This window comes from Anomaloglossus baeobatrachus, chromosome 1 (assembly GCF_048569485.1).
Source record: "Anomaloglossus baeobatrachus isolate aAnoBae1 chromosome 1, aAnoBae1.hap1, whole genome shotgun sequence".
NCBI classification, from domain to species: Eukaryota; Metazoa; Chordata; class Amphibia; order Anura; family Aromobatidae; genus Anomaloglossus; species Anomaloglossus baeobatrachus.
In genome coordinates this window covers 80,882,156-80,954,244 of record NC_134353.1, presented here as the reverse complement: position 1 = coordinate 80,954,244, position 72,089 = coordinate 80,882,156, and positions in this window count along the sequence as shown.

Sequence of the window (72,089 nt, the reverse complement as noted above, 5' to 3'; positions counted from 1 at the left end):
TAGTAATAGTTCTTCATTTCTCTATTATCACACACTATCTGTAATGGTTATCTAGCATTATATAGCTATCACTCCCTATTTCTATTGACTGAGCGTCACGTTTTCTCAGTAACCAGATTCATCCCAAAATGGCTGCTGCATTGCCAGCTTCTGCTTTTATAGAGGCTCTGATAGTCCCTCCTCACTGGCTGTGCTATACCATGTGATGTGGTAGGTGCAAGCCATTATGGCATGCTCGTCTGACCATGAATGAGATCATATTTGATTTCTCTCATTGATACAATCTTCTGCCTTGTGGAAGATGGAAGCAGGCATTTCTGATTCACATTAATTGATTCACAAATTATTACATTCTGCCAGGTCCAGTGAATTTCCGAGAATAAACAAAAAATTCAGTTTGCTTAGAATCAATTCACTATTCTCTAATCTGTGTTTTTACAAGAGAGACTTTTTGACTATTAGGACAATTCTCCAACAACTTCTCTGTCTATCCTACACGTAAGAAGAGAGGCAAACAACTGGGAGAAGTTCAGTCTGCCTTATTCCCATTAGCTGGGGTGTGAAAATATTCCAGGACAAACATTCAAAAAAATCAAAGCATCAATAAAACATAACTTTTATTACAATTTAATATGAAAGCCAAATATTAAAAAATTGCTGAAAGTATAAATCAGTTCCATTTTGAACAAAAGATCTACAACAATTTTGATCCACAACAAAGACATGTAAAATTTGGGTTTTTGTTAAAAACAAAATTCAGCTCTAATTACTAATTCTTATGTTTTCTTATGTCCAGATTTAAGAAACAAAAAAACAAAAAACACTTCTGTCTTTAACTATCACGTATGGATTTTATGGATTTTACCCAAAACGTTCATGGAACTATGTACAAAGGAGATGAACAAGAAAAATCTTTATTGTAACTAAAAATGTCCACAATATTATATATAAAAATGTATTGAACATTCATTCTGAATCTTTATTGGAAATTAATTCTTGCACCTTTCCCTTTTATCTTCAAAGCTTTTCTCTTATAGAAGCCTGCGGCTCTTCTCTGTGAAGCATCCAGCAGTCGTCCCCCATTATGTTCACGTTCCATTTACCTTGGTATCGTCGTTACATTTCCTTGATATCCGGATGAAATCTTTCTCCTTGTTTTTCTCTAACATCACCAGGATTTTCCGGAAAGTAGTCTAAGTGAGAATGTAAAAAATGTAACTTCAAATTCATCAGACAACCCAAGGCTTTGAAATGTTTCAGCATGTTCTCCACAATGGACTTGAAATTTGTCTCTTTGTTGTTACCTACAAATTTCTTCACAACTTCTTTAAAAGACTCTCAAGCCCTTCTCTCAACAGCTTTCATTTTTGTTTTGAACATGTCATCCACAAAAAAGCCTTCCTTCAGTTTTGCTTTGGACAGTCTCTGAAACTTGGTACTCAGGTACTTAAAAGACTTCTTTCAGTAGAACTTTAGTGGGATCAATTAAAGTTTCCGCACGTATCTTTTTGAGTCCAGGTTGCAAAAATGTTCTTGTTGGCCAACTTTTTTGGCTCCAGTGATGAGTCTTATCCCAGCTGTCCCATTCACATAAAAAGCATGGGTATGTGACAGCCTGGCCTATCAGATCGTCACAAGGGTGCGTGCAATCTGCCCTTCTGCATGGTACCCGCTCCTCCTTGGTTGTGGGTCCTGTCCCTTTGGTGTTGCTAAGAACAGGTATACACAAATCCTGAGGAACACTCTGCACCACACCCACCAAACACCCATTTGGCAGCCTGAGGGGAGGGCAGTTCGGTGGCCTTGTGCTACAACCGGGCAGGGGCCAGGGCACGACAGGGTACGTGGACCCTAGACTGGGAAGTAGCTTTATGCAGCCCAGTAATTCACCTGACGAGGACGGAATCTTCATGAACCGCTCTCCACCCGCTCCAAAATCGGGGTACTAGCGCACCGAGAGGGATAGGACTTTGTGCCCCTTTGCCTCCGACGGGTCCCCACTCTACCATCATCGAGCCCTGGAACACCTTCCCCCTGCCCATGGAGGGGTTAACATCACAAGCTGCCATCCCATCGCTCCCAGGCGCTCTCTTCCAAACGCAGCAGCGGTGGTATCCCACTTTTACCACGACTCGTGGGTGGCGTCACGAACATTATCCAATCCACCCCCTTTTGTAAATACCTTTCTTTCCCCCTTTTTCATTTCGAGCGGCTGCGCGACCCCGCCTCGGGTCCAGAGACCCCTCGAGCCACTGCGGATCCGGATCCGAGCAGCCCGTCGGCTGTCGCGGGGGCGGCACAGGTACTTCGAGTATCCTCCTTGCTGCCCAAGGAGCAAAGCAAGAACTTTCAGATCACCACATATTGAGGATCCTTGATCCTTGTAGTTAAGTTTTTGAGAATAAAGTGTAAATTCTCATAGCTTTCCTTTGAATACATAGAATGCCCTTTAGGCACTGAAGCATACTTGCTGCCATTGTGCAGTAGCAACTTTCAGACTTTTTGGGGATGAATCAAAAAATAGTCTCCACTTGTTCACATTTTACTCAATGTAAAATTTTTCCACCAGCCCCAGAACATCACTGCAATAGACTAGAGTGCTATCTTGAGAAAAGAAGTGACGTAATTCCTTTTCTCTGCTTCTGTACCATGAAAAATAGATGCCAGGAGCTAGCAGGTTCTTTCCCTTTAGTCCAAAGCCTAAAAGGTCTGCAGAATGTTTAGGAAGGTCCAAGTCCCCGACCATATCATTTAATTTGAGCTATAAAAAAGCTCTGGCTTGGTGGGGCTAGCATGAACATCTTTGTCAGAATTTTTCTCTTCATGTTCTGAATCTTCTGAATCAGATGTATCTTTAAAGGGAACCTGTCAGAAATGTAGCTTGAAACCTAAAAGATTCCCCCTCTGCAGCTCCTGGGCTGCATTCTAGCAAGGTCTAGCATCGCTCCATTCCATACTTCAAGACGCCGCCAACTGCGCCCGAGGTGCCGCACACGCGAGGACCGCTGGTGACGTGTGGGCAGGCACGAGGTTATGGGCGGCGCTGTGATTGCATCGCAAGTGCCCGCCCATCATCTCGTGGCCACGCTCTCCCCTCTGCCTCCAGCATTCTGCGCAAGCGCTGACCAGATGACCCGACGTTGGAACGTTCTGCGCAGAACGCTGGAGGCAGAGGGGAAAGGGCGGGCATGAGATGATGGGCGGGCACTTGCGATGCAATCACAGCGCCGCCCATAGTCTGGTGCCTGCGACACACGTGACCAGCGGTCCTCACGTGCGCGGCACCTCGGGCGCAGTGGGCGGCGTCCTGAAGTATGGAATGGAGCGATGGGGGACGGCCTAAAGCGACAGGAGGCAGACTAACGGACACCAAAGAGCCCGCCCCCGTGTACCATTATCAAGATTTGAATACAAAAAGGTACCACTTTATAAAGTCTTTATTTTGGTCAGAAAGGGGGCACAAGAACAACAGGAACCTTGCTAGAATGCAGCCCAGGAGCTGCAGAAGGGGAAACTTTTAGGTTTCAAGCTAAATTTCTGATGACAGGTTCCCTTTAAGTTTCTCTGGAGGTGCAGAGACAGTTATCTCTGGACTGTGTGGCACAGGGTGAATCACTGGTGGGAGGTTTGGGTATATAATTTCTTTCTTATATTAAGGTTGAATCCCTCCACATTGCACGTATAAAAGTAGCAATCATCACTATGATTTTGCAGTTTCCTCTGGATCATCGGCACACCCAAACAAAAGTTCTCTTTCTTCTCTTTAGACCACTGTCGTCCTTCTATATTAAAAGAGCATACTACATGTGAAGCCCACGACTTGTCTTGATAACCTAGTTTTACACCAAAAGTACGAATAATACACTTTTCTAACAAAGCCTGTAATGTTCCTTCATTGCTTCTTCACTACAAAAAAATCATAAATGTAGCAAACGTTATCTGGTGAATTACAACACCCCCTTATAGTCATTTTGATCACGGTGTTAAGGGTGCTTTACACGCCACGACATCGCTAACGATATATCGTCTGGGTCACGTCGTTAGCGACATCGCAGCGTGTGACACCAAGGAGCGACGATCAATGATCGCAAAAGCATCAAAAATCGTTCATCATTGACACGTCGCTCCTTTTCATAATGGTGGTGCATGCCGCTGGTGGTTCGTCGTTCCTGCGGCATCACACATTGCTATGTGTGACACCGCAGGAACGACGAACATCTCCTTACCTGCATCCACCAGCAATAAGGAAGGAAGGAGGTGGGTGGCATGTTCCGGCCGCTCATCTCCGCCCCTCCTCTGCTGTTGGGCGGCTGCTTAGTGACGCTGCAGTGACGTCGCTATGACGCCGAACGCACCTCCCCCTTGAAGGAGGGATTGTTCGGCGGTCACAGCGACATCGCTGAAAAGGTATGTGCATGACGCTAATACGATAATGTTCACTACGGCAGTGATCACCAAATGTCGCACGAATGACGGGGGCGGGTGCTATCGTGCACAACATCGCTAGATATCACTAGCGATGTTGCAGCGTGTAAAGCACCCTTTAGAATCAGAAGCTTAATACACCACAACCAATAAATACTAAAAGGAATTATAGTAAGTAGACCACCACCGTTTGTCTAAAATAAAATCTCACTTTACTACCCATAACAACCAATCACAGAGCAGCTGTTGAGGTAAAATTAAAGATATGCTCTGATTGGATGCTATGGACACCACCACACTCTTTGGAAGTTGGGTTAAGAAAATCTCTGTCCACAGCAGCCAATCACAGCACAGTGTCAATTAATTTGTAACCAATCTAATGACACCAAAATCATCCACTAAAGCCCACTTTACACGTTGCAATTAGTTGTACAATCGCATTTGCGATGTGACACGCCCAGGTTGCATACGGGATCTTATGAGATTGCACGTAGGTCGTTCATTTGCTGTCACACGAGCGTTAGTAGTCTATGTTAAATTGGTCAATTTTGTGTGCGATCCTTTAGATCATGTGCTCTGTGACGTATGCATTGGGCACCTTTTTTTTTTTTTTTATTTATTGACTTGACAAGCGTGTGTAATGTGTAGGGATGTGTTTTTACTATGTCATCTGCCATTCAGCTCTGCTACATGGCCGCTGACAGCAGACACAGACAGCCATGTAGCAGAGCTGAATGGCAGATGACAGCAGACACAGACAGCCATGTAGCAGAGCTGAATGGCAGATGACAGCAGACACAGACAGCCATGTAGCAGAGCTGAATGGCAGATGACAGCAGACACACAGAGCCGCACTGTCAGAATGAACTCGGGTGAACTTCACCCGACTTCACGGTCATGCTGCGGCTCTGTCTGTGTCGCGTCCTGATTAGCGGTCACCTGTGAAGGACTCACCGGTGACCGCTAATCTCCTAAGTGACTGAAGTAAGCAGCCCTCTCTCATACTCACCGATCCCCGATCCCCGGCGCTGCACGGCGTTCACACTGCTCCGGCGGCTTTTACTGTTTTGAAAAAGCCGGCCGCCCATTAAACAATCTCGTATTCCCTGCTTTCCACGCCCACCGGCGCCTGTGATTGGTTACAGTGAGACACGCCCCCCACGCTGAGTGACAGGTGTCACACTGCACCCAATCACAGCAGTCGGTGGGCGTGTCTATACTGTGTAGTGAAATAAATAAATAAATAATTACAAAAAACGGCGTGCGGTTCCCCCCAATTTTAATACCAGCCAGATAAAGCCATACGGCTGAAGGCTGGTATTCTCAGGATGGGGAGCTCCACGTTATGGGGAGCCCCCCAGCCTAACAATATCAGCCAACAGCCGCCCAGAATTGCCGCATACATTATATGCGACAGTTCTGGGACTGTACCCGGCTCTTCCCGATTTGCCCTGGTGCGTTGGCAAATCGGGGTAATAAGGAGTTATTGGCAGCCCATAGCTGCCAATAAGTCCTAGATTAATCATCTCAGACGTCTATGAGACACCCTCCATGATTAATCTGTAAATTACAGTAAATAAACACACACACACGAAAAATCCTTTATTAGAAATAAAAAACACAAACATATACCCTGGTTCACCACTTTAATCAGCCCCAAAAAGCCCTCCATGTCCGGCGTAATCCAGGATGCTCCAGCGTCGCTTCCAGCGCTGCTGCATGGAGGTGACCGGAGCTGCAGAAGACACCGCCGCTCCGGTCACCTCCACGCAGCTAATGAAGACAGCCGCGTGATCAGCTGCTGTCACTGAGGTTACCCGCTGTCACTGGATCCAGCGGTGGCCGCGGGTAACCTCAGTGACAGCTCAGCTGATCGCGCTACTCACCGCCGCTCCTATCACCTCCACGCAGCAACTGAGGTGAGTAGCGCGATCAGCTGAGCTGTCACTGAGGTTACCCGCGGCCACCGCTGGATCCAGTGACAGCGGGTAACCTCAGTGACAGTAGCTGATCGCACGGCTGTCTTCATTACCTGCGTGGAGGTGACCGGAGCGGCTGTGTCTGCTGCAGCTCCGGTCACCTCCATGCAGCAGCGCTGGAAGCGACGCTGGAGCATCCTGCATTACGCCGGACATGGAGGGCTTTTTGGGGCTGATTAAAGTGGTGAACCAGGGTATATGTTTGTGTTTTTTATTTCTAATAAAGGATTTTTCGGGTGTGTGTGTTTATTTACTGTAATTTACAGATTAATCATGGAGGGTGTCTCATAGACGCCTGACATGATTAATCTAGGACTTATTGGCAGCTATGGGCTGCCAATAACTCCTTATTACCCCGATTTGCCAACGCACCAGGGCAAATCGGGAAGAGCCGGGTACAGTCCCAGAACTGTCGCATCTAATGTATGCGGCAATTCTGGGCGGCTGTTGGCTGATATTGTTAGGCTGGGGGGCTCCCCATAACGTGGAGCTCCCCATCCTGAGAATACCAGCCTTCAGCCATATGGCTTTATCTGGCTGGTTTTAAAATTGGGGGGAACCGCACGCCGTTTTTTTTAATTATTTAATTATTTATTTCACTACACAGTATAGACACGCCCACCGGCTGCTGTGATTGGGTGCAGTGTGACACCTGTCACTCAGCGTGGGGGGCGTGTCTCACTGTAACCAATCACAGGCGCCGGTGGGCGTGGAAAGCAGGGAATACGAGATTGTTTAATGGGCGGCCGGCTTTTTCAAAACAGTAAAAGCCGCCGGAGCAGTGTGAATGCCGTACAGCGCCGGGGATCGGGGATCGGTGAGTATATGAGAGAGGGGGATAGACTGACATGGACAGAGAGAGAGGGACAGAGATAGTGACCGACTGACAGAGATTAGTGAATGACAGACATTGTGAGGCGCTTCAGAACGTAGCTTTTCAGCTGCGCTCTGAAGCGGACCTTTTTTAAGCTGCGGTGCAGAGCGCACACCTGCGCACATAGCCTCAGACACCGAAATCGTATGAGGGATGTCACACGTTACAATTGACTAGGTTCATACAACAAAACGCTCAATTCTAGAGAATGATACGATGTGTTTGCGATCAACGGTTTTGCGTTCAATCCTGATCGCACGTAGCTGTCACACGCAGATACCTCACAAACGATGCCGGATGTGCGTCACTTACAACTTGACCCCAACGACGGATTGTGAGATATATTGAAGCGTGTGTAGCAGGCTTTAGGGTCACCAAAATGGGTCAAAGTAAGAAATAGTCTATGGAGTCAGTGTTTGTCAAAAAACTGTACGTGATGGAATTCTTTCTTACTTTTCAAACAATTTTACTCTTGCAGATCTTTGTCAATGGATCTCAATCTGTCCAAAATGTCTCAATTTTCTAATTAGAATCCAAATTATGGACCAAGCTCATTTCACAATTTTTCCACCATAATTTCCATTCAGTAATGTTTTTTTTATACATATACTCAATTGTAAAAAAAATACATCAGATATCTAACGCTCATAGGCAAAGTTATCTGAAGGTCATCCCTCACATGTTCTGGAATTAGGAATGTATTAGCGGATATAACCTCTAAAAAATGATGTTAACATTGACATCTATTGTATTAAAATTTACGCCTGCATAAACCTCTTTTTCCTTCAAAAGCAAAAAACATGAAAATAAAATTAACTTTTGAAAGTCCAAAACAATATAGTTTTGGAATTTATGAAACAAAATAAAATAATAATAAATAAAACAATTAAACAAAAAACAGCCCACAGAAATCCCAAGCGTGAGCCCTTGAGAGCACAGCTCCACTACCAACAAGTAGGGAGCGGGGCCCGGACAGCTTTATGCCAACAGGCCACCAGAACACTTCTAATTTGTGCATGAAGGCAGGCTCTGGACCACCCGCAGTACTATAGGGGACAGATTCCAAGACGTGCTCCCCCAAGAGGGCAGCGGCACCCAGAAACTTGGTTTACCTTGTTGTCAGAGTCTGCTTTCCATCGCCGATACCGTCTGTGTGAGTACATGGTCCTCCCCTGCTTTCCACTAACCCTGCGCTCCCCTGCACCAGCGTCCCAGCATATAGAGTCCCGGGGCCTCCCCTACCCGTGGTGGGAAACGTCATCTGGCTGCCCCACTCCATCTTCCCCGGGTACTCCCATCGGCAGCGGCGGTACTCCCCTTACCGCAAACCACGGGTGGCGTCACAAACTCTTATCCCCTGTAAATAGTCCCCTTTACATTTGAGTGGCTGCAAGCCCCCGGGTCCGGAGACCCTCGAGCCACAGCAACCCCCCCCTGGATCTGAGCGGTTCAACCGCTGGAGGGGTGGCACAAATGTTTAACGGCGCTCCTTGAAACAGCACAGGGTAAACACATGTCAGGATCTTCCCACACTGTCTGGAATCGTGCTCCCACCTCTCCTACTAGCAGGTAAGGTCTTCAGATGCCACCTTTAAATCACCTCATCTACTAGTACACTTTATGCCTTTCCTATAGCAAATTATTGATGGGAATATGTGTGTGTACTTTTTCATACAGTGGCTCTGTACTGACCTGCCTGCTGGTTAGCCAGTGCTCTTTTGTGTTTTTTGGCTCTCGGGACCAGCTCTTTAGGCTTTGTTAGACCAACTATATGTATGCTGGATCTGTGCCATGAATTTAGGGAGTTTCTTTTTCCTAGCATTTGTGGATATTTTTCCTCCTCCAAATCTTTTTTCTGGTTCATTATTGTTACTACTTTTGTATATGAATTTTATTCCACTTACCGTAATTGTGATTGTCTATGCACTTTTTTCTATTAAAAGCAGCAATAAGAATTTATGTACGGTTTTGAGTGATTTTTCTATATTTTGAACTTGTACAAACAACCCTCTTTTCTCTAAATTTCACATCTTGTAATAAGAGCCACCGGTGTAACAAATCACTTCATGAATTTTTTCTGCCTCCTAGATATTCCACCATCCCCGGCGAGTGATATTATTGAGAAGTGGAAGGCACTGCAACAACTCACCCACAAAGTGGAGACCACAAAACTTTGCAGAGTGGAGTCAACCAGTGCTGAGGAGCAGAGGGTAGAAGTCACCAACACTCCACTGACTCCATAACTGCAGAAACTGCATGTGGTATTGACATAAGCAGAAATAAATGCATCCCTGCAGTGAGCTTCATGGCCGAACAGTTTCATACAGCATTACATGACCAAACACATTGCGTAAAGTGGTGAAAAGCCACCACTGGACTCTGGAGCAGCGGAAGTGTGTTCTGTGCAATGACAGATCACACTTTTCTATCTGGCATCTGATGGATGAGTCTGTATTTGCCATATGCCAGGAGAACGTTACCTGCCTGACTAAATTGTGACAACTGTAAAGTTTGGTGGAGCAGGGATGATGTTTTTCAGCATCGTTGTTTTTCAAGGATCGGCCTTAGATCAAGCGAAGGGAACTATTAATGCTTCCAGTTTTATGGGAACAGTTTGGGGAAGGCCCATTTCTGCTCAGGATGACTTTTTTGAGGCACACAAGGTGCATAAAGACATGGTGGGTGAAGTTTGGTGTGGAAGAACAAGACCTGCCGCACATAGCCTTGACCTCAGCCCCATCCAACACCTTATGTGATGAGCTAGAAAGAATGTTGTGAGCCTTGACTTCACCTTAAAAACCAGTGTTTGACTTCAGAAACGCTTCTCTGGATGTATGGGGCAAAAGTTCCGCCAGACACCTCCGAAATCTAGTTGAAAGTATTTGCCAGAAGAGCAGGAGATGTTATAGATGCAAAGAGATGTGGTTTCAATTCTGTAATGTCCATATAGACTATCCATAATGTTCATGCACACTAAATTGGGCTACATATGTGGGGACAGTTAAAAAGTATTCTTTATTTTGCTCACGAGAATATCACAGGTAGTAGTGGCCTGATGTCAGGCGTATACATGCAGTGGAACAGATGACACACAGTCTCTGGGCATACGTGGGTTAATGCTGCCAGGTTACTGTCCTCTCTGTATTGATGTTGGATGGCATTCATCATGGTGTTTGTGCAATGGAGAGAGAGAGAAGAGCCAGGAGACACGTTAACAGTAAACCAGATGAAACATTATTAATTCGTAGCCAAAAAGTGTGCACAGCCATAGTTGGACTAACATATTTACAATAAGTGGTACAGTTCTACTGTCGCAGGCGGCGGGGCACTGCGCTCGCTAACGCTCGGGTCCGGCGCTGCTGCTCGGTGGCTCGAGTGGTGGGCCGGATCCGGGGACTCGAGCGGCGCTCCTCGCCCGTGAGTGAAAAGGGGATTGATTGTTTGGGGATTTAGTCCGTGACGCCACCCACGGGTTGTGGTGAAGATGGGCACCACCGCTGCTGGTGACGGGGATCCCGGGAGCAATGGTAGGGAGCAGCTGGGATGTTGTTTTCCCCCCTCCATGGGTAGGGGTTGGTGGTCCCGGGGCCCGGTGGTGTGACGGGGAGGCAGGGTTGGTGAGGTGCAGGGTTGCAGAGACAGCGCGGCGCGGTGGCGGATGGCACGGGTGTACTCACTCAGCAAGAGATGCACAAAGTCTCCGGTAAACCAAACGGCTGGATGGACGGGACCCGCAGCCGGCTGCAGTGTCTCTCCCCGGCTGTCTTTCCCTGCACCTTTGTGTACTGTCTTGACTACGATGGGTTTCCAACGGTAGTCCGCTCCCCGATGTATGGATGCCGGAGGAGCCCGTTTTGCCCGCAGGCACTGGCCCTTGGGTCTCTAGCCGTTGGCGGTGGCTGTATACCCTCACGGTGCAGACGGTTGCCTTCTAACAGGTCTTTGGTTGTTAGGAAACTCCTGGGGTTCCTGTCACACTCGGATTTGACTGTTGACGGCGACTCCAAGCCTAGTCGGGGTCCGATGGCCCTGCCTGTGTGTGCTAGCTTCACTTCGCTCCCCGGTCGGTAGCGGCGGGCCACCGCCCGACCCCGGTCCTACGGTTCCGCATTGATCCACCACTCCTGCAGACGGCCGCCACCGTCTGCCAACCTTGCTGTCAGTGCCTGGGCCACAACCCAGACACTCTCCACTTAACTCCTCTCACTTCAACCTCCAAGACTTCACTGCTCCTTTCCCGCCTCCAGGCCTGTGAACTCCTCGATGGGCGGGTCCAACCGCCTGGCTCCGCCCCACCTGGTGTGGACATCAGACCCTGGAGGGAGGCAAAAAGGATTTTGTGTCTGGCTAATGTTACTGCCTTGGGTGGTGGGGGTGTGTGTGTGTTACCTCTGACGACCTGGCTAGTCCAGGGCGCCACACTACAAACAGGCAGATAGCTACAGATACAGGGAAACAGTCACATGTGAGGCGTGATGACAGCGAGGTCAGAGATTATAGAGTTTGATTTCCTCTATCCCACTGGAGTGGCATTTTCCAGCAAGTTATAGTTTGTGTTACACTTCTTGTGTAGTAGGGTCCCCTGTGTTCCTGATGCGCCCACAGGGTCAGAGGGTTACCCATCACAGGGTCGCGGTTCTTCTCGTGGGTTGCCGTGGTTGCATCGCCTGGTTCAGTGACCCCGGGTGTCAATAAAGGCTGGGCATGAGGGATGATGGGGGTAGTTTGTGACGCCACCTGTGGTGCGCGGCCAGTATGAGCCACCGCTGTGGGTGCTTCTCTCTTCTGGGGTGGTTGGTGACACAGCTCAGGTGTTGCAGCTCTCCACAGGTAGAGCTAGGCCCCAGGGAGGATGATGGTGGTAGTTCTCTCACAGACGCTGTTAGCACTGTGGCGCGATGGTGAGGGCGCCGGCACTAAAGGGATGACACAAGTGGTGCAGTTCAATGTCTCTTTTTTCACTAGTCCCACACTGCCACTGGACGTGTCGATTCCCGCTGTGATGGGCTCCAGCCGATCCCGGATACTTCGGAGGTCGTGACCGGCGGTCCCTTCTGTTAGTCTCCTTTCAATGATCTCCCTCCACCCCAGCTCCTGGGCCGTGGAACAGGTCACGGGTGCCTGCTGCACTCCCGTGAACCCTGGGAATCCCCTTCCTTGCCTAAAAACCCAGGTAGAGCCTCCAGCTTCTGACCACGGGCCCCCGAACTGTTTGTTTTCTGCCTGCTCCTCCTAAGTGTGCCCTCACACAGACACTGTCCGGTGCTGACTGACTATTGTGTGTAGGATGGCTCCTAAACTCCCCTGTGGGTGCCCCACCTCCCGGGTTCCTGATTAGTGGGCATGAGGTCTCATACCTCGTGATGGCCACCCCAGCACCTACCCTAGCCCAGTGCCAGTGACAGAGCCCCCATGTTATGTGTTGGTTGTGGTAGTGGTTGTTACCGGCGACGACCTCCTCCGTATCCAAGATGAATACTGCACCTTAAGTAAGGTGCAGTACCCTGTGGCGCCTGAAGCAGCAGAGGTGCCACATTCCCATATCCTTTATCGAGGAGCCCTCTCCAGGCCTTCACTCCTCCTGCGTCCACAGCTTTAAGTTTCTCGTAGGCTAGGGCGCAATGCTGACCAGGGAATTCCAACCACCAGAGGGATGCAAGACCTCAGAGATCCTACAAGTGGCTTCAGGTTATTCCGTACCCGTACAGCCCACTGGAGCGGTTTAGAATTCCCCCTACATGTTCGTGGTGATGTGTACCAGTTGAGTTCTAACTGAACTCTGACTGGCCACATTGATATTATGTTGAGAAACAAGGTTTCTCTCAAATACCTTGTTCAGCCAATTCTGCCTGTGAGAGGGCTATTGCGGTCCGCTCATCCCAATCGGGTGACCCCCAGGCTCTGTGACCTCTGATGTCCGGTGATGTCACGTTAACTTCCTGCTGACCTGACATCACAGTGGCTGGCCCCAGTCTCAGTGAATCTTTGGGCTCTGGGCGGCGTTTCACCACTCATCACAGACCAGCGCCGCTCCTGCTTGCACGCTCTGCAGTGAAGGAGGACGGTGGAAAGAGAAGATGGGTTGTCATGCTGGGCTGTGATGAGTGGTGAAACGCCGCCCACAGCCCAGTTACTCAGGAAGACTGCGACGCGCATCAGTTGACATGACATCACCAGACATCAGAGGTCATGGAGCACGGGGGTCACGTGAAGGTGGTGAGCAATAGCATTGCTCACATGCACTATTGGCAACACAAGCTATTTGAGAGAAACATTGTTTCTCAACATAATATTGATGGGGCCAGTAATGAAAAGGGGTGAACCACCCCTTTAAGTAACTGCCATTATGGCTACTTGAAGGGGTATTCCCATCTCCAAGATCCTATCCTAATATGTAGTAGTTATTATAATAATAATAATAATATTAGCAAGTACCTCCAATTAGAAAAGTAAAATAGTCACTTACCTTGTGTTCAGAGCATTGCAGGACCTTAGCTATGCATGGTAACGACCACAACTAAAGCGGGCTTTACACGCTACGATTTCGCTACAGCGATCTCATTGGGGTCACGGATTTTGTGACGCACATCCGGCCGCTGTAGCGATGTCGTAGCGTGTGACTCCTAGGAGCGATTTTGAATTGTTGCAAAAACGTCCAAAATCGCTCCTCGTTGACATGGGGGTCTGCTGCCTGCCAGTTATCGCTGCTATTGCTGGGGCGAAGTTGATCCTCGTCCCTGCGGCAGCACACATCACTACGTGTGACGCCGCAGGAACGAGGAACCTCTCCTTACCTGCCCCCGGCCACAATGCGGAAGGAAGGAGATGGGTGGGATGTTCGTCACGCTCATCTCCGCCCCTCTGCTTTCATTGGGCGGCCGCTTAGTGACGTCGCTGTGACGCCGAACGGACCGCCCCCTTAGAAAGGAGGCAGTACGCCGGTCACAGCGACGTCGCAGGGAAGGTGAGTACGTGTGACGGGGGTGCGCGATTTTGTGCGCGACGGGCAGCAATTTGCCCGTCACGCACAAACGATGGGGGCGGGTCTCATGCTAGCGATATCGGGCCGGATATCGCAGCATGTAAAGCCACCCTTACTCTGACTATATGCTTGGTTGTAACCTTCTAACCATGGATACCTAAGGTCCTGCATTGCCCTGAACATGAGATAAGTGCCATAGTGAATCAGAGAACTATCCTACATTTGTAATTCAAGGTATTTGCTAATATTCTTATTATTACAACCTGCTACATATTGAAATGGGACTACCCATTCAAGCTCGACCAACCCAAGCTATTCTCCAAGCAACCGACTTAGTGGAAGTGTTAACTCATTGTTACCTGAGATGATGAAACATACTCATGGAAAATAGTTTAAAAACTTCTATAAAGTATATAATATTATAAAACGTTATATTAATTCCAAACTCTGGGTATTACAGATATTACACCGTACGACAGTCGGAGCAGCAATCACAATTCAGCTGTGCACGTGGTACAGTAGCTGAAGTCATAAGGTACATTTGTCATCTCGCTGCTCATCACTGTGCTTTCAAATACCAGGACGGGAGATGAATTATGATGAGAGAGACTCATATTACCTGCCACAAGAGCACAATGCCATGTAATGAACATTAGGCACTGCGCATAGGAATATGCACATACGATATGGCTGCATGATAATCCTACTAGGAGAGTTGGTCAGTCCCTTCATGGACAGAGGGGAGATCACAGAGGAGAAGCAGAGGAAAGTGACCTTTTTGATTTAGCTCCGAGGAGAGTTGTATCGGCCATAAATAATTCATAGAGGGCAATGGTATAAAACACAGTGAGCAGATGGCAAATTGTCACTGTCACGTGGGGGATTAGGATTTCAGAACGGGAGGAACACATATTTTTTAAATACAGATAAACTGTAGGGAAAGTTAACTTTGGGTAACAGTCAGATGCAAAAATGTAGCAACATTAATATGCAAATCATTAATACATGAAAGCTAATGTAAATATTCTATTGTACGACTACAGGATATGGATCATATACAGCTCAAGCATATCATTTTAGCCATTTAGACAAAAAGGATTTGCAAAAATGGTTAAAAATGCACTCCACAGTTTTACTTACTACATCCTCACAATGACAGCAATCAAAGACTTTATCTAGCAGCTCAGACAGCAAGAACAGAGTGTGGCTACATCTAATAGAGTAGCACGTGTAGAGACTAATGCGGACTTTACACGAGACGAGCTATCGTGCGATGCATCGTCGGGGTCAAGGTTTTCGTGACGCACATCCAGCATCGTTCACGGCGTTGTCTCGTGTGACACCTCCGAACGACGCAGTATCGCTCACAAATCGTGAGTCGTGTACTCATCGCTCAGTTTTAAAAAATTGTTTAATTAAAATGGCGCCGGTTTTTCATTGTACCCGGGGCAGCACACATCGCTCCCGGGGACAATGAACACAGCTTACCTGCATCCCGCGGCTCCAAGCAGCTATGCGGAAGGAAGGAGGTGGGCGGGATGTTTACGTCCCGCTCATCTCCGCCCCTTCGCTTCTATTGGCCAGCGGCTGTTTGACGTCACTGTGACACCGAACGTCCCTCCCCCTTCAGGAAGTGGATGTTCGCCGCCCACAGCGAGGTCGCTCAGCATTTAAGTGCGTGTGACGGGGGTTTCACGACTTTGTGCGACACGAGCAACGATTTGCCCGTGACGCACAAACGACGGGGGCGGGTATGAACGATCGTGAAATCGCGTGATCGATCAACTCATGTAAAGCGGGCATTAGGCCGGGACAATCTATTGTGCAATCACACGAGCAATCGTTTTCGCCCCCGTCGTTTGTGCGTCACGGGCAATTAGTATCCCGTGGCGCACAAAGTCGTTAACCCCCCTTCACACGCACTTACCTCCCGAACGACGACACTGTGGGCGGCGAACATCCTCTTCCTGAAGGGGGAGGGACGTTCGGCGCCACAGCGACGTCACTCAGCGGCCGGCCAATAGAATCGGAGGTGCGGAGATGAGCGGGACGTAACATCCCACCCACCTCCTTCCTTCCGCATTGCCGACGGGAGGCAGGTAAGCTGTGTTTGTCATTCCCGGTGTGTCACACGGAGCGATGTGTGCTGCCTCAGAAACGACGAACAACCGGCGTGCAGAAGGAGGAACGACATTTTGAAAATGAATGACGTGTCAACGAGCAACGATAAGGTGAGTATTTTTGCTCGTTCACAGTCGTTCGGAGGTGTCACACGGTACAATATGTCAAACTATGCCGGATGTGCGTCACTAACGACGTGACCCCGACGACATATCGCCCGATATATCGTACCGTGTTACGCCGGCATAACAGCCATACCTCACAACCATCCCAGATTCAGCACAACTGTCCCGAATTAAGGGTTCTCTCCCGCACTCTCGCAGCTCACAACTGTTGTCCCGCCTCCTCCCCTCAGTTCAGTGAATAAATTAAATTCTCATCTGTTCTAGGTTACCGGGACAACCGGGACCCAAAGTGAAAGCATTGTCCATAGGCAGCAGCTCTACCATTGAACCACTGCCTCGATTGAAAGACAAATGAAGATTTGGTAATCTTGACCTGCATTGCAGTATCTTCAAAAGTTGGGAGGAATGTAACAGTTAAAGGGGCCATTACCACTCATTTGGGGCGGTAAGAGATGGCGACTGTAGACTTTGAAAGAGGCTTTTTGTTTTTTGCTTTATTGCTTACATCACTGCAATATCCCCATACTGAGATAACACAGGTCTCATCATACCTACATAAACATGAACACTTGAAAACCGAAGAACAGCGTAACTGGATTTTAACAGCAATAAAGGGCAAAGACTTCTGAAAGCATAAATGGATACAGAGGAAAAAGAAGTCATTCATTTTGCCACAGTGCCTACATGCCTCAAAATCAAAGGTACAAAGTAGTCAAATGCACAGGTGTGCAGGTAAAAAATACTTTTAATGAACAAACAATGGTACACTACAAGGGCATGGATATACGTATAAATAGGTTTACAAAGACATAGGGGGTGATAAAAATCCCCACATGTGGATGCATGCAAAATCGTATCAAGTTAGATTATTTATAGCTCCCTGGTATGGTCAATGCTGAAGGCATATAACAACATAGTGCAGATACGAAAAATACCAGCCGAAGAAAACAACATGCCGGCTACACATTTGTAAAAAACAATGCAGCAAGAGACCAGAGGCCAGTATGGAGCTTACCAGAGTGACAGAGGAAAAGTGTGCAGGCACACACAGGGATAGTCCCGACACGTGTTTCGTGTGGTGACTGCTTCAGGGGACTGTGGACAACAGGACAAAAACGTGAGTCTGATATACCTGCCGGGCTCAAGCTGGATTGGCACCACCTGTCGCAATTCAGTGGGGCGGAGGAGCGCAGCGTCGGTGTGGGCGGCCGCTCAAGCGTCATCTGGGTGGAGGGAAATCCCCTATTGACGTCACAAACCCAGAGGACGCCGGGAAGAGGGCCGCAACCACCGCGCATGCGCAATCCCGCAACCAGGAAGTGCGATCGCGCCACCCATATTGAGTACTGGCAGCAGTAAGGGCAAAGACAGGCAGACGGGGCTCCTGGAAAGGGATGTCACATATAGCTCAAAAAAAGTGACTCAGATATGCCACAATAGGTATATATAGCTGTACAAATTTAGTGAAAACAAAGGCAGACCGATTATATTTAGGCTGCTTATTACAAACAGTATACCATACTAGGACATATGTTGACATATCATAGACAAATACATATATTGAATAAATGTAACATCCAAGCCAGGTGCAGAAATAAAAAACATCTGCTTTGATTAGATTGTGGAGCAAAGCATTTACTGCGGTAATAATCCAGAATAATTTTTATCAGACATTCCATCTTCTGTAGTTCGTATATATATTCAATATTCTGATTACTGTAACTTCAAAAGAGGTGGCGTGAGAAACATCCGGCAGGCATATTAGAAAGACGAAAAAGTGAACTGTGAAAAAGGAAAAAGACACAAAAAGTGAATTTAAAAATTGGGACATAAAAATTTTTTGTTAAAAGGACTCAACAGAACATGAGCAGCACAAGGGAATTACAACCAACCAGCAAAAAGCATTAGCACAAACCGCAACGGAAGAGACGGAAGCTATATGTGACATCCCTTTCCAGGAGCCCCGTCTGCCTGTCTTTGCCCTTACTGCTGCCAGTACTCAATATGGGTGGCGCGATCGCACTTCCTGGTTGCGGGATTGCGCATGCGCGGTGGTTGCGGCCCTCTTCCCGGCGTCCTCTGGGTTTGTGACGTCAATAGGGGATTTCCCTCCACCCAGATGACGCTTGAGCGGCCGCCCACACCGACGCTGCGCTCCTCCGCCCCACTGAATTGCGACAGGTGGTGCCAATCCAGCTTGAGCCCGGCAGGTATATCAGACTCACGTTTTTGTCCTGTTGTCCACAGTCCCCTGAAGCAGTCACCACACGAAACACGTGTCGGGACTATCCCTGTGTGTGCCTGCACGCTTTTCCTCTGTCACTCTGGTAAGCTCCATACTGGCCTCTGGTCTCTTGCTGCATTGTTTTTTACAAATGTGTAGCCGGCATGTTGTTTTCTTCGGCTGGTATTTTTCGTATCTGCACTATGTTGTTATATGCCTTCAGCATTGACCATACCAGGGAGCTATAAATAATCTAACTTGATACGATTTTGCATGCATCCACATGTGGGGATTTTTATCACCCCCTATGTCTTTGTAAACCTATTTATACGTATATCCATGCCCTTGTAGTGTACCATTGTTTGTTCATTAAAAGTATTTTTTACCTGCACACCTGTGCATTTGACTACTTTGTACCTTTGATTTTGAGGCATGTAGGCACTGTGGCAAAATGAATGACTTCTTTTTCCTCTGTATCCATTTATGCTTTCAGAAGTCTTTGCCCTTTATTGCTGTTAAAATCCAGTTACGCTGTTCTTCGGTTTTCATGTGTATTTTTCTGTGTGTTTTCACAGTACTATTGAACAGTATGGATTATAGGGTCCGCGAAACTACGTGGCAGACCCAGTTGAATAAGGTTTTCGACACCGAGGGTGAATTGGACAACACGACTGACTCCAGATCGCACAGGGAACTCTGTAACCAACTTAAGCTTTTATATAACCGCAGGATGAGATTGTGGTGGAATAAAGCGTTCATGCAGCGCTATGTCGACCGAGATTTAATACCTAGAGGTCTTAGGGTGCAAGTCTTCCCCTCTTTTAATGTCACGGACGTGGACTTTAAACGAGATTGGGAGGACGCAGCCTCGACTTGCTCCAAGTCTTTTATGCTTTTATTGATTAAAAACAATGAGGCCTCCCTCCGTGACCTTGATGGAGAGATTGCTACCCTATTAGACCGGCTGCCTAAGGAATTAACGCCCACGGAATTATCCAGTTTCAATGAAACTATGGATAAAGAATTCACTAAATGGGAAAAGGAACTGGTCTCGACTAAAACCAAAAAATATCAACGGGATGTCACCGACTACAAGAATCAGCAGGTTTATCGTTGGAGGGGGAATACACGTCGTAGAAGGCATTTTGTTGGTCTGGCAGCCTCTGTATCCGCCTCCTCGGTCTCTTCGATGGAGGACGAGAATGTGACTCCGCAAGCTCTCTCGAGACCCGTGACCAGAGGGTTTATGGGGAAAAATCGACCGAATAAAGTACCCCCTGGCCCCCCGAGAGCAACTTCGGGTGCAATTGCCAAAAAGGGCAGCTCTAGTGAACTGGAGGTGATTAATTTATCTCAACTTACACTTTCTGATGATCAGGTTGAAGTACTAAAATTGGGGCTAACTTTTGTGCCTGATTGCAATTTTGACTTATTTACAGTTGCAAAGGACTTGAACCTGTTCCTTAGAAGGTTGATCCTCCACAAGCTGCATTCTAAGACACCTGGTCCGGGTCTGTCCGTCGCGGAGGCCGAGGAGGAGGCAACACGTACACTTGAAGAACTCGAGGGTCAGGCATCTGGTGAGTTGTCTGGTATCTTCCCTACACATCTGCACCCGCGCTCCACCACGTTCCCCCCGCTCTCGCTGTGCCCCCAGGTTCAGATCTTTCATGACTTGGTCATGGGAGACCTGAAATCTCTCTCAAGGAGTAATCTACCCAATAACCTGTCAGTTAAACATCAACGGGCCCTGGAGGAGCTGAAGAAGCTAGAGGGGGTTGTGATTAAACCGGCGGATAAGGGGGGTAACGTGGTGATTTGGCCTACCACCATGTATGAGCGCGAGGTATATAGGCAATTGAAGAATGCTGACTTCTACCAGTTGCTTCCCTCGAATCCGACTAATACCTATCTTACCCAGTTGACTCTCATACTCGAAAATGCTCTCGCCGCAGGTACCATAACAAAAAAGATCTATGATGGTCTCCTTCCAAGGTTACCGGTAACGCCCACGTTCTACCTACTGCCAAAAATACATAAGAACCCTCGGGTTCCCCCTGGGCGTCCAATTGTCTCTGGCATGGGAGGGCTATGCGATGCAGTGTGCAAGTTTATAGACTTTTACCTCCAACCTTTGGTTGAGACGCTGCCCTCCCATGTCAGAGACACTTCGGACGTCCTGAGGAGGCTTAATGGCCTGACGGCGGACGAGGGTGTTCTGCTGGTGACCTTGGATGTTGAGACACTTTATACCAACATTTGTCACGAACATGGTTTACGGGCGGTGGAGTATTTTCTGAGTATGAGCAACTGGGCACCCCCTCTACAACAGCTGATTTTGGAGCTATTGGAGTTCATACTGACGCACAATGTCTTCACCTTCGGGGAACGGTTCTACCTCCAGCGGCGCGGCACTGCGATGGGGGCGGCCTGCGCGCCATCGTACGCAAACCTCTTCCTGGGATACTGGGAGAGAGAGGTTTTCGGCGGTGGCGTGCCGGCTAGCTCCCATGCGCAGTGCTGGCTCCGCTTCATTGATGATATATTTGTCATCTGGGGGGGAACCACCTCGGAGCTTGAGGGCTTTGTGCGTCATTTGAACTCCAACTCTTTTAACATCTACCTTACTTTTCATGTTGACCCCACTAAGGTGGACTTTTTGGATATTAATATATCCCTTACTGACCAGCGCCTTGTGTCTACTGACATTTATCGTAAGCCTTCCTCTGTTAACGCCCTTCTTCACGCATCCTCTGGCCACCCGAAATTTACCATCAATGCCATCCCTACAGGTCAATTTATCCGCCTTAAACGGATTTGCTCTGAGGCGGGGGTATTTGAGGATCGGGCCAATGAGATGCGTGATAGGTTTAGGGCAAGAGGGTATAGTACAAGATCTATAAAGAAGGCATACAAACGCGCAAGGTCTACCCCACGAGACCAGCTTCTTCTGAGATTCAATCCCAATACGACACGCTGTACTGAACCCAAGATCCGCTTTGTGTCATCATTCAACCGTCAGTGGGAACACATCAGGGGTATCCTTTCTAAACACTGGCCCGTTTTACAAACCGAGCCCGTGTTGAGAAACACTCTGCCTGACCGCCCTCTTATGACGGCTCGTCGTGGCCGTAGCCTACGCGACATGCTGGTCCACAGTCATTATTCAAGACCAAACAAACTACCGTTTTCTACTGGGCGGCCCTTAGTTGGTTCGTTCCCCTGTGGATCATGCATCGCGTGCCGCCACGGTAATATCGTTCGGGCAACATCCTTCACGTCCTCTAGTGGTGCTAGGACATTTGATATTCGACATTATATTTCTTGCAACAGCACTGGCATAATTTATTATGCCACGTGCAATTGCAACCTTATATATGTCGGGCTAACCAGCCGGGAACTCAAAGTCCGCACCAGGGAACATGTGAGGGATATAATCGCTGCAAAACAAGTCAAATTGGAGGATGTTGACACCCTCAAGACTATTCCCCGCCACTTTCGGGTGCACCATCGGTCGGACCCCTCAGGTTTTAAGGTGAGGGGAATTGACCAGGTGCACCTTGGACTTAGGGGCGGGGATATACATAGGATGTTGGCAAGGGCAGAGTGTCGGTGGATCTTTCTGCTTGAGTCCGTGGTGCCTAACGGATTGAATGAAAGACAAACGTTTGCATCATTCCTTTAAACCACCACGTCTCTTCCGTTGCGGTTTGTGCTAATGCTTTTTGCTGGTTGGTTGTAATTCCCTTGTGCTGCTCATGTTCTGTTGAGTCCTTTTAACAAAAAATTTTTATGTCCCAATTTTTAAATTCACTTTTTGTGTCTTTTTCCTTTTTCACAGTTCACTTTTTCGTCTTTCTAATATGCCTGCCGGATGTTTCTCACGCCACCTCTTTTGAAGTTACAGTAATCAGAATATTGAATATATATACGAACTACAGAAGATGGAATGTCTGATAAAAATTATTCTGGATTATTACCGCAGTAAATGCTTTGCTCCACAATCTAATCAAAGCAGATGTTTTTTATTTCTGCACCTGGCTTGGATGTTACATTTATTCAATATATGTATTTGTCTATGATATGTCAACATATGTCCTAGTATGGTATACTGTTTGTAATAAGCAGCCTAAATATAATCGGTCTGCCTTTGTTTTCACTAAATTTGTACAGCTATATATACCTATTGTGGCATATCTGAGTCACTTTTTTTGAGCTATATGTGACATCCCTTTCCAGGAGCCCCGTCTGCCTGTCTTTGCCCTTACTGCTGCCAGTACTCAATATGGGTGGCGCGATCGCACTTCCTGGTTGCGGGATTGCGCATGCGCGGTGGTTGCGGCCCTCTTCCCGGCGTCCTCTGGGTTTGTGACGTCAATAGGGGATTTCCCTCCACCCAGATGACGCTTGAGCGGCCGCCCACACCGACGCTGCGCTCCTCCGCCCCACTGAATTGCGACAGGTGGTGCCAATCCAGCTTGAGCCCGGCAGGTATATCAGACTCACGTTTTTGTCCTGTTGTCCACAGTCCCCTGAAGCAGTCACCACACGAAACACGTGTCGGGACTATCCCTGTGTGTGCCTGCACGCTTTTCCTCTGTCACTCTGGTAAGCTCCATACTGGCCTCTGGTCTCTTGCTGCATTGTTTTTTACAAATGTGTAGCCGGCATGTTGTTTTCTTCGGCTGGTATTTTTCGTATCTGCACTATGTTGTTATATGCCTTCAGCATTGACCATACCAGGGAGCTATAAATAATCTAACTTGATACGATTTTGCATGCATCCACATGTGGGGATTTTTATCACCCCCTATGTCTTTGTAAACCTATTTATACGTATATCCATGCCCTTGTAGTGTACCATTGTTTGTTCATTAAAAGTATTTTTTACCTGCACACCTGTGCATTTGACTACTTTGTACCTTTGATTTTGAGGCATGTAGGCACTGTGGCAAAATGAATGACTTCTTTTTCCTCTGTATCCATAAACATGAACACTGTATATTTACATGTTGTGTATGTATGTAGGATATTGTATCATGATGTGCATTAATTCTGTATAATGAGATCACTGATTGTATAATTATTCAGTTTTGAACCGTAGTGTCACTGAATGGATGATTCCTGTACTGTGACATCACTGTGTGAATTACCTCTGTGATGTGATATCACTGTGTGTATGACTCCTGTACTGTGACATCACTGTGTGTATTATCCCTGTACTGTGAAATCACTGTGTGTATTATCCCTGTACTGTGACATCACTGTGTGTATTATCCCTGTACTGTGACATCACTTTGTGTATTATCCCTGTACTGTGACATCACTGTGTGTATTACCCCTGTACTGTGACATCACTGTGTGTATTATCCCTGTACTATGACATCACTGTGTGTATTATCCCTGTACTGTGACATCACTTTGTGTATTATCCCTGTACTGTGAGATCACTGTGTGTATTACCCCTGTACTGTGACATCACTGTGTGTATTATCCCTGTACTGTGACATCACTGTGAGTATTATCCCTGTACTGTGAAATCACTGTGCGTATTACCCCTGTGCTGTGACATCACTGTGTGTATGACTCCAGTTATGTGTCATCACTGTGTGTATTATCACTGTACTATGACATCACTGTGTGTATTATCCCTGCACTGTGACATCACTGTGTGTATTATCCCTGTACTGTGACATCACTGTGTGTATTATCCCTGTACTGTGACATCACTGTGTGTATTATCCCTGTACTGTGACATCACTTTGTGTATTATCCCTGTACTGTGACATCACTGTGTGTATTACCCCTGTACTGTGACATCACTGTGTGTATTATCCCTGTACTATGACATCACTGTGTGTATTATCCCTGTACTGTGACATCACTTTGTGTATTATCCCTGTACTGTGAGATCACTGTGTGTATTACCCCTGTACTGTGACATCACTGTGTGTATTATCCCTGTACTGTGACATCACTGTGAGTATTATCCCTGTACTGTGAAATCACTGTGCGTATTACCCCTGTGCTGTGACATCACTGTGTGTATGACTCCAGTTATGTGTCATCACTGTGTGTATTATCACTGTACTATGACATCACTGTGTGTATTATCCCTGCACTGTGACATCACTGTGTGTATTATCCCTGTACTGTGACATCACTGTGTGTATTATCCCTGTACTGTGACATCACTGTGTGTATTATCCCTGTACTGTGAAATCACTGTGTGTATTATCCCAAGTTTTACTAAGGGGACCCATAGTAATTTATCATCCTACCTGCCTGTACGGGTTCAGCCATCCATTACAACCATTATTTGGGGAATGAACAGAAAATTATGATGGCAAGGTTGCCCACTTTTAAACTCTAATGTGTCTCTAGAATAAAAAAAAGATAAGGCAAGTATAATTTTAGGAAAGGGAATAGAACTTTCCTATATGCAAAAGTTGAAATCTCAGCTATTTTTTACTTTAATCAGAATCCTTAGGATACAATTTAACTAGCAATGCAGTATTTTAACAATGCTTAATGCTCTTACGAAGATCCTTGCCTTTGATCCGTACAGCAGGTACATAATTACCATGTGACAACATATGTCATGAACACATAATTATAGTAGATAGAATATTAGCCTTAAGCATATATACATTAAATTCAGTGGAATGAAGCAAATTATCTAATGTCACTTAGGAACAGATGTTTTCCGGAATCCCTGGTACGTTAGCTCGGTCGGGGGAAGCTAAATTAAGAACTTATGTTGATCTGATTAGCATGTAAAAAAAAATGAAAAATAACTTACAGTTACTATAATGTAACAGTTCGATAATTAGTAAGACACAAGTCCATCACATTCAGCCTAAAACCAATCACGTGGAAGACAAAACAACTGCTTGAAGGTATTTGTTAATTTTCGCACATCAGAGGGAATATATTCTTCTAAAATAATCATTGAACTTGAGCTCATCTGATAGATGTGATAAATAGACAATCTGCAAATCACTTTATTTAATTAGAATGCGGTATTAGGGCCCCGTTACACGCTATGATTTATCTGGCAATATGTCGTCGGGGTCACGGTTTTCGTGACGTACTTCCGTCGTCGTTAGTGACGTCGTTGCGTGTGACACCTACGAGTGACTCCGAACGATCGTAAAACTAGCGAAAATTGTTGACACGTCGTCGATTTTCAAAATATTGTTTGTCGTTGCGAATGCAGCAGACATGTTGCTACATTTTACACCTTGCTAACAACAAACAACATCGTTAGTGCGTCCGTCATCAGCGACGCGGGCGTGTCGTTATGAACAATGCTTCACGCCTCCTCCACTCTGATTGGTGATCCCAACTGCGTTCTGATTTGGCAACTATGGTTGATAAGTATACGCCTCCGCCGTTGCTGGAATCGTTGGGAGGATTGCTGTATGACGGTGTCCAGACCTTGGTCAAACAATATATCACTGAATGATATTTCAGACCCATGGTAAGGTTTTAATATCAGAGAGTGAAGGTACTATCCTAACTGGGTACACCTTGACGTTTGGTGGGATAGCTTTATGCTTTTTTTGATCAAAAACAGTGTTTACTAAGTACCCTATGTTTATATGCACTATGCTTTTATTTAGTTACAGCAGGGTATGTTTTCACAATTTTTCCCTTGGTTTCTCAATATATCACTGAATGATGTAGCGTCATTTGTGAGATGGGTACGTGTGACCGCTACAAAACAACCTATAAGCGATCTCAGCAAATAATAGCAATGATCTGGGCGTGTCGCATTGCTAACAAGATCGCTAGCGATATTGTTGCATGTAAAGTGGCCTTTACTCCTAAGTAATCACTCCTAATTATCAATTGTCTCCATTATGGGTAAAGGCTCCATCACACACAACGAGATCGCTAACGAGATCGTTGCTGAGTCACAGTTTCTGTGATGCAGCAACGATCTTGCCAGCGATATCGGTATGTGTGACACCTACAAGCAATCAGGCCCCTGCTGTGAGATCGCTATTCGTTGCCGAATGGTCAGGACCATTTTCTTCAAAGGCGATGTCCTGCTGGGCAGGACGCATCGCTGTGTTTGATGCCTACCAACGACCTCCTAACAGGGTCCCACCGCCGCCGAGATCGTTATACAGGTCGCTCATCGTTACTGCGTCATTGGTAAGGTCTGACTATGTCATCTCACCAGCGACCTCACAGCAACTTACCAGCGATCCTTATCAGGTCGTATCGTTGTTGGGATCGTCGTTGTGTGTAACTGGGCCTTAACTTTTTGTCCACTGCCTGTTGTCAAGTGTTAAGGTACCGTCACACTTAGCGACGCTCCAGCGATCCCACCAGCGATCTGACCTGGCAGGGATCACTGGAGCGTCGCTACATGGTTGCTGGTGAGCTGTCAATCAGGCAGATCTCCACAGCGATCAGAGATCAGCCTCCAGCCACCAACGACCCGTGTGACGACGCTGTGCTTGGTAACCATAGTACACATTGGGTTACTAAGCAAAGCGCTTTGCTTATAGTTACCCAATGTGTACCTTGGCTACATGTGCAGGGAGCAGGGAGCCAGCTTCTAGAAGCTGCGATTGCTGGTAACCAAGGTAAATATCGGGTTACCAAGCAAAGCCTTTGCTTGGTTACCTGATGTGTACCTTGGTTACCAGCATCCGCAGAAGCCGGCTGCACGCTCCCTGCTCCTCCATGCTCTGCACATTCAGATCGTTGCTCTCGCTGTCAAACACAGCGATGTGTGCTTTACAGCGGGAGAGCAACGACCAAAAAATGGTCCAGGACATTCAGCAACGACCGGCGACCTCACAGCAGGGGCCAGGTCATTGCTGGATGTCAATCACAGCGACATCGCTAGCAAGATCGCTGTTGCGTCACAAAAACCGTGACTCAGCAGTGATGTCGCTTAGTGAGACATGGCCTTTATTTGTATCCAGCAACAGAGACATTGAGACTGATTACAGGAAGTAGCTTTGTCTCTTTGCTGTTGCTCTCCTGTCTGAGAGATTACAGACAAGCGTAACAAAGGGATTTACATTCAAGGAACAAGCCACTGCATAATGTTAAGAGCAATTCATGATGGGAAATGAAAGTTCCAGCGCTAATAGTGCTTGTCGAATGCTGACTGTGAGAAAATACAATCTATTTTGTTGTTATGGAAACCATCTTGTTTTATGACTGAATGATGTCATAGGGCTCAGCTAACACTGTGTCAGGACTCTGGCCATTCTGATTACCTTTTGGACATGTTTGCCCTCTTCCAAGATGCCGTTCTCTGCTTCATTCTTCTCCATGTGTTTTTTGCCCTCCTGACTAGAGATGAGGAACCGGTCGCGGTTCGGCTCGAGGTCGGTTCGCCGAACGGAGCTCCCGTTCGAGTTCGGTTCGTCGAACGTTCGACGAACCGAACTCGAACTGCATAGGAAACAATGGCAGGCAATCACAAACACATAAAAACACCTAGAAAACACCCTCAAAGGTGTCCAAAAGGTGAAAAACAACTCACAACCCAACACAAACACATGGGAAAGTGACAAGGACAAATTCTCATGCGAAAACAAAACAGCGTTACGGGGAAAAAGAGGACGAGACACAGATATAGGCATGGCATGCCCTTCTAAAATCATGTAAAACACCGCAAGGTAACTCCAAGCGGAGTCTCCCTTTTTTCCAAAAATTGGGCCACACAGACACCCCTTCAGTGGCAGCACTTGTGCCCTAGTTGTACACTTCACAGCTAGATTTGCATCAAGCACATTCCAAATCCACAAGCATTTACACTCCCCAGGATGACACAGGGGTAGTTAATTCCTTGTGGATCCATGACTTGTTCATTTTGATGAACGTCAGTCTGTCCACATTGTCACTGGACAGACGCGTGCGCTTATCTGTCAGCACACACCCAGCAGCACTGAAGACACGTTCAGAGACAACGCTGGCAGCTGGACACGACAAAATCTCCAAGGCGTAACTGGAGAGCTCTGGATATTTTTCTAGATTTGAAGCCCAAAATGAGCAAGGCTCCATTTGCAAAGTCATGGCATCGATGTTCATTTGGAGATACTCCTGTATCATCCTCTCCAGCCATTGACTATGTGTCAGACTTGTTATCTCTGGTGGCCTTGCAAAGGAGGGTCTAAAAAAATTATGAAAAGATTCCATAAAATTGCTGTTACCAGCACCAGATACGGTGCTACTGGTACGGATAGACTGTTGAAGATGACGAGACCGTCCCATGTTTGTCAAGTTACAACTGGGAGATTCACTCCCTGCACCTGCACGGTTGTTTGGTGGAAAAGCCGAGCTAAGATCGAGTAACAGCTTCTGCTGATACTCCTGCATATGTGCGTCCCTTTCTGTGGCTGGAATTATGTCACAAAATTTGGACTTGTACCGGGGATCTAATAGTGTGGCAAGCCAGTAGTCATCATCACTTCTAATTTTGACAATACGAGGGTCATGTTGGAGGTAGTGCAACAAGAAGGCACTCTTGTGTCTTGCGCAGCCATGCGGACCAAGTCCACGCTGTGTTTGTGGCATAGAGGTGCTAACCGTTCTTTCTTCCTCTGACATATCCCCCCAACATCTTTCAACTGAAATTTGACCATGGTCTCCCTCATCCGCTGAGTCTTCCATGTCCATGGACAGTTCGTCCTCCATTTCTTCATGTTCTCCTGCACCTTCCTCAACATTTCGCCTGCTACTATGCGCCCTTGTTGATCCCTGTCCCCCATGGTCCCATGCCTGCTGCGTTGGTGATGATGAACGTCTGGACCTTGGTGATGTTGTTGTCCCTTGCGCATATGAATCCTCCTGTAGTTCCTCCCCTTCCTGTTGTCCCACCCCCTGACTCCGAATAGTGTTTAGCGTGTGCTCCAGCATGTAAATGACTGGAATTGTCATGCTGATAATGGCATTGTCAGCGCTAAACATATTCGTCGCCATGTCGAAACTGTGCAGAAGGGTGCATAGGTCCTTGATCTGAGACCACTCCATCAGGGTGATCTGACCCACCTCTGCATCTCATTGGCCCAGGCTATATGTCATGACGTATTGCACCAGGGCTCGGCGGTGCTGCCACAGTCGCTGTAACATGTGGAGAGTCGAATTCCAGCGTGTCGCCACATCGCAATTCAGGCGATGAACCGGCAGGCCGAAAGACTTCTGGAGCAATGCAAGTCGCTCAGCTGCGGCGGTTGAACGGCGGAAGTGAGCAGACAGTTTTCATGCCCTGGTCAGAAGGCCATCTAGGCCGGGATAGTGTGTTAAAAATTGCTGGACAACAAGGTTCAACACGTGAGCCATACAAGCCAGGCGAAGGGCCGCACCCAGGTTTGCAGCATTGTCGCACACGGCCTTACCAGGCTGCAGGTTGAGTGGAGACAACCATTTATTAAACTCGGACCGCAGAGCTGACCACAACTCCTCAGCTGTGTGACTCCTATTACCAAGACATGTCAAGCTAAAGACCGCCTGATGCCATTGCGCTCTGCTGCCAGCATAGTAATGAGGGGTGCGTGATTCCTTCTGCGCAGTGAGAACGCTGGTGGCCTGACCAGGCAGGCTTGGGGCGGAGGTGGAGGACACAGATGAGGTGGAGGAGGCAGAAGCAGTGGCGGAACTTGGACAGACAGAGGATTGACACACAAGTCGTGGGGACGGCAAGACTTGTGCAGCAGACCCTTCACCATCTATCACCATAGTTACCCAATGCCCAGTCAGCGACATGTAACGTCCCTGTCCATGCTTACTGGTCCAAGTATCGGTGGTGAAATGCACCCGTTCACACACAGAGTTTCTCAAGGAAGCGGTGATGTTGTGTGCGACATGCTGGTGTAGCGCGGGCACACCTTTCTTAGAGAAGTAGTGGCGACTAGGCATCTGGTACTGGGGCACAGCGACAGACATAAGGTCTCTAAAATCCTGTGTGTCTACTAGGCGGAAAGGCAGCATTTCGGTAGCCAAGAGCTTACAGAGGGATAGAGTCAACCTCTTAGCTTTGTCATGGGTCGCAGGAAATGGCCTTTTATTTGACCACATCTGAGGGACAGAGATCTGGCTGCTGTGTGTAGACGGTGTTGAGTAGGGTGTCCCTGGAAAAATGCAGGTTTGTGAGGAAAGTGCAGGCGGAGACATGATGTTGCCTTCATCCAACGTTGGTGCTATCGATGTCTGAGAGAGCTGTACACACTCACTTGTTTCCCCTTCCAAACCAACTGACGACCTACCAAGCAAACTGCCTGTTGCGGTTACAGTGGTGGAAGTTGTGCGTGGAAAACCAGGTGTGACAGCTGTCCCCACAGTCCTAGAAGATGAAGAGCGCGTGGGTGCACTGGAAGGGGCAGGCCGTGGATGGTTCGCTCCGCTAGGCCGCATTGCAGCACGGTGAACTTCCCACTGGGACCTATGATATTTATTCATGTGACGATTCATGGAAGAAGTTGTCAAACTGCTGAGGTTTTGACCTCTACTAACAGAATCACGACAAATTTTACACATCACATAATTTGGGCGATCTTTTTCTATGTCAAAAAAGGACCAGGCTAGGCAGGGCTTAGAGGGCATGCGACCTGCTGAGCCCCCCCGACTAGTGCTCAGTGGCAGAGTGGTGGCTAATGATGCAGTTGTAGATGTGCTACCAGTGCTCCGACTCTGTCCAGGAAGGCGCAAGGTAACTTCGTCGTCGGTTGCATCCTCCTCCACCGCCTCTGTTGACCTCCTCGAGTGCCTGACTGGGGGTTGACAGTAGGTGGGATCTAGAAATTCATCATCAATTGTTGTGTTTGCACTCCCCTCCCCCTCAGACCGAGCCTCTTCTTGCCCTGACCGAATAGTTGTCATCCCAATCTGGTATCTGCGTCTCATCGTCATCAGTATGTTCCTCATTGTCTATTACAACAGGTGTTTCAGTTTGTGAATAAGGATCAACATTATGCTCAGAAATTTGGTCATCACGGCCTGAATCTGAGTCACAAAGGTTCTGGGCATCACTGCAGACCATTTCCTGGTCTGTACTCACTGTAGCTTGGGAGCAGACCTCTGATTCCCAGGCTATAGTGTGACTGAACAGCTCTGCAGACTCAGCCATCTCAGTTCCACCATACTGTGCAGGGCGGATGGAGACTTCAGAGCTGGGAGAAAGCAAGTGTGGTTGGGATGACAACTCAGAGGATTGGTGTTTTTTGGATGCGGTAGTTGAGGTGGAGGAGAGGGCACTTGTTGGACCACTTGAGATCCATTCAAGTATTTTCTTTTTTTGGCCATCATCTACCTTTGTTCCAGTTGTTCGTGTCCGTAAAAAAGGGAGCACATCGGATTGTCCACGGTAAGTAGTAGACATCTTACTTTTGCTGGTAGATGGTCTATCTTCAGCAGATGTTAATGGAGCTTTGCCACCTTCCCCACGGACAAACCCTTTTTTTCCTTTTCCACCACGCCTCTTCCCCTTTCCACCAGCATCTGTCATTTTGCCACTCATGTTGATTGCGACAAGATTGTGCACTGAAAATGTGGTAGTAAAAATTGAGAGGTGGTGAAGATTGCAGTGGTGGTCTAGCTTTATTAACAGCAGAATAATAAAGAATAAATATCCCTGACAATGCAACTACGGCCTTTAAACTGGCAGCATAAATTGCTAGTATAATGGCTTAGTTATAATGAGTTTGAGTGTGCAATGCAGCCAGACGTGCTGCAAATATCTTTGCACTACTGGGACTATACAGAAGTCCAATAGCCACGTTTAGGATGCCACTAAGTTCACTCAGTGTTTGCTAGTATAATGGCTTAGTTATCATGAGTTGGAGTGTGCAATGCAGCCAGACGTGCTGCAAATATCTTTGCACTACTGGGACTATACAGAAGTCCAATAGCCACGTTTAGGATGCCACTAAGTTCACTGAGTGTTTGCTAGTATAATGGCTTAGTTATAATGAGTTGGAGTGTGCAATTCAGACAGACGTGCTGCAAATATCTGTGCACTACTGGGACTATACAGAAGTCCAACAGCCACGTTTAGGATGCCACTAAGTTCACTCAGTGTTTGCTAGTATAATGGCTTAGTAACAATGAGTTTGAGTGTGCAAAGGGCATGAGGGTACAGTGGCAGGTTTGTGGGTCTCTGGGTAGAGGAATGGAAGCCTGCCTTTCTATCCCTCCTAATGGGGAAATGCAGCGAGGAAATCCCTGACCTTAGCTACACAGATGCTGTCATCTTGTGTAGCTGTTAAACTCTGTTTTCAGGACCTGTCACCTATGGCTCTGACCCTGCCGGTATGAGCCCTTAAAAGGACTGATAGAAAGTGCTATCCCTATGCTGTCCAGCGCTGTGTATGGAGCGTATACAGCTGTATCGGCGATAGGAGCTGCGCCAGTGATGTCTGACACCAAGGACGCAGAGGAGATAATGGCGTCCGGACGTGCAGATACTCGTTTTTATAATGCAGGGACATGTGACATGGACATCCTATCACACATGCCGTTGCTTCTCTGGCTAAAAGTCCACTTAGCTGTGTGTGTGTCTGGGATTGGCTGACATGCTGGCCCGCCCCACTACACGCGCGCGCTTAGGGAAGGAAGACAAGGAAAAAAAAAAAAAAATGGTGATCGCCATTATGCAAACAGCAGTGATCTGAATGCGCTGGTCCCGCACACTATACACTGAAATGTCATAATAGTGTGAGTCACAGAGTGACTTACACTATTACAGCGGAAAGCCAGCTAGGAATAAGCTGGGTTTTTTGCTGCTAGAACCGTTCTCGAACGTATCTAGAACTATCGAGCTTTTGCAAAAAAGCTCGAGTTCTAGTTCGATCTAGAACAGCCCCCAAAATCACTCGAGCCGCAAACTGGAGAGCCACGAACCGCGAACCGCGCTCAACTCTACTCCTGACTTTATAAACCCCAGTCCAGCCTCTAGTCCTCGACTTGAGTATCCTGCCTGTTTTTTTGCTCCTAGGGGCATCTCAAGTTCTTCCACCTGCTCCTGCAATTACAGTGTGATGCTCCCATTGCTGGTGCTCTGAGGTACTGCTACCTTCACCTGTTGCCAGCCTGCCTGCTGCTTCCAGCTGCTGTTGCCTTGCCTTCTGCTGAAGCTCTTGCCTGATCTGCCTTTGCTGACACGTAAACTGGTTTGCTTAAATAAATGCTCTGTCCCTTCCATGTTTGAATACATGCAGTAGCTGAGCACGGGACTGGTCTGTAGTTTAGTAAACTGTTCTGCATCTGGTTCACGACTCTAGTAAACTGTTCTGCATCTGGTTCTTGACTCTAGTAAACTGCTCTGCATCTGGTTCTGGGCTCTAGTAAACTGCTCTGCATCTGGTTCTGGACTCTAGTAAACTGCTCTGCATCTGGTTCTGGACTCTAGTAAACTGTTCTGCATCTGGTTCTGGACTCTAGTAAACTGCTCTGCATCTGGTTCACGACTCTAGTAAACTGTTCTGCATCTGGTTCTTGACTCTAGTAAACTGCTCTGCATCTGGTTCTGGGCTCTAGTAAACTGCTCCGCATCTGGTTCTGGACTCTAGTAAACTGCTCTGCATCTGGTTCTGGACTCTAGTAAACTGCTCTGCATCTGGTTCTGGACTCTAGTAAACTGCTCCGCATCTGGTTCAGGACTCTAGTAAACTGCTCCGCATCTACTTCTGGACTCTAGTAAACTGCTCCACATCTGGTTCTGGACTCTAGTAAACTGCTCCGCATCTGGTTCTGGACTCTAGTAAACTGCTCCGCATCTACTTCTGGACTCTAGTAAACTGCTCTGCATCTGGTTCTGGACTCTAGTAAACTGCTCTGCATCTGGTTCTGGGCTCTAGTAAACTGCTCTGCATCTGGTTCTGGACTCTAGTAAACTGCTCTGCATCTGGTTCTGGACTCTAGTAAACTGTTCTGCATCTGGTTCTGGACTCTAGTAAACTGCTCTGCATCTGGTTCACGACTCTAGTAAACTGTTCTGCATCTGGTTCTTGACTCTAGTAAACTGCTCTGCATCTGGTTCTGGGCTCTAGTAAACTGCTCCGCATCTGGTTCTGGACTCTAGTAAACTGCTCTGCATCTGGTTCTGGACTCTAGTAAACTGCTCTGCATCTGGTTCTGGACTCTAGTAAACTGCTCCGCATCTGGTTCTGGACTCTAGTAAACTGCTCCGCATCTACTTCTGGACTCTAGTAAACTGCTCTGCATCTGGTTCTGGACTCTAGTAAACTGCTCTGCATCTGGTTTTTGACTCTAGTAAACTGTTCTGCATCTGGTTCTGGACTCTAGTAAACTGCTCTGCATCTAGTTCTGGACTCTAGTAAACTGCTCTGCATCTGGTTCTGGAGTCTAGTAAACTGCTCTGCATCTGGTTCTGGACTCTAGTAAACTGCTCTGCATCTGGTTTTTGACTCTAGTAAACTGTTCTGCATCTGGTTCTTGACTCTAGTAAACTGCTCTGCATCTGGTTCTGGGCTCTAGTAAACTGCTCCGCATCTGGTTCTGGACTCTAGTAAACTGCTCTGCATCTGGTTCTGGACTCTAGTAAACTGCTCTGCATCTGGTTCTGGACTCTAGTAAACTGCTCCGCATCTGGTTCAGGACTCTAGTAAACTGCTCCGCATCTACTTCTGGACTCTAGTAAACTGCTCCACATCTGGTTCTGGACTCTAGTAAACTGCTCCGCATCTGGTTCTGGACTCTAGTAAACTGCTCCGCATCTACTTCTGGACTCTAGTAAACTGCTCTGCATCTGGTTCTGGACTCTAGTAAACTGCTCTGCATCTGGTTTTTGACTCTAGTAAACTGTTCTGCATCTGGTTCTGGACTCTAGTAAACTGCTCTGCATCTAGTTCTGGACTCTAGTAAACTGCTCTGCATCTGGTTCTGGAGTCTAGTAAACTGTTTTGCTTCTGGTTATGGACTCTGGTAAACTGCTCTGCATCTGGTTCTGTACTTTAGTAAACTGCTCTGCACCTGGTTCTGGACTTTAGTAAACTGCTCTGCATCTGGTTCTGGACTCTTGTTAACTGCTCTGCATCTGGTTCACGACTCTAGTAAACTGCTCTGCATCTGGTTCTTGACTCTAGTAAACTGCTCTGCATCTGGTTCACGACTCTAGTAAACTGTTCTGCATCTGGTTCTTGACTCTAGTAAAGTGCTCTGCATCTGGTTCTGGACTCTAGTAAACTGCTCTGCATCTAATTCTTGACTCTAGTAAACTGTTCTGCATCTGGTTCTGGACTCTAGTAAACTGTTCTGCATCTGGTTCCGGAATCGGGTAAACAGCTCTGCATCTAGTTATTGACTTTGGTAAACTGCTCTGCATCTGGTTCACGACTCTAGTAAACTGCTCTGCATCTGGTTCTGGACTCTAGTAAACTGTTCTGCATCTGGTTCTGGACTTTAGTAAACTTCTGCATCTGGTTCACGACTCTAGTAAACTGTTCTGCATCTGGTTCTTGACTCCAGTAAACTGCTCTGCATCTGGTTCTGGACTCTAGTAAACTGTGCTGCATCTGGTTTTTGACTCTAGTAAACTGTTCTGCATCTGGTTCTGGACTCTAGTAAACTGTTCTGCATCTGGTTCTGGACTCTAGTAAACTGTTCTGCATCTGGTCCTGGACACTAGTAAACTGTTCTGCATCTGGTTCTTGACTCTAGTAAACTGCTCTGCATCTGGTTCTGGACTCTAGTAAACTGCTCTGCATCTGGTTATGGACTCTAGTAAACGGCTCTGCATCTGGTTCTGGACTCTAGTAAACTGCTCCGCATCTAGTTCTGGACTCTAGTAAACTGCTCTGCATCTGGTTCTGGACTCTAGTAAACTGCTCTGCATCTGGTTCTGGACTCTAGTAAACTGCTCTGCATCTGGTTCTGGACTCTAGTAAACTGCTCTGCATCTAGTTCTGGACTCTAGTAAACTGCTTTGCATCTGGTTGTGGACTCTAGTAAACTGCTCTGCATCTGGATCTGGACTCTAGTAAACTGCTCTGCATCTGGTTCTGGACTTCAGTAAACTGCTCTGCATCTGGTTCTTGACTCTAATAAACTCCTCTGCATCTCGTTCTGGACTCTAGTAAACTGTTCTACATCTGGTTCTGGACTCTAGTAAACTGTTCTGCATCTAATTCTTGACTGTAGTAAACTGCTCTGCATCTGGTTTCTGACTCTAGTAAACTGCTCTGCATCTGGTTCTGGACTCTAGTAAACTGTTCTGCTTCTGGTTCTGGACTCTGGTAAACTGCTCTGGATCTGGTTCTGTACTTTAGTAAACTGCTCTGCATCTGGTTCTGGACTTTAGTAAACTGCTCTGCATCTGGATCTGGATTCTAGTAAACTGCACTGCATCTGGTTCTGGACTCTAGTAAACTGCTCTGCATCTGGTTCACGACTCTAGTAAACTGTTCTGCATCTGGTTCTGGACTCTAGTAAACTGTTCTGCATCTGGTTCTTGACTCTAGTAAACTGTTCTGCATTTGGTTCTGGACTCTAGTAAACTGTTCTGCATCTGGTTCTGGAATCTGGTAGACTGCTCTGCATCTAGTTCTTGACTCTAGTAAACTGCTCTGCATCTGGATCACGACTCTAGTAAACTGTTCTGCATCTGGTTCTGGACTTTAGTAAACGTCTGCATCTGGTTCATGACTCTAGTAAACTGTTCTGCATCTGGTTCTTGACTCTAGTAAACTGCTCTGCATCTATGTCTGGACTCTAGTAAACTGTTCTGCATCTGGTTCTTGACTCTAGTAAACTGCTCTGCATCTGGTTCTGGACTCTAGTAAACTGCTCTGCATCTGGTTATGGACTCTAGTAAACGGCTCTGCATCTGGTTCTGGACTCTAGTAAACTGCTCCGCATCTAGTTCTGGACTCTAGTAAACTGCTCTGCATCTGGTTCTGGACTCTAGTAAACTGCTCTGCATCTGGTTCTGGACTCTAGTAAACTGCTCTGCATCTGGTTCTGGACTCTAGTAAACTGCTCTGCATCTAGTTCTGGACTCTAGTAAACTGCTTTGCATCTGGTTGTGGACTCTAGTAAACTGCTCTGCATCTGGATCTGGACTCTAGTAAACTGCTCTGCATCTGGTTCTGGACTTCAGTAAACTGCTCTGCATCTGGTTCTTGACTCTAATAAACTCCTCTGCATCTCGTTCTGGACTCTAGTAAACTGTTCTACATCTGGTTCTGGACTCTAGTAAACTGTTCTGCATCTAATTCTTGACTGTAGTAAACTGCTCTGCATCTGGTTTCTGACTCTAGTAAACTGCTCTGCATCTGGTTCTGGACTCTAGTAAACTGTTCTGCTTCTGGTTCTGGACTCTGGTAAACTGCTCTGGATCTGGTTCTGTACTTTAGTAAACTGCTCTGCATCTGGTTCTGGACTTTAGTAAACTGCTCTGCATCTGGATCTGGATTCTAGTAAACTGCACTGCATCTGGTTCTGGACTCTAGTAAACTGCTCTGCATCTGGTTCACGACTCTAGTAAACTGTTCTGCATCTGGTTCTGGACTCTAGTAAACTGTTCTGCATCTGGTTCTTGACTCTAGTAAACTGTTCTGCATTTGGTTCTGGACTCTAGTAAACTGTTCTGCATCTGGTTCTGGAATCTGGTAGACTGCTCTGCATCTAGTTCTTGACTCTAGTAAACTGCTCTGCATCTGGCTCACGACTCTAGTAAACTGTTCTGCATCTGGTTCTGGACTTTAGTAAACGTCTGCATCTGGTTCATGACTCTAGTAAACTGTTCTGCATCTGGTTCTTGACTCTAGTAAACTGCTCTGCATCTATGTCTGGACTCTAGTAAACTGTTCTGCATCTGGTTTTTGACTCTAGTAAACTGCTCTGCATCTGGTTCTGGACCCTAGTAAACTGCGCCGCATCTAGTTCTGGACTCTAGTAAACTGCTCTGCATCTGGTTCTGGACTCCAGTAAACTGCTCCGCATCTGGTTCTTGACTCTAGTACACTGCTCCGCATCTGGTTCTGGACTCCAGTAAACTGCTCCGCATCTACTTCTGGACTCTAGTAAACTGCTCTGCATCTGGTTCTGGACTATAGTAAACTGCTCCGCATCTGGTTCTGGACACTAGTAAACTGCTCCACATCTACTTCTAGACTCTAGTAAACTGCTCTGCATCTGGTTCTGGACTCTAGTAAACTGCTTTGCATCTGGTTCTGGACTCTAGTAAGTTGCTTTGCATCTGGTTCTGGACTCTAGTTAACTGCTCTGCATCTGGTTCTGGACTCTAGTATATTGTTCTGCATCTGGTTCTGGACTTCAGTAAACTGTTCTGCATCTGGTTTACGACTCTAGTAAACTGCTATGCATCTGGTTCTTGACTCTAGTAAACTGTTCTGCATCTGGTTCTGGACTCTAGTAAACTGTCCTGCATCTAATTCTTGACTGTAGTAAACTGCTCTGCATCTGGTTCTTGACTCTAGTAAACTGCTCTGCATCTGGTTCTGGACTCTAGTAAACTGTTCTGCATCTGGTTCTCGACTCTAGTAAACTGCTATGCATCTGGTTCTGGACTCTAATAAACTGTTCTGCATCTGGTTCTGGACTCTAGTAAATTGCTCTGCATCTGCTTCTGGACTCTAGTAAACTGTTCTGCATCTGATTCTTGACTCTAGTAAACTGTTCTGCATCTGGTTCTGGACTCTAGTAAACTGCTTTGCATCTGGTTCTGGACCCTAGTAAACTGCTCTGCCTCTGGTTCTGGACTCTAGTAAACTGTTCGGCATCTGGTTCTGGACTTCAGTAAACTGTTCTGCATTTGGTTCACGACTCTAATAAACTACTCTGCATCTGGTTCTTGACTCTAATAAACTGCTCTGCATCTGGTTCTGGACTCTAGTAAACTGCTCTGCATCTGGTTCTGGACTCTAGTAAATTGCTCTGCATCTGGTTCTGGACTCTAGTAAACTGCTCTGCATCTGGTTCTGGACTCTAGTAAACTGTTCTGCATCTGGTTCTGTACTCTAGTAAACTGCTCTGCATCTGGTTCTTGACTCTAGTAAACTGCTCTGCATCTGGTTCTGGAGTCTAGTAAACTGTTCTGCATCTGGTTCTGGACTCTAGTAAACTGCTCTGCATCTGGTTCTGGACTCTAGTAAACTGCTTTGCATCTGGTTCTGGACTCTAGTAAACTGCTCTGCATCTGGTTCTGGACTCTAGTAAACTGTTCTGCATCTGGTTCTGGACTTCAGTAAACTGTTCTGCATCTGGTTTACGACTCTAGTAAACTGCTTTGCATCTGGTTCTGGACTCTAAACTGCTCGCATCTGGTTCTGTACATTAGTAAACTGCTTAGCATCTGGTTCTGTACATTAGTAAACTGCTTAGCATCTGGTTCTGGACCCTAGTAAACTGCTCTGCCTCTGGTTCTGGACTCCAGTAAACGTTTCGGCATCTGGTTCTGGACTTCCGGAAACTGTTCTGCATCTAGTTCACGACTCTAGTAATCTACTCTGCATCTGGTTCTTGACTCTAATAAACTGCTCTGCATCTGCTTCTGGACTCTAGTAAACTGTTCTGCATCTGGTTCTGGACTCTAGTAAAGTGTTCTGCATCTAATTCTTAACTGTAGTAAACTGCTCTGCATCTGGTTCTGGACTCTAGTAAACTGCTCTGCATCTTGTTCTTGACTCTAGTAAACTGCTCTGCATCTGGTTCTGGACTCTAGTAAACTGCTCTGAATCTAATACTTGACTCTAGTAAACTGCTCTGCACCTGGTTCTTGACTCTAGTAAACTGCTCTGCATCTGGTTCTGGACTCTAGTAAACTGCTCCGCATCTAGTTCTGGACTCTGGTAAACTGCTCTGCATCTGGTTCTGGACTCTTGTAAACTGTTCTGCATCTGGTTCTGGACTTTAGTAAACTGTTCTGCTTCTGGTTCTCGACTCTTGTAAACTGCTCTGCATCTAATTCTTGACTGTAGTTAACTGCCCTGCATCTGGTTCTGGACTCTGGTAAACTGCTCTGCATCTGGTTCTGGACTCTAGTAAACTGTTCTGCATCTGGTTCTCGACTCTTGTAAACTGCTCTGCATCTGGTTCTTGACTCTAATAAACTGCTCTGCATCTGGTTCTGGACTCTAGTAAACTATTCTGCATCTGGTTCTGGACTCTAGTAAACTGTTCTGCATCTAATTCTTGACTGTAGTAAACTGCTCTGCATCTGATTCTGGACTCTAGTAAACTGCTCTGCACCTGGTTCTTGACTCTAGTAAGCTGTTCTGCATCTATTGCTGGACTCTTGTAAACTCCTCTTCATCTGGTTCTGGACTATAGTAAACTGTTCCGCATCTGGTTCTGAATGCTAGTAAACTGCTCTGCATCTGGTTCTGGACTCTAGTAAACTGCTCCGCATCTGGTTCTGGACTCTAGTAAACTGCTCTGCATCTGGTTCTGGACTCTAGTAAACTGTTCTGCATCTGGTTCTCGACTCTAGTAAACTGCTCTGCATCTGGTTCTGGACTCTAGTAAACTGTTCTGCATCTGGTTCTGGACTCTAGTAAACTGTTCTGCATCTGGTTCTTGACTCTAGTAAACTGCTATGCACCTGGTTCTTGACTCTAGTAAACTGTTCTGCATCTGGTTCTGGACTCTAGTAAACTGCTCTGCATCTGGTTCTGGACTCTAGTAAACTGCTCCGCATCTAGTTCTGGACTCTAGTAAACTGCTCCACATCTGGTTCTGGACTTTAGTAAACTGCTCTGCATCTGGTTCTGGACTCTAGTAAACTGCTTTGCATCTGGTTCTGGGCTCTAGTAAACTGTTCTGCATCTGGTTCTGGACTCTAGTAAACTGCTCTGCATGTGGTTCTGGACTCCAGTAAACTGCTTTGCATCTGGTTCTGGACTCTAGTAAAGTGTTCTGCATCTGGTTCTGGACTCTAGTAAACTGCTCTGCATCTGGTTCTGGACTCTAGTAAACTGTTCTGCATCTGGTTCTGGACTCTAGTAAACTGTTCTGCATCTGGTTCTGGACTTTAGCAAACTGCTCTGCATCTGGTTCTGGACTCTAGTAAACTGCTTTGCATCTGGTTCTGGACTCTAATAAACTGTTCTGCATCTGGTTCTGGACTCTAGTAAACTGCTCTGCATCTGGTTCTGGACTCTAGTAAACTGCTCTGCATCTGGTTCTGGACTCTAGTAAACTGCTCTGCATCTGGTTCTGGACTGTAGTAAACTTCTCTGCATCTGGTTCTGGACTATGGTAAACTGCTTTGCATCTGGTTCTGGACTCTACTAAACTGCTCCGCATCTAGTTCTGGACTCTAGTAAACTGCTTTGCATCTGGTTCTGGACTCTAGTAAACTGTTCTGCATCTGGTTCTGGACTGTAGTAAACTGCTCTGCATCTGGTTCTGGACTCCAGTAAACTGCTTTGCATCTGGTTCTGGACTCTAGTAAACTGTTCTGCATCTTTTTCTGGACTCTAGTAAACTGCTCTGCATCTGGCTCTGGACTCTAATAAACTGTTCTGCATCTGGTTCTGGACTCTAGTAAACTGCTCTACATCTGGTTCTGGACTCTAATAAACTGTTCTGCATCTGGTTCTGGACTCTAGTAAACTGTTCTGCATCTGCTTCTGGTTCTGGACTCTAGTAAACTGCTCTGCATCTGGTTCTCGACTTTAGTAAACTGATCTGCATCTGGTCCTGGACTCTAGTAAACTGCTCTGCATCTGGTTCTGGACTCTAGTAAACTGTTCTGCATCTGGTTCTGGACTCTAGTAAACTGCTCTGCATCTGGTTCTGGACTCTAGTAAACTGCTCTGCATCTGGTTCTGGACTCTAGTAAACTGCTCTGCATCTGGTTCTGGACTCTAGTAAACTGTTCTGCATCTGGTTCTAGACTCTAGTAAACTGTTCTGCCTCTGGTTCTGGACTTTAGCAAACTGCTCTGCATCTGGTTCTGGACTCTAGTAAACTGCTCTGCATCTGCTTCTGGACTCTAGTAAACTGTTCTGCATCTGGTTCTGGACTCTAGTAAAGTGTTCTGCATCTAATTCTTGACTGTAGTAAACTGCTCTGCATCTGGTTCTGGACTCTAGTAAACTGCTCTGCATCTTGTTCTTGACTCTAGTAAACTGCTCTGCATCTAATTCTTGACTGTAGTAAACTGCTCTGCATCTGATTCTGGACTCTGGTAAACTGTTCTGCATCTGGTTCTGGACTCTTGTAAACTGCTCTGCATCTGGTTCTTGACTCTAATAAACTGCTCTGCATCTGGTTCTGGACTCTAGTAAACTATTCTGCATCTGGTTCTGGACTCTAGTAAACTGTTCTGCATCTAATTCTTGACTGTAGTAAACTGCTCTGCATCTGTTTCTGGACTCTAGTAAACTGCTCTGCACCTGGTTCTTGACTCTAGTAAACTGTTCTGCATCTGGTTCTGGACTCTTGTAAACTCCTCTTCATCTGGTTCTGGACTATAGTAAACTGCTCTGCATCTGGTTCTGGACTCTAGTAAACTGTTCTGCATCTGGTTCTCGACTCTAGTAAACTGCTCTGCATCTGGTTCTGGACTCTAGTAAACTGTTCTGCATCTGGTTCTGGACTCTAGTAAACTGCTCTGCATCTGGTTCACGACTCTAGTAAACTGTTCTGCATCTGGTTCTTGACTCTAGTAAACTGCTCTGCATCTGGTTCTGGGCTCTAGTAAACTGCTCCACATCTGGTTCTGGACTCTAGTAAACTGCTCTGCATCTGGTTCTGGACTCTAGTAAACTGCTCTGCATCTGGTTCTGGACTCTAGTAAACTGCTCCGCATCTGGTTCTGGACTCTAGTAAACTGCTCCGCATCTGGTTCAGGACTCTAGTAAACTGCTCCGCATCTACTTCTGGACTCTAGTAAACTGCTCTGCATCTGGTTCTGGACTCTAGTAAACTGCTCTGCATCTGGTTCTGGACTCTAGTAAACTGCTCCGCATCTGGTTCTGGACTCTAGTAAACTGCTCCGCATCTGGTTCAGGACTCTAGTAAACTGCTCCGCATCTACTTCTGGACTCTAGTAAACTGCTCTGCATCTGGTTCTGGACTCTAGTAAACTGCTCTGCATCTGGTTTTTTACTCTAGTAAACTGTTCTGCATCTGGTTCTGGACTCTAGTAAACTGCTCTGCATCTAGTTCTGGACTCTAGTAAACTGCTCTGCATCTGGTTCTGGAGTCTAGTAAACTGTTTTGCTTCTGGTTATGGACTCTGGTAAACTGCTCTGCATCTGGTTCTGTACTTTAGTAAACTGCTCTGCACCTGGTTCTGGACTTTAGTAAACTGCTCTGCATCTAGTTCTGGACTCTAGTTAAATGCTCTGCATCTGGTTCACGACTCTAGTAAACTGCTCTGCATCTGGTTCTCGACTCTAGTAAACTGCTCTGCATCTGGTTCACGACTCTAGTAAACTGCTCTGCATCTGGTTCTGGACTCTAGTAAACTGCTCCGCATCTGGTTCTGGACTCTAGTAAACTGCTCTGCATCTGGTTCTGGACTCTAGTAAACTGTTCTGCATCTGGTTCTCGACTCTAGTAAACTGCTCTGCATCTGGTTCTGGACTCTAGTAAACTGTTCTGCATCTGGTTCTGGACTCTAGTAAACTGCTCTGCATCTGGTTCACGACTCTAGTAAACTGTTCTGCATCTGGTTCTTGACTCTAGTAAACTGCTCTGCATCTGGTTCTGGGCTCTAGTAAACTGCTCCACATCTGGTTCTGGACTCTAGTAAACTGCTCTTCATCTGGTTCTGGACTGTAGTAAACTTCTCTTCATCTGGTTCTGGACTGTAGTAAAATTCTCTGCATCTGGTTCTGGACTATAGTAAACTGCTCTGCATCTGGTTCTGGACTATAGTAAACTGTTCTGCATCTGGTTCTGGACTCTAGTAAACTGTTCTGCATCTGGTTCTGGACTCTAGTAAACTGCTCTGCATCTGGTTCTGGACTCTAGTAAACTGCTCTGCATCTGGTTCTGGACTGTAGTAAACTTCTCTGCATCTGGTTCTGGACTATATTAAACTGCTCTGCATCTGGTTCTGGACTCCAGTAAACTGCTCCGCATCTAGTTCTGGACTCTAGTAAACTGCTTTGCATCTGGTTCTGGACTCTAGTAAACTGTTCTGCATCTGGTTCTGGACTGTAGTAAACTGCTCTGCATCTGGTTCTGGACTCCAGTAAACTGCTCTGCATCTGGTTCTTGACTCTAGTAAACTGTTCTGCATCTGGTTCTGGACTCTAGTAAACTGCTCTACATCTGGTTCTGGACTCTAATAAACTGTTCTGCATCTGGTTCTGGACTCTAGTAAACTGTTCTGCATCTGCTTCTGGTTCTGGACTCTAGTAAACTGTTCTGCATCTGGTTCTGGACTTTAGTAAACTGCTCCGCATCTGGTTCTGGACTGTAGTAAACTGCTCTGCATCTGGTTCTGGACTCCAGTAAACTGCTTTGCATCTGGTTCTGGACTCTAGTAAACTGTTCTGCATCTTTTTCTGGACTCTAGTAAACTGCTCTGCATCTGGTTCTGGACTCTAATAAACTGTTCTGCATCTGGTTCTGGACTCTAGTAAACTGTTCTGCATCTGCTTCTGGTTCTGGACTCTAGTAAACTGTTCTGCATCTGGTTCTCGACTTTAGTAAACTGCTCTGCATCTGGTCCTGGACTCTAGTAAACTGCTCTGCATCTGGTTCTGGACTCTAGTAAACTGTTCTGCATCTGGTTCTGGACTCTAGTAAACTGCTCTGCATCTGGTTCTGGACTCTAGTAAACTGCTCTGCAACTGTTTCTGGACTCTAGTAAACTGCTCTGCATCTGGTTCTGGACTCTAGTAAACTGTTCTGCATCTGGTTCTGGACTCTAGTAAACTGCTCTGCATCTGGTTCTGGACTCTAATAAACTGTTCTGCATCTGGTTCTGGACTCTAGTAAACTGCTCTGCATCTGGTTCTGGACTCTAGTAAACTGTTCTGCATCTGGTTCTTGACTCTAGTAAACTGCTCTGCACCTGGTTCTTGACTCTAGTAAACTGTTCTGCATCTGGTTCTGGACTGTAGTAAACTTCTCTGCATCTGGTTCTGGACTATAGTAAACTGTTTCGCATCTGGTTCTGGACTCTAGTAAACTGCTCTGCATCTGGTTCTGGACTCTAGTAAACTGCTCCACATCTGGTTCTGGACTTTAGTAAACTGCTCTGCATCTGGTTCTGGACTCTAGTAAACTGCTTTCCATCTGGTTCTGGGCTCTAGTAAACTGTTCTGCATCTGGTTCTGGACTCTAGTAAACTGCTCTGCATCTGGTTCTGGACTCCAGTAAACTGCTTTGCATCTGGTTCTGGACTCTAGTTAACTGTTCTGCATCTGGTTCTGGACTCTAGTTAACTGTTCTGCATCTGGTTCTGGACTCCAGTAAACTGCTCTGCATCTGGTTCTTGACTCCAGTAAACTGCTCTGCATCTGGTTCTTGACTCTAGTAAACTGTTCTGCATCTTTTTCTGGACTCTAGTAAACTGCTCTGCATCTGGTTCTGGACTCTAGTAAACTGTTCTGCATCTGGTTCTGGACTCTAGTAAACTGTTCTGCCTCTGGTTCTGGACTTTAGCAAACTGCTCTGCATCTGGTTCTGGACTCTAGTAAACTGCTCTGCATCTGCTTCTGGACTCTAGTAAACTGTTCTGCATCTGGTTCTGGACTCTAGTAAAGTGTTCTGCATCTAATTCTTGACTGTAGTAAACTGCTCTGCATCTGGTTCTGGACTCTAGTAAACTGCTCTGCATCTTGTTCTTGACTCTAGTAAACTGCTCTGCACCTGGTTCTTGACTCTAGTAAACTGTTCTGCATCTGGTTCTGGACTCTAGTAAACTGTTTTGCATCTGGTTCTGGACTATAGTAAACTGTTCCGCATCTGGTTCTGAATGCTAGTAAACTGCTCTGCATCTGGTTCTGGACTCTAGTAAACTGCTCCGCATCTAGTTCTGGACTCTGGTAAACTGCTCTGCATCTGCTTCTGGACTCTAGTAAACTGTTCTGCTTCTGGTTCTCGACTCTTGTAAACTGCTCTGCATCTAATTCTTGACTGTAGTAAACTGCTCTTCATCTGGTTCTGGACTCTGGTAAACTGCTCTGCATCTGGTTCTGGACTCTAGTAAACTGTTCTGCATCTGGTTCTCGACTCTTGTAAACTGCTCTGCATCTGGTTCTTGACTCTAATAAACTGCTCTGCATCTGGTTCTCGACTCTAGTAAACTATTCTGCATCTGGTTCTTGACTCTAGTAAACTGTTCTGCATCTGGTTCTGGACTGTAGTAAACTTCTCTGCATCTGGTTCTGGACTATAGTAAACTGTTTCGCATCTGGTTCTGGACTCTAGTAAACTGCTCTGCATCTGGTTCTGGACTCTAGTAAACTGCTCCACATCTGGTTCTGGACTTTAGTAAACTGCTCTGCATCTGGTTCTGGACTCTAGTAAACTGCTTTCCATCTGGTTCTGGGCTCTAGTAAACTGTTCTGCATCTGGTTCTGGACTCTAGTAAACTGCTCTGCATCTGGTTCTGGACTCCAGTAAACTGCTTTGCATCTGGTTCTGGACTCTAGTTAACTGTTCTGCATCTGGTTCTGGACTCTAGTTAACTGTTCTGCATCTGGTTCTGGACTCCAGTAAACTGCTCTGCATCTGGTTCTTGACTCCAGTAAACTGCTCTGCATCTGGTTCTTGACTCTAGTAAACTGTTCTGCATCTTTTTCTGGACTCTAGTAAACTGCTCTGCATCTGGTTCTGGACTCTAGTAAACTGTTCTGCATCTGGTTCTGGACTCTAGTAAACTGTTCTGCCTCTGGTTCTGGACTTTAGCAAACTGCTCTGCATCTGGTTCTGGACTCTAGTAAACTGCTCTGCATCTGCTTCTGGACTCTAGTAAACTGTTCTGCATCTGGTTCTGGACTCTAGTAAAGTGTTCTGCATCTAATTCTTGACTGTAGTAAACTGCTCTGCATCTGGTTCTGGACTCTAGTAAACTGCTCTGCATCTTGTTCTTGACTCTAGTAAACTGCTCTGCACCTGGTTCTTGACTCTAGTAAACTGTTCTGCATCTGGTTCTGGACTCTAGTAAACTGTTTTGCATCTGGTTCTGGACTATAGTAAACTGTTCCGCATCTGGTTCTGAATGCTAGTAAACTGCTCTGCATCTGGTTCTGGACTCTAGTAAACTGCTCCGCATCTAGTTCTGGACTCTGGTAAACTGCTCTGCATCTGCTTCTGGACTCTAGTAAACTGTTCTGCTTCTGGTTCTCGACTCTTGTAAACTGCTCTGCATCTAATTCTTGACTGTAGTAAACTGCTCTTCATCTGGTTCTGGACTCTGGTAAACTTCTCTGCATCTGGTTCTGGACTCTAGTAAACTGTTCTGCATCTGGTTCTCGACTCTTGTAAACTGCTCTGCATCTGGTTCTTGACTCTAATAAACTGCTCTGCATCTGGTTCTCGACTCTAGTAAACTATTCTGCATCTGGTTCTGGACTCTAGTAAACTGTTCTGCATCTAATTCTTGACTGTAGTAAACTGCTCTGCATCTGATTCTGGACTCTAGTAAACTGCTCTGCACCTGGTTCTTGACTCTAGTAAACTGTTCTGCATCTGGTTCTGGACTCTTGTAAACTCCTCTTCATCTGGTTCTGGACTATAGTAAACTGTTCCGCATCTGGTTCTGAATGCTAGTAAACTGCTCTGCATCTGGTTCTGGACTCTAGTAAACTGCTCCGCATCTGGTTCTGGACTCTAGTAAACTGCTCTGCATCTGGTTCTGGACTCTAGTAAACTGTTCTGCATCTGGTTCTCGACTCTAGTAAACTGCTCTGCATCTGGTTCTGGACTCTAGTAAACTGTTCTGCATTTGGTTCTGGACTCTAGTAAACTGCTCTGCATCTGGTTCACGACTCTAGTAAACTGTTCTGCATCTGGTTCTTGACTCTAGTAAACTGCTCTGCATCTGGTTCTGGGCTCTAGTAAACTGCTCCACATCTGGTTCTGGACTCTAGTAAACTGCTCTGCATCTGGTTCTGGACTCTAGTAAACTGCTCTGCATCTGGTTCTGGACTCTAGTAAACTGCTCCACATCTGGTTCTGGACTCTAGTAAACTGCTCTGCATCTGGTTCTCGACTCTAGTAAACTGCTCTGCATCTGGTTCTTGACTCTAGTAAACTGTTCTGCATCTGGTTCTGGACTCTAGTAAACTGCTCTGCATCTGGTTCACGACTCTAGTAAACTGTTCTGCATCTGGTTCTTGACTCTAGTAAACTGCTCTGCATCTGGTTCTGGGCTCTAGTAAACTGCTCCACATCTGGTTCTGGACTCTAGTAAACTGCTCTGCATCTGGTTCTGGACTCTAGTAAACTGCTCTGCATCTGGTTCTGGACTCTAGTAAACTGCTCCGCATCTGGTTCTGGACTCTAGTAAACTGCTCCGCATCTGGTTCAGGACTCTAGTAAACTGCTCTGCATCTGGTTCTGGACTCTAGTAAACTGCTCTGCATCTGGTTCTGGACTCTAGTAAACTGCTCCGCATCTGGTTCTGGACTCTAGTAAACTGCTCCGCATCTGGTTCAGGACTCTAGTAAACTGCTCCGCATCTACTTCTGGACTCTAGTAAACTGCTCTGCATCTGGTTCTGGACTCTAGTAAACTGCTCTGCATCTGGTTTTTGACTCTAGTAAACTGTTCTGCATCTGGTTCTGGACTCTAGTAAACTGCTCTGCATCTAGTTCTGGACTCTAGTAAACTGCTCTGCATCTGGTTCTGGAGTCTAGTAAACTGTTTTGCTTCTGGTTATGGACTCTGGTAAACTGCTCTGCATCTGGTTCTGTACTTTAGTAAACTGCTCTGCATCTGGTTCTGGACTCTAGTTAACTGCTCTGCATCTGGTTCACGACTCTAGTAAACTGCTCTGCATCTGGTTCTCGACTCTAGTAAACTGCTCTGCATCTGGTTCACGACTCTAGTAAACTGCTCTGCATCTGGTTCTGGACTCTAGTAAACTGCTCCGCATCTGGTTCTGGACTCTAGTAAACAGCTCTGCATCTGGTTCTGGACTCTAGTAAACTGTTCTGCATCTGGTTCTCGACTCTAGTAAACTGCTCTGCATCTGGTTTTGGACTCTAGTAAACTGTTCTGCATCTGGTTCTGGACTCTAGTAAACTGCTCTGCATCTGGTTCACGACTCTAGTAAACTGTTCTGCATCTGGTTCTTGACTCTAGTAAACTGCTCTGCATCTGGTTCTGGGCTCTAGTAAACTGCTCCACATCTGGTTCTGGACTCTAGTAAACTGCTCTTCATCTGGTTCTGGACTGTAGTAAACATCTCTGCATCTGGTTCTGGACTGTAGTAAACTTCTCTGCATCTGGTTCTGGACTATAGTAAACTGCTCTGCATCTGGTTCTGGACTATAGTAAACTGTTCTGCATCTGGTTCTGGACTCTAGTAAACTGTTCTGCATCTGGTTCTGGACTCTAGTAAACTGCTCTGCATCTGGTTCTGGACTCTAGTAAACTGCTCTGCATCTGGTTCTGGACTGTAGTAAACTTCTCTGCATCTGGTTCTGGACTATATTAAACTGCTCTGCATCTGGTTCTGGACTCTAGTAAACTGCTCCGCATCTAGTTCTGGACTCTAGTAAACTGTTTTGCATCTGGTTCTGGACTCTAGTAAACTGTTCTGCATCTGGTTCTGGACTGTAGTAAACTGCTCTGCATCTGGTTCTGGACTCCAGTAAACTTCTCTGCATCTGGTTCTTGACTCTAGTAAACTGTTCTGCATCTGGTTCTGGACTCTAGTAAACTGCTCTACATCTGGTTCTGGACTCTAATAAACTGTTCTGCATCTGGTTCTGGACTCTAGTAAACTGTTCTGCATCTGCTTCTGGTTCTGGACTCTAGTAAACTGTTCTGCATCTGGTTCTGGACTTTAGTAAACTGCTCTGCATCTGGTTCTGGACTCTAGTAAACTGCTCTGCATCTGGTTCTGGACTCTAGTAAACTGTTCTGCATCTGGTTCTGGACTCTAGTAAACTGCTCTGCATCTGGTTCTGGACTCTAGTAAACTGCTCTGCTTCTGGTTCTGGACTCTAGTAAACTGCTCTGCATCTGGTTCTGGACTCTAGTAAACTGCTCTGCATCTGGTTCTGGACTCTAGTAAACTGCTCTGCATCTGGTTCTGGACTTGCAGAGAATTCCTTACGGAGCTTAAAAAGACTGCACTGCTAAATTGTATAATCCTGTGAGGTTTTCAAGAGATTTTTCTTGAAGGCTTCATTTGATATTTTCACTGTGCGTTTATGGACTTTCCTGTGCACTTAGCTTGTTTTCACCGCGTGTTACGATACAAACTTTATCAGCTGTAAACTGAGTGCAGTTGTGTCTTTACTCCACACAAAAAGATTTCTGAGTTATCCATTAGAATTATTACACACTAATGGACGAGAAAGTTTCACATTTCTATACACACCCCTGCGGCTCTTGATGGTGCATAGTTCAGGGGAGTTATTTCTTTGTTTGAGATACTATATAAACTCGTCACATGATATAATAAAGCAGAAACTTTCAGTACACCACAAAGTGTGCGTGCTGCATTGATTTCCTGAGGGTTCGTAAAACAAATCTTACTAATTTGCTTTTCCAATGGCATGGACGGAGTGTATTTCACTCACACTGACAAAGAGGGACCATCCACCCGAAATGCACATAGCAAGACAAGGTTTCGGTTTAGAGCAAGCAAATGATTAGACATTGTTGAAATGTACCTGAGAAGAAGTGAGTGGAAAAGGAGAATCCAGCAGCTATAATGCTGGCAAAATGCTGATGAAATGGAAATCCCACTCACATATGACGAGGTAAAGAACAGAAGAATCAGACTTATGTATGCACTAAAATCAATTTCAACTTGAGAGGCTCAAAGGCCAAGGCTATGCTTTTTGCAGGTTTTGATTAATTCTACTACAATGATCGGAAGAGTAACTCCCTGGGTCACTGACTCATTTCCAATAACATATAATTTATACTTGAGCAGAATGATTCTTGCTGCCCCAGTTCAGCACCCAGTCTGGTCCTTTCATTCTTTTGTCTATACATTTATACAATTACTAGCTGTACTACCCGGCTTCGCCTGGGTTAATATCTGTTGTTAACAAAATAGAATGTATTAACAAAAAATTATTCTGCACACAAAAACCACAAAACAAATAGATAGAAATGTAATTATTAAAAGGCAAAAACTAAGCTAATAGAAGCATTTCACAACATATATTTCAACACCACAGATATTCCACACAGATTTAACTAAATTGGCCAAGTAATGTGCTCCGTCTGTCTCTTTCCAGATCTGTCTCTTTCCAGGTCTGTCTCTTTCCAGGTCTGTCTCTTTCCCCGTCTGTCTCTTTCCCCGTCTGTCTCTTTCCCCGTCTGCCTGTCTCTGTCTGTCTCTTTTTTTTGTCTGTCTCAATCTCTCTGTTTCTTTCCCTATCTGTCTCTTTCTAGGTCTGTCTCTTTCCCAGGTCTGTCTCTTTCCCCGTCTGTCTCCCCGTCTCTTTGTCTGTGTCTTTTCCTGTCTGTCTCTTTTCCTGGCTGCCTGTCTCTGTCTGTCTCTTTCCTTGTCTGTCTCTATTTCTCCGTCTTTTTCCCCGTCTGTCTCTATCAAGGTCTGTGTCTTTCCCCATCTATCTTTGTCTGTCTCTCTGGCTGTCTCCTCCTTCCCTGTCTGCCTGTCTCTGTCCCTTTCTGCATGTCTGTCTGTCTCTTTCCCCGTCTGTCTCTTTCCCCCTCTGTCTCTTCCCGGTCTGTCTCTTTCCCGGTCTGTCTCTTTCCCGGTCTGTCTCTTTCCAGGTCTGTCTCTTTCCAGGTCTATCTCTTTCCCGGTCTGTCTCTTTCCAGGTCTATCTCTTTCCCTGTCTATCTCTTTCCCTGTCTATCTCTTTCCCTGTCTGTCTCTTTCCCTGTCTGTCTCTTTCCCTGTCTGTCTCTGTCGCTCTGTCTCTTTCCCTGTCTGTCTCTGTCGCTCTGTCTCATTCCCTGTCTGTCTCTGTTGCTCTGTCTCTTTCCCTTTCTGTCTCTGTCGCTCTGTCTCTTTCCCTGTCTGTCTCTGTCGCTCTGACTCTTTCCCTGTCTGTCTCTGTCGCTCTGTCTCTTTCCCTGTCTGTCTCTGTCGCTCTGTCTCTGTCATGATTGACTCCTGGCTCAGCTGGAGCTGAGCCTTTTTTTTAGTTTCACTTCTGATGCAGGTCACGTTAGGGGTTAATCCTTTCTGCCTCGTTCTGGAGGTCAGGCTGCTTTATTAGGGCACTGTTTCTCTTGGACTTCGCCAGTGATACTTCTGGCTCTGCTGTGTTCTGCTCTTGAGTGACCTATTGTCTGCCCTGCCCCCTCCTGACCTCCGTGTTCACCTGACCTGTTAACCTCCTCTGTTGTCTGTTTCCATCAGTGTCTCTCCCGCTGTCTCTCTGTTCGTTCCTTATCTGTTTACCTTTATTCTGTCTTGTCTTCCCACTCCCCCTCGCTTCTAGGCTCTGATTTCCCGGCTACTGACTATTTGCTTCCCTCTGACTATGTTTAGACTTTGCCCTTGTGTACTTACAAGACCTCATGTTGTGACACGGCTTTCTGACGATTATACTGCCATCTGGTGGGCTTGACTAGTATTACCTCTGCTAGGGAATTCCCTGCTCATACGTTTCCTCCACTTTTACGCCCCCTAGTGGTTTACCAGCTAACTACCTTCTCAGATAGTTTCAGGAATCCTCTCAGTCCCACATTACTGCGCTGTACTGCTATTGTACATACAGCGTGACAGTCTCTTTTCCTATCTGTCTCTTTCGCTCTGTCTCTTTCCCTGTCTGTCTCTGTCGCTCTGTCTCTGTCTGTCTCTCTATCCGTCTCCCCACCGACATCTTATTACCTCACATATAAGCTTCTTATACTATGAATGTCTTTTGTTCCTATAGCAAACAATCACAGCTACTACTAATAACCTGTAGTTCCAGGCTCCATTTACTTTAATGGAGGCATGTTTTTTGGAGAGTAACTGTAAAGCACGGGGTTAAAGTTTCCTGTCAAAACATAGTCTACGACGTTCCCTGGGTCACATGAGGTGTCTGTGTAAAATTTCGTGATTGTACATGCGACGGTGCGAATACACTTTTTGTTTCACTTTTTCCCCATTATGTAGATAGGGGCAAAATTGATTGGTAAATTGGAACGCGCGGGGTTAAAATTTCGCCTCACAACATAGCCTATGACGTTCTCGGGGTCCAGACATGTGAGTGTGCAAAATTTTGTGGTTGTAGCTGCGATGGTGCAGATGCCAATCCACATACATGACATACACATGTGCTGCCCCGTGCTCGGCGGCAGCCGAGCCGCTCGGATCCGGACCTTCAGTGGGTGGCTTGAGGGTCTCCGGACCGGGGCTCCACGGTCACTCCGATCTAAAAGGGGTTGGCGGTTTGGGGACGTAGGTGTACGGCCAGAGCCGTGTTTGAGTTCGTGACGCAACCCACGGGTTGTGGTGAAGGTGGACACCACCGCTGCAGTTACAGGGCACCCGGAGGAGATGTTACGCAGCAAGTTGTTAACCCCTCCGTGGGTAGGGATGCTGGCCCCGGGATCCATTGGGGGAGTAGTTGGGCAGTGCAGGGAGATGGGCAGCCGGAGGGCACTGGTGTACTCACGATTAGTAACACACACAAGTCTCTGGTAAACCAAGGTGATGGTGGTCGGTGCCCGAAGCCGGCTGCAGTCTGGTCCCCCACCCAGTTGGTGGTCTCTGCCTTTCTCCTGCACCTGTTTGTGTGATGGTGGACTACCTGCGCCTGCAAAGTCAGGAGTCCGCTCCCCAGCTTGTAGATGTCGGAAGAGCCCTTTGCCCACAGACGCTGGCCCGTGGGATCTCTCTGCCGTGGCGGTGGCTTTCTATCCTCCTTATTGGGCTGTTGTCTTCAGTCGGGACTTTGGGTGGGACAGGAGCTATAGTCCTGGCCGCAATCAGTTAATTAGCTAGCCCCCAGTAGCTTCTGGACCTAGCTTCAGGGTCTGAGTACCCCCCTTTGTGCTCCGGTTTCTGAGTCGGTTCCCCAGTTCTGTACCGGCGGGCCATTACCCTGTCTCGGTCCACCACGGTTCCACCGAGCTGTCTTCCCGGCTTTTTCAGGCAGAGGCCTCCATATGCCTCCTAGCCAAAGGTGCCCGGGCTCCTACCCTGGCACCTGTCAGTCTGCTGCAGGCCTGTAACACAGGCCTGACCTCCTCCACTGAACTCTCAAACTCATCTCTCTACTTTTCCTGCCCCAGGCCATCCGAACTCCTCGGTGAGCATGTCCAACCGGCTGGCTCCGCCCCCTGGTGTGTCCATCAAGCACTGAGGGGGTTGACTAGGGTTTTAGTGTTTGGCAGCTGTCACCTTGTTAGGGGACTGGTGTTGTGTGGGGCCCTATCTGTGACTACCTAGCTGGCCAGGGCATCACACACACATACATACATACTGTAAACATTGCTTACCGCAACCCGGGGGTTTCACTCGCTTGCAGCGGTGCTAGGCAGCTTAGACAACACAGGTATCACCGTCTCTTATAAAATGCAGCAGTTTATTTATTAGACTCAACATAAACTGCTAAACAAAATGTAACAAAGCCTCTCCTGGCTTAAAGGAAAATATAACATCCACATACCGTGGGCTTCCAGTCCAATTAAATGTCCATAGTGGATGCTCCACACTCTGGCTCCAGCCAGCGAACACAAGTCACTGTGGTTGCTTCCTGCAGCCTCCAGCCCTCTCCAGCCAGGCTGCAGTCTTTTCCCCAGTCCTCACCTGAACTGATTTCCAAACGTCTCTCTTCAGTCTTCACACAGACTAAGATCTCCAGCACACATCCTCCATGTGCAGCACTCTCAGGCTTCTCTCTGTTTCTAAAACTAACAGTCTCTTAAACCCAACCGGATACACGCACAGGTGGAGGTATGGGATTCTCCAGCTCTGTCCATCACACTAGTCACAGTTTAAAGGGAACCTAACCCTTAATTACAACCCAAGTTCTGTGGAACTACAGGTCCCACAGTCACACCTTCAGTTCAATATCACAGGGGGATCCTTCTCCACTGCGACCATCCACAACATTGGTGGTTGCTACCTCACTATACATACATACATACATACATACACACTGTGAGGCAGTGACAGGGGTAATATTTGAAGACCGCTATGTGTCCCCCAGAATGTGTCTGGAAACCCTCTGAGTTTGCTATAGCTATTACTGGGAGTATAGCACAAAGGGTAACAGGGAGACAGATCCCTCCTCCCAGTCCAGGTTTTGTAGCAATCCTCATGTCCGGCATTTTCGTTTAAATCTGGCAGAGCACATCAGGGTGTGTCTCAGTTGAGAGCCAGGCTTGGTGAAGCTAACACATGCTGTGTGAGCTGGGCTGGCTCTGTGTGGAGTGAACACAGGCCAAGAGTGTGAGCCTAGGAGAACCTTACACAGATCCCTGCGGTTAACGGGGTCCTAAGGTAACAAGACTTTTTGATGCAAAGAATTTGTCTATATGCACCAGCTGTGATCCGGAAGAGACTTTGACAGTGGGAAATTGGATCTATTTATGCTGCAACAATAAATAGACTGTTGGTGTGAACACGCTGCTGCCTCACTGCCTCACGTTTTTGCCCAAGCAACGCTGCTACCTCACAACACACACACACACATTCAGCTTTATATATTAGATTACTGTTAATTTGAAAAGAACAAACATTCCGTATTCTGGTGAATCACCTGCCATTTTTGAGGATTGACATTCTCCCTCTTTCCCAGACCACTCTCATTCCATGCTCCCTGTACACCCTGTTATGCACCCTGTGAATCTCCATTTAGAGATTCAGGCCTCTTGCCTTATGATGGAGCAACCTGTTGTCTCGCAGAAAAAAGCCTTTCCGACAGTGTTGCTTTTTGGGAACTTTCTTCACGACCTGAAAGATTTCATAACTCTACAAGAAGGTCTCCCAAATGATACAAAAATAATCCCAAAACTTTCCATATATAGTATGTCATATTTTGGAACATAGAAGAAAACCCACACAACAATGTACAAATTATATCCAGATATGACCCATGGCTAAACAGAAACCCGTGACCCAAACAGTGGAAATCTAAGTGCTGACCATTGTGCATTAAAATTGTGATTTCTACCATTTCTGAGCCTGAAGAAGAGACCTGAGCAGTCTCGAAAGCTTGCTATTATTACCTCTTTTCAGTTAGCCATTAAAAGGTATCAACCACGGAGGACTTCAGTTTTTTTAAATAATTTTTTATCTCTACTGGCTAACACGGTACAAAGATATATTTTACCGATTTCTACCATGTCATTAACATTTTCAATTGGATGGAGATGTGGTTGGCATGCTGCCCATGATAGATGTCTGCAAACTCCATTATTGTGTTCAATTGTATCGGAGTAACGTTTGACTTTGCCCTGTCCCCTAGCTAAACTCTCACCACCTTGAGCTCATAAATATTTCCAGAATCCGTCCTTTTGTAGGAGGTGGGCAGATTGCCCCACTTCTACTGAGTGTACTCTGCATTTTATACCATGATCCAAATTATTATGCAAATTATATTTTTCTCTGATTTTCCTAAATGGTCGGTGCAAATGACAGTCAGTCTAATAAAAGTCATCACCCGTTAGAGTATACATCTAATTTTATTGAAGAAACCTCCCAAAGATAACAGCATAATCTTCAAAATTAAAAAAAAACTCAAAATGCACTGTTCCAAATTATTAGGCACAGTAGAGTTTCTAAACATTTTATATGTTTTAAAGAACTGAAAATGCTCATTTGTGGAATTTGTAGCATTAGGAGGTCACATTCACTGAAATAAAAAGCTATTTAAATCCAAAATATCCCAACAGGCCAAGTTACATGTTAACATAGGAACCCTTCTTTGATATCACCTTCACAATTCTTGCATCCACTGAACTTGTGAGGTTTTGGAGAGTTTCTCCTTTAATTTCTTTGTATGATGTCAGAATAGCCTCCCAGAGCTGCTGTTTTGATGTGAACTGCCTCTAACCCTCAGAGATCTTTTGCTTGATGATACTCCAAAGTTTCTCTATAGGGTTGAGGTCAGGGGAAGATGGTGGCCACACCATAAGTTTATCTCCTTTTATGCCCATAGCAGCCAGTGACACAGAGGTATTCTTTGCAGCATGAGATGATGCATTGTCATGCATGAAGATGATTTTGCTTCTGAAGGCAAGATTCTGATTATTGTACCATGGAAGAAAGTTGTCAGTCAGAAACTCTATATTCTTTGCAGAGGTCCTTTTCACACCTTCAGGAACCCTAAAAGGGCCTACCAGATGTCTCCCTATGATTCCAGCCCAAAACATGACTTCTCTACCTCCTTAGGCCGGTTTCACACATCCGGCTTTTTGCCGTTTTGCCGGATGCGGCGCTCTCCCGTACAGTTAATACAGTACAGTGACAGCGCAACAAGCGCCGGTCACAAGCTGTCATGTGACCGGCGCATGTGACCCGGAAGTTACAGCGCTGTCACTGTACTGTATTAACTGTACGGGAGAGCGCCGCATCCGGCAAAACGGCAAAAAGCCGGATGTGTGAAACCGGCCTTACTGACGTCGCAGCCTTATTGGGACATGGTGGCCATCCACCAACCATCCACTACTCCATCCATCTGGACCATTCAGGGTTGCTCGACACTCATCAGTAAACAAGACTGTTTGAAAATCAGTCTTCATGTATGTCTGGGCCCACTGCAACCATTTCTGCTTGTGAGCACTGGTTAGAGATGGCCGAATAGTAGGTTTATGCACCACAGCAAGCCTTTGAAGGATCCTTCACCTTGAGGTTCGAGGGACTCCAGAGGCACCAGCAGCTTCAAATATCTGTTTGCTGGTTTGTAATGGCTTTTTAGCAGCTGCTCTCTTAATCCGATTGACTTGCCTGGCAGAAACCTTATACTATATGAATAAGTATAAATAGTATATTTGTTTACTCAGCTATCCAATACATGCAAGTCAAAGATAAGTAAGTGAAATTTTTACTGAATTGATAAATAGTCAGAGATAAGAATGGAATATGTCTTTCCCCAATAGTGACGTAAGTTTGGTTTAACCCTTAGAGTTCAGGATTTCACATTTTTAGTTTACTGCTTATACCTGAATAGGGAATATTAGATTTCATGGGATGTGCAATTTAATTTCTGTGTTGTTTTGTTTTTTTAATGGCGATTTATTCGCACAATATATTTTTATTTTGTGACTCTATCACCTTTCCTGTTTTTACGATTATTTCTAAACAATTTATATATTTTTGCAGGTTAGTTGCCCAGTCACAGCTGTCATTTAATCATGTCTCAGTTATTTCTATTATAAAAGGTTTTTCTTTTCTTTATGGATACAGTGTTGTTTATTGTAAGGTTTTAAACTTCCCCAGCAATGTATATTGTTGTAAGATATCCGTTATTTTCAGTATTTGTCCAATTTTTGTTTTAGTATGTAGCTAATTTATTACCTACTGTTTTATTTTTATTTTAGGGAATACCAGTATAAAAACTCTAAATTTTGCCATATTGGTAAATAAACAATTAAACAAGGGGGGAATAAGGTATTAATTATATTCTCCAGTTTCTTCGAGGGTGCAGCAGGTATATTAGATAGGTTTTGAAGCTGACCTTTTTTCCATAGGCTATGTTTATTAGATTACTATGAGGTATATCTGTTAATTGAAATGGGAAAAATCTTGTCTTATATGTTTATTTGTTTATTTATTTAGTATTTTCAGTCATGTGAAGTATAGATGACCACTAACTGTATTATGGTCAGAGTTAAAGTCATAAGAATGATCTAATCTATATTTCATTTAGTTTTTGTTTTTATAGATGAAACCAGATGGTGGTCGATTCTGCACTGGATATGCTACAGTTTACACAACATGAGGTAGTTAAATTCGACCACTCCCTCCAATTCTATGGGTACAGGAGGCAGTGCCGCATTAAATGCCCTCTCTTGATGGGTAGAACAGGAGTGGGTAAGAATTTTTAGATGTGTATGTAGGTTGTAGATTTTTTCCTGTTATTAAATGAATTAGGTATGCTGAAGAGAAAGTCTAGATCTGAGCTGATGGAATTGGATGGAGATCCTCGCACAGGTGCAGCTGACCAAGAAGCAGGGAACGGGCCTAGAGTTGAGAGTCTTTCACCATGCATAAAGACCATGCCTCGGTGACACCGGTCACGTCAGTGACTTCTGTCACTCCTTGTGTTCTTAAATCCCTACAGGAACAAGCAAATCAACAAGGGATGGAGTGTGACATGCAGGGAGCCAGCTGACTGAGGAAGGTCCGTGGACAAAGGGTGGTAAGCTTTCTCTGCCGTGAGAGCTCTTCTTAATGATGGCCCAGGTAACATCTGTGAAAGACAATTGTCAGTGTGTGCTTTGGTGACGCCAGGGTTCAGTACCCAGGTGGGTAGACTCACCCAGTCTTGTAAGACATGTGCCTAGAACGAAGTGAGAAAAAATTGTAAAGAGTCCGTAGAAACACCCTGCACCTACTCTACCCATTTTTTAGAGACTGCAAACTGATTATAGATGTATATCATGAGCACGTTGTATGCAAGTCTGTGCGTGTTGTGTAAATCTCTCTCCAGGTTTGGTCAGAGGCATTCCAGTGCAGAAAACGATATTATTGTTGAGAAGCACATGAAGGTGGTATGTAAAAAAAAAAAATGTGTTTACATAAAGTGTATATTTTATAGAAAAGTGGAAACTAGTAAGTCGTGTATAAAATGTATATGTTTTGTTTTCTTTTCGTAATAAACAGGTCTTTATGTAAGATGTTTTTTGGTTTAGCACAGGCATGTATATTTTTATATAATTGACTGAATAGTGTGATAATCAGGTGTATTTTCCAATTCCAGATCTTAAATCAGAGCTATTAGCATATGGTCTCCAGTCAGGAGACTTATTGATCCTAAACGACAAGCGAGAAAGAGCCATGAGTCAACACTAGAGGAGCCGATCCAACCGCAGAAACATCTATGGATCCACACCTTGCATTGCAGAAGGGTTGAGCAACCAGAGCTGCACTGAGCGTTCTGCTGATACTTATCCTTTTCAGAAAACCCTGTACAGTCTTAGACCAGCATTGCCAGAACAGTTAGAAGAGAGGACTTAGAGAACCTTGAGACATGGGAAAGTCCAACTACAAAGGGTGAGGACTCGCTTAGGAGTCCTTGGTCTCAAACCGGTGAAGAAAACCCCTTTCCCCTTTCCGCCCATGTTTCAACATTCAGTTAGGCAGGTTTTTCAACAGATCTTTCTACCTCTCTTCCTAAGGGAATACAGTACCCTTAGAATTTAGAAATGGCAGAAGTAAGTCTTTAGGGGGGACTGTTGAGGATAAAGAATTGAGTATCCAAAAATACTTAATTCAGCCATTTCATAGACTCAGTTATATAGTTCAGTAGATGTGAACTAACACACATATTTGTGAATGCTTTGTTTCTTACTAACATGTATATATGTATATTGCATATTCAGTGATTTTTCCTTAGACACAGTATATATATATATATAGCTTGAAGATGGCTGCCGCTTCCTGTTTTGCACATGGGACGATGGACAAAAGAAATTCCTGGAGCCTGGACTGACCAATCCAAGGAGGATGTGCAGATCTCTCTACGTCATGAAGCCCTGCCCTGCGATACTTGATTGGACTAAAACTTTTGTTTACACCCCCTTGCTGCTCGGTCTAGAGTTTTTTCAAATAATAAAGATCACTTGGCCAGTGCTAGTCATGGAGATAGCTATAACTGACTTGCTGTCCGTTATTATTTAATCTCACGTGCACACATGACAGTTTAATTTGAAACAGCAGCCAGATCCCGAGAGACCTTTTGAGTCTCACCATCATCATCGTCATTTGAACCTTGACAAAGGTATCTCTCATGAAGATTATGCGCTCAATAAAGAAATTGAACTTTGAGTTATAAAGGAAATTGTTTCTGTGATGTGTTGTCCATTATGTCTATGACAGTGACCAGCGATGGGGTGACAGATGAGCCGCTGAAGACTCAGGTAAGTGTTGTGTGGCACCCCTGACTGTCAGGTGCCACAGGGTACTACACCCATCCTCAGATTCCTGGAAGATCAGTGCTGGTAAAACACCACAACACACACACAACCCACGCCCTTTTCCCCAGACTGGGTAACAGGCTAGAGATGGACCTGATTTATGGTCACCTATAGGTTGGGATGCATCCAATCCACTAGTCAGAAACCAGGGAGGAGGAGGGGCTAGTCAGTGGAGTGGACGGACGACGGAGATCTTGTCAGTTGAATAGTAACCATACACAAAGTCAGTCAGCAGTTGACGTGCTGACAGGAAAGTGTAAAGTGAATACTGAGTAAATAAGAGCATGGTTGCCAGGGAGAGAACGGTGAAGTACTCACTGGACTGAGCGTCGAGGGGGTACAGAGCCCTAGTTCAGGAAGACGCTTTAGGCTCACTTGATAACAATCTGGGGACCATCAAGGACCTTACCAACGTTAGTGTCCAGGGCACAGCAGCGGAGAGGGAACCTGGGAACGGGGACAGAGATCCGACCCAAGAGAGGTTCAAGCTGCTTGCCGTACGGGCCAAGACGGAGACAAGAGAAGGGGGACCCCAAAACCGCCCCAAGCCACAGGGACCCACCGACTACAACAGGGTGCATGGAGGTAAAGCTCACCAGTTCACTACACCGGCACTGGAACAAAGGGAATACCGGATTGGTAAATACCAGCACAAACCGGGTAGCGGCAACTCCAAACCAGTGAGTAAAGCACAAGTTAAACTGTAGCCCCTGTGTTGTCTAAACTCTTCCTACACCTCTGCATCTATGTACTATAACCACCATCATCCTCCCCTGGGACGTAGCTCTACTTTCTCTACTTTGAGAGCCATCACACCTAAGCTGCCCAATACCAACACCGCAGCAGTGAGAGAATTTGCAGCGGCGGTTTTCCCCATATAGCCGCATACCGCAAGTGGCGTCACGAAAAACACTTTATTGTTATTTTTCCCTTGTACAAATTCTCCTTTTAAGTGACCACCATGGTCACGGAACCGGGCAACGGCCACCCAGTGATACGTCCCAGTAAATTACAGCCCGGGACCGAGTACCCCAAAGCCCTGGAGTGCGTCAGTCGCACCTCCAGGGGAACACATGCAGAACACCAGATTGAAGAAGGAAAGTAGAACCCTGCCGGTCATCACCTGTCTCCCTCTTTACTAAACCATCAATCTATTATTATTATTATTTATTTATAGAGCACCATTGATTCCATGGTGCTGTACATGAGAAGGGGGTTACATACAAAATACATACACAAGTTACAATAGACAGACTGATACAGAGGGAAGAGGACCCTGCCCTTGCGGGCTTACATTCTATAGGATCTTCTAACCTACTAAAATGCTCATACATGCTCTCATCATCTCCCGCCTTGACTACTGCAACATCCTCCTATGTGATCTCCCTGTTAATACTCACGCACCACTTCAATCTGTCCTTAACTTTGCAACCTGATCCACCGCTCTCTTCACTACTACTCTACTTTTCCCCTCTGCAAATTCCTCCATTGGCTCCCAATCCAGATCAAACTACTAACATTGATCTACAGAGTTTTCCATAACCTGTCCCCTCCATATATCTCCGAACTAATCCCCCAAGTAATCTTTGGTTCTCCAAAAACTTCCTCTTCTACTCTACACTTATTTGCTCCTCATCCAATTGCCTCCAAGGCTTTTCCTGAATATCCCCATCCTCTGGAATTCTGCACCCCAACACGTCTGATTATCCACCACATTTGGATCTTTCAGACGAACCTTGAAAACCCATCTCTTCAAGAAAGCTTAAAGCCTGCAATAACCACCCTGCCACCTCAACTCTACTGGAGCTGCTGCAATTCCGCAACCTACTGTTTCCTTCCCCATCATCGTGTAGACTGTAAGCCTACAAGGGCAGGGTCCTCTACCCCCTGTACTAGTCTGTCATTGCTAATTGGCTAACTATAACCTATTCTGTATGTAGCCCCTTCTCTTGTATAGCACCATGGAATTAATGGTGCGCTATAAATTATTATTATTATTATTATTTGGGTTCGATACATCCTATAGGTACCATAATAGGGTGAATGTGGTCATGAGTTCACCCCAAATCTGTAGTTCTGTATTTACAATGGACTGTCTTAGTCCAGTTTCAGTTTTTAGTTAAGATCGCAACGTCATATTCCCCTCGTAGCAACATGTATAATATACACACATATTCCCAGTTATACCTTCAGCGCTTTTTCATGTGTAGTTTGACATTTTGATAAGGAGGTCATGAGATCGCTCCACCTTACAACGAAATATCTTCTATAATACATTGCCTTAACGGCAACAACCACATTTTTTCACATGAAAATGTGCAAGAGGTTGTCACCTCCAATCAATCAATGGTCCAAGCTCTTGAAATGTACAGAAAGCCGCTTGGTTTTAAAGGTGTTTTAAACAGATTTACTAATATTAAAAATTATTGTGAAAATAAAAGAAAAAAGTAAAAAATGTATGTACCAGTTGAAGGTAATAATTCCATTATCACTTTATAGCCTCAAGGACAGAACATTTTTGTTTTTACTTACATTCTTGCTTTTTATTTACAGTAGATGTGTGAGGCTTTCTTCTTTTTTTTTGGGGGGGGGGGTTATACTTTATGTAGATGTCTCTTAGGCCTCTTTCACACATCCGTTTCATTTCACACAACCGGACTGGTACTGAGCACAGCGGGGTACTGGACCCTAGATCAGGGAGTAGCTTCACACAACCTGATAATTAACCTGTGGAGGATAGTCTCTTTGTTAACTTTCCCCAAGGGCTCAAAGATCAAATGCACCAACACAATGAGGGGGATAGGGCTTTCCAGCTTATGCGGCCCACTGAAATCCCAAGTGTCAGCCATCGGGAGCACAGCTCCTCTAACTAATCGTAGGGAGCGGGACCCCGAAAGCTTCATGCTGAGGGGTCACTCAGAAACATCTAAATAAAGTGCATGGAGGCAGGTCCAGAACCATCAGCAATACCAATGGGGACGGATTCCCAGACGAGCTCCCCTGAGTGGCAGCGGCACCCATAGACTTGGTTTACTTCTGTGTCAGAGTCTGCTTAATGGTTGCACCAACATCCACACGGCCTGAGTGAGTACGCTGTCCTCCCCTGAATCTGCCTGCCCGGCCTGCACCACGCTCCCCTACACCTCAATCATCCAGAGTCTCAGGGCCTCCCCTACCCGTAGAGGGAATGTCATCTGGCTGCCCTGCTCCATCTTCCCTGGGTACTCCCATCAGCAGCGGCGGTACTCCCCCTTACCACGAACCATGGGTGGCGTCATGAACACTAATCCCCTGTAAATAGTCCCCCTATTTATTTTCAAGTGTCTGCAAGCCCCCGGGTCCGGAGATCCTCGAGCCACAGTAACCCTGGATCCGAGCAGTCTGACTGCTGCAGGGGCGGTACAGTTGAATCTTTAAAATAGACAGGAAAAAGAAAATATATATGTTGGGTTTTTTTACCGGATCTGTCACATCAGTTTTGACACAATCTGCGACGGATCCATCACATCAGGCATATACCGGATTGTGCGTGACGGCAAAAAACTGATGTGTGAAAGTAGCCTTATTGATACTTCTACATTGGGTTTTTCATATGGATTTTTCTTTAAAGTAAATATTAAACACCAAACTCATATCCAGTATGGAAGGCTCAGTGCATCTAATATAACCAAAACATCAAGCAATACAATGCAAGCCAAAAAATATATAAGAAAATATTGTTTAATTCACTGCGTCCAGGAGTTGAAGCACGTTTGTTGCGAAACGCACGTCAGTGCGTGGTGACGCCGCAATGTCACTTTGGTTGAACCTTGTATGCTGGTAATTGTATTACTATTTTGTATAATAAATGATTCTTTACCTTTGCCTATATAGGTTCTGACACTAGTGAATGTCTAACATATGTCCTATTGATTAATTATATTGTTGCATCTATTCTTTGGTTATAACTAAAATTATTTAGATAGCTTAGACTTGTGGGTCCTTTATTATTACAGTGGTGGTGCCGTGTCCCCTATATCAATTCCATCCTTCATTTGAGTAGGTCCATTTGTTTTAATTGTTTTTTATATGTTTTGGCAATAAAGATTAAACAATATTTTCATTTAATAGAAAAAGGCAGGAGCAAATCCAGCGGTGTTCCTCAATGACCAGAACATGTGAATAAAAGTCTTTATTGGAAAAAATATATTCAGACAGGACGAAGGCTTGTATGCCGAAACTACGGTAGTCTCTGACTAATCTCCCGTTCTGTCACTGCTACTTCAGCTGGATTTTTAATATATTTTTTCCAATAAAGACTTTATGGTTTTATTCACATCTTCTGGTAATTGAGGAACACTGCTGGATTTGCCCCTGCCCTTTTCTATTATAGCTTTTTGGATTGCTTCCTCCTTAAATCAAGGTCCCGCCAGTTGAAAACTTAATCCAGCAGCACATACAAGGGTAAGACAGCTCCTCCATATTATTTATTTGATTATTTTCTTATATATTTTTTTGGCTTGCATTGTATTGCTGGGTGTTTTAAGGTAAATATGTAGATTAATGGTGTTATAGATTTAAGATAACGTTTGTCATAGATGTGACAAAACAAAATGTGTGCACTATTCTGTGTATTATTTTATGTTTTGATACTGGCAAAGGCGTAATTACCTAACTACCGTGGTCGCAGAGGTCGCCATTGCGACCTGGCCCGTCAGGTTAGGGGCCAGCGGCCGCCCTGCAGATCAGCAGCCAGCTCCTTTCTGTGAGAGAGGACTTGTGCTGTTCTGTCGCAGACTACGCGGCCGCTATATGACCCGGGCCCTTCTCCCCTGTCATCGCACACAGCAATGATAAAGCAACGAGCGGCCCACGCCGCTCCATGTTTTATCGTTCTCCTCCTGTGCCTGCATGGTGATATCACTCCTGTTCGACTGCTGTGCTGAGAGCACAGAGCGCAGGATGGGAGGACGCTGACCGGTGACTGGAGCAGCGATGGAACGCAGAGAGAGGCGAGTACACAGCAGCGGTGAAACAAGGAGAGGTGAGGACAGAGCAGCGGTGGAAGTAGGAGAGAGGTGGGTACTTGTTGGAGTACTTGTTGTTTTTTATTTTTTCATTTTTAGAAATCAGTGAGTACACGGTGGCCAGAGGCCTGGGCTGGCTGCATGATACATGGAGGCCTGGGGGGCTGGCTGCATGACACATGGAGGCCTGGGGGCTGACTGCATGATACATAGAGGTCTGAGGGGCTGGCTGCATGATACTTTGAGGCCTGGGGGAGCTGGTTGCATGATACATGGAGGCCTGGGGGGGCTGGCTGCATGATACATGGAGGCCTGGGGCTGTATGATACATGAAGGTCTATGAGGCTGCATTATACATGGAGATCTATGGGGCTGCATTGTACATGGAGGTCTATGGGGATGCATTATACAACATGAAGGACACTTTATACATGGACTATAGGGGTGCATTATACATGGAGGAGTATGTTGCTGCATAATACAAAATGAAGGACATCTTATACATGGACTATAGGGGTGCATTATACATGGAGGAGTATGGGGCTGCATAATACAATATGAAGGTTTACGGGGTTGCATTATAATACATATAGGACTATGGGGGCTACATTATAATATATGGAGGAGTATGAAGGCTACCTTACACATGGACTATGGGGATGCATTATAAAACATAGCGGACTATATGGTGCAGTATAATATATGGAGAACTATGGGGTGAATTATAATACATGGAGAACTATGGGGTGAATTATAATACATGGAGAACTATGGGAAATGCATTATAATACATGGAGGACTATGGAGGGGCATTCTAATATATGAAGGGTTATGTGGGACCCTTTATACTATATGGAAGGCTATGTGGCGGACATTATAGTATTTGGAAAACTATATACGAGGGGGGACAAAGATACAAGCAGGGGATGGGAATGTTTTGGGCTGAGGGAAAAAAGCTCTTTCCCTCAGCACCCAGCTTTCCCATGCTCTGCTAAACATCTTTTCTCAGCACCCAGCTTTCCCATGCTCTGATATGGGAAAGCTGGCTGCTGAGGGAAAGATATATAGCAGAGCATGGGAAAGCTGGGTGCTGAGGGAAAGATGTATAGCAGAGCATGGGAAAGCTGGGTGCCGAGGACAAGATGGATATCAGAACATAGTTGAAAGCAGAGTGCTGATAGAGGGATTTCAGATCATGGGAAACCTGGGTGATGTGCGTAAGAGCCAAGGGTCATTATTCCGTTCCCCAAGTGTCAGTGTACGTGGAAGGGGGGAGCCCAGGTCCAAATTTTGCACCAGGGCCCATCAAACTCTAGGTACGCTACTGGATACTGGTCTTTATTTAAAATGGGTCCAGATGTCAGAGAAATGCCCTTGATGAGATCAAAGGAAGATTCCCTTATGCGGGCGTCACACGAGACGATCTATCGTGCGATATGTCATCGGGGTCACGGTTTTCGTGACGCACATCCGGCATCGTTTGCAACGTCGTTTCGTGTGACACCTACGAGCGTCTAAGAACGATTGCAAATCGGTTACAAATTGTGTATCGTTTACACGTCATTTATTTTTAAAAAATCGTTTATTTTTCTTTGCGGAGGTTGTTCATCGTATATGGGGTAGCACACATCGCTCCGTGTGACACCCCGGGAACGATGAAGTGCAGCTTACCTGCGGCCGCCGGCAATGCTGAAGGAAGAAGGTGGGCGGGATGTTTACGTCCCGCTCAACTCCGCCCCTCTGTTTCTATTGGCCGGCGGCTGTGTGACGTTGCTGTGACGCCGAACGTCCCACCCCCTTCAGGAAGTGGATGTTCGCCGCCCACAGTGACGTCGCTCAGCAGGTAAGTACGTGTGACGGGGTTTAACGACTTTGTGCGACACGGGCAGCAATTTGCAATGACGGGGGCGGATACGATCGCTCGTGCGATCGCATGATAAATCGTATCATGTGACGCCCGCATTAGTCTTTTCCTTGATCAGTGTCGATTGCTGACTTTTAAAGGAATCTGTCAGCAGGTTTTTGCTATGTCATCTGAGAGCAGCATGTTGTAGGCAAAGAGATCCTGAATCCAACGATGTATCACTACTGGGTGAAGTGGTTCTGACACAATCAGAATTTTTAAATTTAGCTATGTAACAGGCCAGAGAAAGATAACCTCCCCCCCCCCACACCAGGCTCTGTATAGAGATTGTACATTGACAGTGAGGTGCCATTCAGATGAGAGGGCATGCAGGACTGCTGTGTGTAACATTGCTGTCCAAGCAAAGATAAGTCCGGCTACTTAAACAAACAAGGCAAAGAAACAACAGATCGGACCTTTACAAGACAGTCATCTCCGAATTGCAGCATGCTGTCTTCAGCTTACATAGCAAAAACCTGCTGACAAATTCCCTTTAAATGAAATTTGTCAAATGATTCATGCTGCCCAAACTGCGGGCAGCATGAAATAGAGCCTGGCTGCATGATTCTATTCAGGGATGTTTTTATCTGAAAAACTCTGATATTTCAGAGAAAATTTTAAAAATTCAGCTTAAGAGCACAGGGACAGATGAGGCCAATCTAGCGCTTCCCAATCAAATCTCTCCCATGTCTACACATGTGTAAGAGATCTGTCAATCGAATAGAGTGGTGCAGGGAGAAGTCGGCCAAAGATTAGCACCAGATTAGTCTCTTCTCTATGGCTGCCACTCACTTCCTGTTAACTGCTCCTATGTCTGGAGGTGAGTAACAAGAAGCTGGAGCTGATTGGATGCGCGGCTTGCGTGACTTCACAATGTCATGTGAGCCCCAGGAATGTGAGCCCCCGCACCGTATAGGCTTTTTTATTTTTACCTGCGGGAAACGTGGAGTTGGAAGGGGTTGTAATAGTAGTGGACATCCTCTTTAGGACGAGGGTCAATTGGTTTGCAGAAATCTGTCACTGTATGATTAGACTACACATTAGTCTGCATAAGGCTATGTTCACACGTGTTTTTGCTGCATTTTTTTGCATGTTTTTTTTCATGCGTTTTATGCAAATTTAAAGGTGCTTATTACAGTGCCAGAATAACGAATGAGATTCCACAAATCTCTTGCATATGATTGCTTTTTTTTTCCTGACTGAAAGGGAATCTGCTCCGTTAAGAAGTGGAAAGAAGCAGCATGTTAATTCTTTCAGCGTGTTTGCAGCATTTTTTTTTTACCATTGAAAGCAATGAGAGTGCAGAAACACTGCCAAAACACAACAGGTGCGTTTATATTGCATTTTTGCTGCTTTTGTGGTGAATGAAACTAAATTTATTTAATCATGTTCTGAAAAAAACACACAAAAAATATGCAACAAAAAAGCAGCAAAAACTCAGTAAAAACTGCTTTTTAGAAGCAGTTTGTTTACTGCCAAGAAAGCAGGTTTTGGCTGCAGAAAAAAAAAAAATTAGAGAACAAATAGTTTCCTAAATGTTAGTGTCATTGTGTCGTCCTATGTGATTATATCCTAACATGTGGAAACTCGCAGTAGTTTAAGCTTATTTCATAAATTGATTTTTTTCTAAAGCACATAATAAAAATGGAAATCAGATAAATGAAAAAGAACACAGATCAAAGTTAAAGAACACTTTTAGATACCTGCAGGTTATTGGTGTTAATCAACCACCTGGTGCTAATTTCCTTAATTATCTGACAAACCCTATGTAACTGGCTGCATAAGGTCGGTATCACACTTGCGGGAGACTCGCGCGAGTCTTGCAGCGCATCACCCGGCATGGATGCACACTCTCCGGACAGGAATGTCTCAGCTGCATAGAAATACATACAGCCGATCCGCTCCTGTCAGGAGAGTGTGTAGCCATGCCGGGTGATGTGATACGAGACTCGCGCGAGTCTCTCGCAAGTGTGACTCCGGCCTAAGGGGTGCTTCACACACAGCGAGATCGCTGCTGAGTCACGGTTTCTGTGACGCAGCAGTGACCTCATTAGCGATCTCGCTGTGTGTGACACTGAGCAGCGATCTGACCCCTGCTGTGAGATCGCTGCTCGTTACACACAACCCTGGTTCTTTTTTTATTGTTGCTCTCCCGCTGTGACGCACAGATCGCTGTGTGTGACAGCGAGAGAGCGACGAAATGAAGCGAGCAGAGAGCAGGAGCCGGCATCTGGCAGCTGCGGTAAGCTGTAACCAGGGCAAACATCGGGTAACCAAGGTGGTTACCCGATATTTACCTTCGTTACCAGCCTCCGCCGCTCTCACGCTGCCTGTACTGCCGGCTCCTGCTCTCTGCACATGTAGCTGCAGTACACATCGGGTTAATTAACCCGATGTGTACTGTAGCTAGGAGAGCAGGGAGCCAGCGCTAAGCAGTGTGCGAGGCTCCCTGCTCTCTGCACATGAAGCGACGTTATGATCGCTGCTGCGTCGCTGTGTTTGACAGCTAAGCAGCGATCATAACAGCGACATACAAGGTCGCTGTTACGTCACAGAAAATGGTGACGTAACAGCGACGTCGTTGTCACTGTCGCTATGTGTGAACCCAGCCTAAGGGCACGTGCCTACGATCAGGACTCACTGCGTCCTTGATGCAGCAGGTACTGACCTGTGGGTTCGTGAGTCTCCTCTGCAGGAGAACGCAGGAGACTGCAGCTTCTTGTACCCACAATCAGGGTTCGGGGCGCTTTTGTTCTCCCTACAGAGGACGCATGAAAATTCGCAGCAAACAAATTACATGCTGAAGTCTGGAAAAACACACCGCAGGTCAGTGTTTGCTGTGGAAAAAACAAGCATGGTGGGCACTGGATTTCTAGAAATCCCGTCCACTATACTTGTACTGTACAACAGAGCGTTTTGGAAGCATCTGAAGCATGCTGCATCCAAAACGCTGTACACACTGATTGTGACACGCATACTAACTTTCTAGTTTGCACTGACTTTGCAAAAATGGTGTGCCATTCCAAAGTGACTGAAACCCACCAGCAGCAGGTTGTCCAGATGAAGGCCAAAGGGGTGACCCTATCAGCCATAGCAAGAGAAGATAATCATTCCAAGTCTGTGATTTTGAGAATATTGTATTTTTACAACATTACAAACTCTTTCAAGTCCCCCAAGAAGGCTGGTCGAAAGACAAATGCAAGAGAGGACAGGATAATGTGGAGAATCTCCATGGGTAATCATTCCAACACTGCAGCTAGAATTGCTCGCCAGTTCAGCAGTAAACAGGGTAAGG